The following is a 72,089-nucleotide window of genomic DNA, read 5'->3' as shown; positions in this document are numbered from 1 at the left end:
CCATTGGGATAAGTGGCACAGCCTTATGCGACAGTTGCGGGTGTAAGCGGTCAACCAAACGTCTCCTCCGAACCTGTCTCGGTTACGACGAGCAGAGCCTCCTACTCTGCACCACGTTAGATCACAGGGCTTCATTCTCAGTGAAAAAATATCCTTGTATCATGGCCGCATGGTTTTGTAAGATCAGTGAGTGACCAATATCCCGGTGCAGTTCCTGAGTCAGGAGATATAAATGCACTACTGCAGCTTCGATGCGCACTTCAAAATCAATCAACATCCTTGAGTACAGATTTTTCGCCTAGTTGATTCGGTACATTCAGTGAAGCCATTGCACTGAAAAGGCAGGGACAAAGTAAGACGACAGGACGTCCTCTCGTCTTCTCTCGTCCCTGTCTTTTCAGCGCTATGACCTCATTGAAGCAACATCCTCAGTGCTTTATCCTTTCTTTCTTTCATTCTTTTCATCTTTTAACCCCATTTCCCTGCTTAGGGTAGCAAACCCGACGTATTCCTGGCTGATGTTGCTGCTGTCATGTTTTTATAGCTTTCGCTGTACTAATTTACTTATGTCTTGATCGGAACTACAAGCAGCAGAGATTGAATGAAGTAGAGAATTTTGCTGAGATCTTTGTGAGAGCATGTTTTGGTACTCGGATAATGGGTTAAGCCACTCACCAACGTGTAGTGGGAGAAAAACAAGCGCTCCCTGGCAATGTGAGCCGAGAGCATGAAGAAGGGAGAGTGCAGCAGGTACACGCCGAAGGACAGCCGACTCAGCGGGAGGAAGCCCTCCCACGACAGGAACTGGCCCACGGCACCTGGCCATGACGAAAACAGGCATAGATCAACGCTGTGATATTGGCGCACATGCGGTGCACTAGTACACTACAAACATCTGGCCTACCAGCTATGCTGGCTTTGTCCATGGGATATGGCTGTGTGGCCTTAAACTGTGGGCAGATAAAACAGTTTATTCGGCAGTCAAATTGCCAGTATTGAGTTTAACCCTAAGCTGCATAGGTTCTGCGCTGCAGAGTAATGAAGCATGATAAGCAATGACGCCTTGGGACCACAACTCATCTCACCTGCTCTTCTTGTGGCGCAAGCGAACACGAACCAGGTCAATAGCACGGACCAGAGTATTCTGTCTGTGAATGCGTACAGCATCCGGTTCGCCTCACTGGCTCGGGTGTCTCTGGAGTACCACTGGTGCTTCATGAATAGGCAGTAGAGGCCGCACGAGAGGGCTAGGCACCAGCCCACTGTTTGGTATACCTGGTCGGAAAATGTATCCGATGGATTTGTACAAAATCCAGAAGTACAGAGAAAATGACTGCACTTAGTGTACCGTTGGCATATCACGTGCTTGGTGCGCCTAAAGAAATAAGTGTACCGCATAGGCAACATCGTACTAAAGCAAAATCATAACATTTTGTATGAACTTCCATAGGTAAAGTAACACAGCGGGACCTCACGCAAGCAATGGTGATATTGCGATATTGTACTTGCCTTGGATATCTTTCTTTGACCGTACTTCTTAACTCCTGCGAATGCAATGCATCCGGAGAAGAAGCATACACCGTGGTAAAATGGCCGATTGTAGTATTTATTCAGCGTGTCCAAGAATTTACTGCAAGAAACAAGTATTTCTCGTTGAACACAACCACATGATTGGAAAGAATAAAAGAAACGCCAGGAAAGAATTAAAAAAAGCGCAGCACAGTCACAGCGAAAGCTGGAAGAGCGGCATTTCTAGAGCCTGTTTATAAACTCTCTTGTGGCTATTAATACAACTACATAGGAACGTACCCACTACGGCACAAATCATAATTTTTGGGAAGTTGGGAAGCACCCATCACGACATTATTTGTTATTCTGCGGAGAAGCGAGGTACCATCTGTAAGGCATTATGTGCATTTTGTTGATGCGATGGTTGATGACGATGAAGAATTATGTCTGGGCCAATTCAAATGGGTTGGAAGCTTTAAACGACCCACTAGTTACGTAATTCATATTGTGTGACGCCCGGTCGTTACTTAACTGTCACATCTCAACACGCATCCGTTACAATAAAATATAGGATGCATGTGAACGTATCACACAATTCTAGCACTTACGTAAGAAAACAAACGCAAAGGACTGACGGGTATCCTGTAGCGCTTGAACGGTGAACGCTAGTTCAGAATCATTTGCGTGTTACCCACCTGTATGAGCTTGTGACTGCAACTAGGAAAGGCAGCATGATTGTGCCGTATATCTGCCAGGCAGCAATGGCACAGGACAGTAGAGACAAGAGTCCGAATGCAATAACAACCAACCATTTCTTTCTGCAAGAAAAAAAGCTTGAAAGCAAGTGCGCGTGACAACCCTATAGAAGGGGAGTTTGCTTAAATGTTTCTGTAAGGTATGTTTTGATTGTGTACGTAGACAGTAGAGTCGAAATGAGGACGTGCCTTGCTCTGGTGAAGTGAAAAGCCATGAATAGTACCCCTAAATAACGCGACTTTGTAAGTATATGTTGGACGGAGAGAAGTGACACAAAGGGCATAAAATATGCAAAAAAACACTCGCGTACTTTGATTTCGCTGCACGTTAAAGAACAGCGCATGGTCCAATTTAATCCGGTATGTCTCATAATCTAATTGTGGCTTTGGCGTGTAAAACACCAAAATTTAGTAACCTCATTAATGTATTTCATGCCGTTACATATTAATTATACCTTTTCTTACACTAAACCAGGCTGTCGGAATGAAACTGATTCTTATTACACATCAGCCGTTCCTTCACTATTTCTATAAGAGGCAGAACCGGAGAAAGCGCTATGCAACTAAGAATAAACAAATCAAACTAAAGGTATTTTGTTGGCACATAAGGGGCAAATGATGGCGTCTCACAGATGAAGAAGGCTGGGCATGTGCGATTCTGAAGTTAACAGCCTAGCAGAGAACGCTCGTATTAGTGAGTTTTTGCATGCTGATGTGTACTATTGCCCATCTTGCTGCTTCCAGGCGCTGGTTCTTACACGCTGTGCAGCCAGTGATCGCGCGATATTATTAAGGCGAAAGCCTTAGATGCCTCGTCAAATACGAAGATTGACCGTCGGCGTCCCGCGGCGTCGGGGACAACACGAGTGATGCAAAAAATCATCACGTGATGACGTCACCATATGACGTCATCGCGTTAAGTATCCTGGAGGTTGTATATCATTCCACACACACACCCTGTACGGGTGCACTTAGTCTAGCAGGAAGAGTAAGCAAAAAATGACTTACTGTTTGAAGACTTGTATAACGATAACAGAAATAAGAAACAGCTGGAAATCCGTAGAGAGAAACCACAAATGAGGTAGAATGGGCTGCAAAAGATTAATTACTGATATGAGTAAATTGTAATAACACGGAATAATAGAACCAATGTGACCGAAACAAATCCAATATAAAAATATATATAAAAACATTGTAGCAGCCATAGGTCGGCAAGCTCACTCATGAGTCGACTCACTCAGACTCAGATCGAGCCGTGAGTACGAGTCCGGGTGGGTAATATTTTGGTGAGTTTGAGCCCGAGTGAGTCCGGTTGAGCAAAAGTTTAGTGAGTATGAGTCTGAGTAAATCCGGTTGAGGGAAATATTGGTTAGTCTGAGTCCGAGTGAGCTCTCAGTGTATAATATAATTCTTGAGTGAGTCTGAGTGAGCTCTGCCTTTTATTGCCGACCTATTGCCGACCTATTGCCCTATCTACTCATCTTCAGCATTACTACCAGCCTTATATCGCCTTATGTTTATACTCAAGCCTATTCACACATATCTGAACGCACTAGTGTTCATGCGCCATCTCAGTTCTTATTGATCACAGGCGTGAGTTGAGGGGGAGGGGGTGCCATGGCCTCCCCTCGCGAACTCTTTCACGGGAAGTTCTTGATAAATATATCTCGTGTGAATCGCTTAGTTCATTAAAGTGTCCTTACTGCACTGAAACCACGGATAACTCGTATTTGAAGGTACAAGATCAAAAGGGGTACCATAGAGCACCGATTATGCGACGTTAAAGAGCATTGACACCATGATCGAAAAACCTCATTTTACGCTAATGGATTCATGAGTCGACTCACTCAGACTCAGGTCAAGCCGTGAGTCTGAGTCTGAGTGAGTCCGTTTGAGAAAAGTTTAGTGAATCTGCGTCCGAGTGAGTCCGGTTGAGGAACAGAGTCTGAGTCCGAGTGAGCCCTCATGACATGACATGACATGACAAGAACTTTATCGGAGTCCTGAGGAACTCGAATCCGGGGGAGCCGGAGGCCCCCAGATCAACTTGGTGGCTCCAGAGCAAAATATATTCCTTGAGTGAGTCAGTGAGCTCCACTCTTTTTGCCGACCTATGGTAGCAGCCAATATATCCCGTGTAATGTATGCCAGAATTTGTTCAACCTTTCTGACGGATACTAGCAGATAGGACAAGCCAATAGTGGTCTAAGGGTGTACGCGAAAATAGCCAAGTTGCGCCTATCTTTGGGAATACAGCTTCACCCATTTTCTAGAGGAATGGTTATGCCGTGACTTATTTTGTCCGAACCAACGATAGCATTTAACTCATTTACTCGTACAATGCAACTGCCTAATGTCAAGATTCTCTCGTTAGGTGCCCATTATTTGCTATAGCTGTCCGCATTTGGTATAGCAATGCTTGTCGGGTTCCATAACTTGAATGAATGTTTATTTGGGTCCCACGCATTCCCTCTATTTGCACTTTCTTCCCCAAAGAGATGTTGAACTCGTCTCGCCATAAACCTGTATAAGTAGAAAGTGACGCCCGCATCAAACCAGTCGCTGTCGGTCACAGAGGACCAGTAAAAGAAAGACATAGACAAAAGTGCTGTTGTCTGTGTCCTTAATTCTTTTACTGGTCCTCTTCACTGCTTCACTGCTTCTCTGGAGGTCCGACCTCTGTCGAATAAACTTCCTCTAGGAAAGTCGCGCTAGCTGCAGCAAACATCAACGCTGCTTCATTGTACGACAGCTGTACTACAGCTGTCGCACGTCTACTTGGCATTGCGACGAGGTGTCCCCTGGTTTTTGGCGGAAGATGGTTCTGTCAGCACAAGTGGTGTCATAGTACATATAACCTCGTTGGCTTTTCAGCATTGTGTCACGTCGTCCGTACACGTATATACTGGGCGTTTCTTTTTAAACATACGTGAAATGTTTCGATTATTTCTATCGATTTGCATTTCTCTCTTCTTTGTCTAACGTTTCTTTTTAGCATGGACTTCAGGATAGCGGTAAAACTCAATTTATCGCGGTTATTAAACAGCCCCACAGCTACAAAACCATCGCTCGTATGTACAACGTTTTAATGTACTTACGACTATGACATCTTCCCTCCAGTTGCGAATAAGTAGCAGCAAATCCCACCAGTGGTCTCGCATTTCAGCATAAAATCTAGTGTAAAACTCCTTCGAATTGGGGCCAGAGACTATTAGCGGTAGAAGGTACATGCACATGATCATAAAGAAGGTTGGCACGGTAACCCTGCAATAGAAAAGAATACAGTTATGTATGACAACATGTTAGCAGCGTATCTTTCCCCCGACCTTTTAAGGGAATTATGAGTTACAGATTTCGGTGGCGGCGGCGGTATAGTTCGCGAGAAACCCGGTTCCGGCGAGTGTACAGAAATGCGGCTGTACACAAAGAGGCCCTCGATGGTGCACCGGTCGCATGCGTATTTACATGCGCTCTTTTACAACAACTGATGCTCTCTCGGTCGTGGGCTTGTCTGCGATCAGTCATTTCTGATATGGAAATCTGGTCTTTTATCGAGGTCACTTGTCATTTCACGTTGCCAAATTTCGTTGTTCACTTTCGTTGTTGTGTGCCATTGTCTCACGCATGACCGTCGTTGTTGCCTGTAGCAACAGTAGTGTTGTACTGCTAAGCACGTGGGGGAAGGTCCCATTCCCGGCATGGGGGAAGGAAAAAGTTAGGAGGGAGCATTGCGCGATGCGAAAGAAAGAAAGAAAGAAAGAAAGAAAGAAAGAAAGAAAGAAAGAAAGAGAAAAATAATAGGTCAGGCTCGCACGCGCCAAGCTTCGCTTGCCCCCAGGAAGATCTCCTAATTTTTTTCTAAATGGCTTCATTGATTGTACTTATAGATGTTTTCATCGTCCACAAAGTGAATGCGAAAACAGTAATAAACAAATTAAACAGTGCATATGTGCTGTAAACTTGTATACTTTCTTGGGACTATCGATAAGGATTCCCCCAGACATAGGTAAAAAAATAAAAACCACTTCGAAACTTGGGCCACTTTCTACTTTATAAGAAGGCGTGAAACTTTTTCTTTCGCTCTTCGTTACTTCTGTTTTGAAACTAAGGTGATTGCAACCTCATACAGCTTGTTAAAGTTAAGTTTTATGTTGTTGCCATGGGTACAAAGTGTGAACACGAGATTTAATAGTATATTTTAAAAAAGCGTGCACACAACGCGGGTATTCTGTGGTTATGAAGTTCCGCAAAAGCACACAAGCTCCCGGGTTGTATTGCAGGCCATGGCTGCCGCGTTACGATCGGTACGGAACGGAACAAAAGCTTGCAAAAAAAAAAAAAACACTCACGTACTCAAACTCAGGTGTAAAGTATATGTCCATGTGGTCGAAAGATTATACACAGGTATCCCCCATAACGGAATCCCTCCGGCACTATTGCCTTTAGTATGTTCAAGGGTCACAAATCAATAAAATTTCAAGGGAGTCTGATCTGTATGTATATAAGATCAATCGAGTGAGTATCGTGTTGGGGAAGCGCTGAATGGAACGCAAATAACGAGTGGTAAGATTTCAGTAGCACTATATATAGGTAATAGCGCAAGTTGTTTCATAAAGGAAGATGTAAGAGCGAGCAGTTTCCATATTTTCATGCGAAGAGCTACAAGAGAAGCTATTCGCGAGGGCACTCAAGGTAGCTCAAGTTTTCTCGGGCTGTAGTAAACTAGGTTAGTGGACAAATGCAGCTCAATAGTACGCCGAAAACACAGTGAAAAGGTTATGTGAAGTTGAATGTACACAGGGCAGCTAGAAGGTGTTGCGAAAAATGAAAGAGCGCGATCATTTCATATATATCGGACGTAAATCAAAGTGATATTTTCTAGAAGTAAATCAATGCTTTAGCGCAACACGCAGGTAAACTCGAAACTTGTGAATTACTGGGGGGGACAAAAGGGGGAGGAAGTTCGTAGTTTGTGATAACGGAAGATCTTAGGGATCTCGTGTTGGTGCTCTTAATATGTAAATGCCCTTGGAACTGGCGTATTGCGTGGCACGATATTGAAATTTTGTACGAATATTCCTGTTGGTCTCTAGTATGTGTAACAGTGGGTTGATTTTGATCGTTTTTTTTCATCAGATATGCTTTTCTTTTGCCTGTTTCCCGTTCAGTTACCGCTAAGCGCGCTGCTGTCGCATAGAGATGACGCAACGTGCACCTGTACCAAAATCCCTAGCATTTAATTATATTTTTGTTACCAGTATTTTTCCTCACAGAATGCCCGTTAATATATATACCAAAAAAATATCGCATACGTCTAGATCAACCGAGAGAATTCAGTTACCTAGATTGCTGGTGCTAGTACAAAATAAATTTTAGCAATTCATTGCTGCTTTCAGCCGAGATTACCTCAATGCTACGAATCTTTAGTCGACGAATTGACAGATATGTGAAACACACAAGCTTTTTCTAAAACCTTAGTCGTACTCAACATAATAAAGTTTGGGACGAATGTATCAAACCTTTTAAAGCCTAATTATGTGCCTTCGCAAAAGTATGGGGTCTTTTTGTTTATTGCACTAATGATTTCTATGTCACTTCCTTTACTAATATATTTATGTAGGGTAGGTAGGCACCACCGTTTTAACGCTGTAGAGCCGTTTTGCGCTTGAGTACTCAATGCCTCCCAGTAAAACGCCGCTCCAGCGGCCCAGTATCCAGCGCGACACTGGGCCCATAATCCGGCATAGCACTGGACGCTGGTACCCAGTGGCGCTGGGTTTTGCAATAGGCAAATGAAGGTAACTTTAAAGACTTACCTGATGAACCTCCTTATAACAGCAATGAGTGCCACAAGCGCCCTGTTTCCAGGCTGCTCGTTCAACTTAAGGTAAATAAAGAAACCACTGAAACAAAAACAGTACATTCAGCAATTCAGCGAAAATTCAAAACCACTGAAACAAAATCACTACATTTGAGCAATTCAATGGCAATTCCTTTATACAATGTCCTTGCTGCGTTGAATAGTTGGTATGCGATACAGCCATTACTGAAGACGGCTCCGATTTATCAGAGCCAGTCATACATCACATTAGGCTCGTACCCAAAGCTAGAGTTAAGAAGCACCGCCAAATCAATGTTCAAGTTTGACAGCTATTCGGCAGTCAATACTGGGCTGCTGTTACAGCATTATTGTGGCCGAGGCGTGGAAGCGATCGCTGATCGGGTCAAGGGAAAAGACACTGAACTGAAGGCGTGAAACAGATTGATATTCTCCCAGATAAAGTGGCGTGATTTGATAGCCTTTCTCATTATTTCGATGTTTGTTAAGAAATCCCAAGGTGCTGCCACTGGAAATGCCCCATTGATATATTTACAATGATCTACGTTGCCAAGCCATCTAAAAAGAAATTAAAATCGATGTACCTCTTAATGGTAGCCCGCATTCCTATGGGGTGCTGTATACCTGCTGTCTATCTGGCCACTAGAGATCATCGATGAGTGGAAATAATTGTTCTTAGTATAACGCCTTGGCCAAAGCTTTGTGTGGTCGCTGCTGAAGCTGCTAGGGCATGCGATGCTTGCGCTTGCTGAGTCTAATGATTTTATAGCAGTTCGTACCACCTCCGGTCACAACGACTGCACTTAACAGCGTGAACAGTGGGGCCGGCTGGTACATCATCTCGTGGCAGACAACAGCACTTATACGAGGCAGAGGAGGAGAGTTGTGATAGCTACAGAGGACGAGTGTGGGGACACGATGCTGTCCTCTGTCTTATGAGGTACAAATCGATTTTGTAAGCGGTGTTTTTCGCCACACGATAACTGAGCTTCGCTTCGATCAAGGCCGTTAAATGCTCATGTAAATGGCGTGCGCCCTCCGCGTAGGCGTTAGCACTACTTCCCTTTGTGAGGTTATGTACGCAGACATCACATGCCTTATATGTCTTATATGGGTGAATCATTTTTTACCACAACGCCTCTATCCGCAAGGCCTACGGGAATCGTTTGGCGAAGTCAATTCTAGAGGCGGTCTCGTGGAACGAAAAAGAGGACACCTCCGTCACCGAGTTGGTTTTGGCACTGAACTTGGTAGAGCAGTAAACGGGAACCCCCCTCCCCCCCCCCCCCCCCCCCCCAAAAAAAAGAATGATTGTTCCGCAAATACATCTTTCTGTATATTTCTTCCAGAGCTGATTAAAGAAAATACTGTACCTCTGAGGTACACGTTATTTCTATTCTTTTTTGCAGCTTTACGCGCCTTTATGGTGAACGGCGGGCAATATTCACGCTTGGAATAATAAAAGTACCGCCTCCCCTCATTTGAATGGAAAGGTTATCGAAAGGTTACCTCTGTAGAGTAAGAGCAACCTATAGCTCAGGCCAATCCGTCTGCCTGCACACACACACACACACACACACACACACACACACACACACACACACACACACACACACACACACACACACACACACACACACACACACACACGCACACGCACACGCGCACACACACACACAGAGAGAGAGAGAGAGAGAGAGAGAGAGAGAGAGAGATGGTTTTCTCTGTGTAACGTGCCTAGATATGCCTAGATATGCCTCACTGGCATTTTGATAATTATAATGTATATAGACCCTGTATATCGACCATTTTGCGGATGGGTGTCTGTTCCGCCCTATTGGGCTGTTAACCTAGAGCCGTTTTGTATCTTGAACATCTAAACGAACAGTGCTACAGTGTACGTGTACACATGAAAATGGTTGGGTTGGTGCATTAGACATTTCACGACCTTCTCAATTTGCATCTCGAGATACAATACTAAGATTTAAAAAGAAACGTTCGCTTAACAGCCCAAGGTGGCGGCGTCCATATGTAATGCGTGAAACCGTCTATAGTGCACGTCTAAACTTCCTCATAGGCATTCACTGTTGAGCCAGTGTGTAGTATCATGTAGCGTCGTTGAGCGGAAAGCACGGCGGAAAGAAAGGTAGTGGACAGGACAGACGCTCACCAACAGCTGAAGTTTCAAGGAAGCGCATGCCCATTCAGAGGATAACTTTTTTTTCTTTGGCAACACAACTTGCACGGCGCGAAAAACGGCGTACAGAGTAAGTGCGGAGTTTAGCGCAGTACAGGTGTCCCTTACTATCATAGGCGTGCGCAGGGTTCCCCATCAGGGGGGGGGGGGGGGGGCGAAGGTTCTTCGCAGCGCCGCCCCGCTACTAAGTCAATGTACGAGGCAGATTTTGCGCCCCCCCCCTCCTAGGTGACAAGGGGGTTCATATATAGGGCAGATGTTGAGCCTCCCCCCCCCCATCTTAGGCGACTAGGGGGGGGGGGGCAGCCGCTCTCCTGCGCCCCCCCCCCCCCCGTGCGCACGCCTATGCTTACTATAATATTTGCTTACACACTACAGAAGACGTCCGGCCACATTCACAACGCCTTTTGCATGTAAGGGCTGCTTGACGTTGTCTCTTAGACGAACGTAGCGTGTTACGAGCATCTACTCCGACGAGTGGTACTTAGAGTGAAGCGTTGTTTGCATATATGGGGCTGAAATGTACGAAGTGTGAGCGTCTTCCTTCGATATGTTTTTTCAGCACGCACGAGTTTTCGAAGAGAGAAACACTTAACAGCTGACAGAAAGCCAAGGCGGACGAGAAGAAAGTCATTTATCTCTCTTAAATTAATCCATCGACACTCGACGATTACAAAGTCGAAATACAAGGAGAAAAACCTGTCTTACTTGGCTTAATTCCTTTCCCTGCTTCATTTTGATATAGCTTTTCGAAAAGTCATGAAACGTGCCTAAACGTTTTTTAAAAGTGTTGCAGTGTCAACGTTCAAGAGCCCTTCTTGAGACCCATGCTGTGCGTACAGTTGGTTTCAATGTGTGTACGTGCATGGTGCGTGCGTGTGTCTGTTCGTATGTTGAGTGTTATGTTTTAGGTGTCGCATAGGGAGTGAGGGGAGTGAGCTACAGGGAGATGCCTTTTGACGATGTTTTTCTCTTTGTTTCAAGTAACAGGCCAAGCCCAGCTGTTCCAGTAATATAGAACTGTTTGCTATGGTTCATTACTAGCGGGCCACTGAGTGGTATAGTCTTTGGCGAGGCTTTTTGGGAACAAGGTTAAAGCCGGCCGAAAGCCAGTTGTGTGAATATAATGGTTAAGAACATTGCTCTGAATTCGCAAAACCTCTTGTTCATTAAGGAAACTTCTTGTAATTTTCCCGCGCTTCCACTAACGCTTCGTGTGGGAGCGAGCTAGTTGGTATTTGCGCTAAAGTTTTAACATTCCACTAACATTATTTTCGCTGTTGTAATTGTCGGCTAACGCTCGTAGTAACCGTGGTAGTGTACGAACAGCCTTCTGAATGTGGACCATCGACTCCTGTTGTTTCTTTCTAGTGCAGTTTACTTACAAGTCGATAGATTTCCCGGTCACTATTTAATAAAAAAAACTTTACTAAATAAATAAAGTTGTCATGCTAACTTGCATAAACGACTTGATCCTAAATGCGGACAATTGCCGATGCGGTCAGACCGAAGCGTGGCTAAAGGGACAGATATCATCGTCCCCGACTATAGCTTACTCATTGTCCTTCACGGGAATATGAACGACAAAATTTTCGTAATGCATTGCTTGACAGTGCCAAAGTGACACGAAGTAATAACCATATATATTAACACTGCCTTGCAAATGGCTAACAGAACGGCTGATTCGCTTAGGTTTAAGGTTGTAAAGGAAACTGCGCGTGTGTTATATTTCTTCTTTTACTTGTATTATATCATATACACACGAAAACGACGGTAAAGTGGTAATACTGGCACTGAATGCAGGCTTGTATCCTCAAGAGCACTCAGAAACATGCTCTCCCCCGCGCTTTGCAATACGTAAACAATGACTCCAGACAAAAACACTTCGCCTCCTCCTTGAGTGAAAAAGTTCCACAATAGAAAAGCGTTCACTGTTAAGCGGTAAGTGATGATGATATAGGCAAGTAAATAACGTGCTTACCTCAGAAAGAAAAATGTATCCACTGCTTGGTAGCCGAATGTAACAATAATAACATGCCAGTGCTCAAAATAATGCAGTGCGTTCAAAATCCGCGCTGTAAGCAACCAATATTTACAGGTCAGATTACAAAAAGACGTAAGGACATAATAATGATAGAAACAGCAATTGTGTTCACTAACATTTGCCTAAATTGTTATGAGTAAAGTATGACAAGAAAAGCCTAAATTTTTCATTTCTACTGTCACGCAACGATGGCCATTTCGGTGCAGCAAGTTTGCGGGGTAATTCTTTTTAGGGGCGAAGCACCTTAAAAGCCAACTCCGGTGATTTTTTGGCCATGTCAAAGTAATGGTGCTTTTATGTTCCTGAGACGCTCCTGCCACGGGCCCGATAGCAGAAATACTCGGCAAATTGGAGAATAATTTTAAATAAGCAAAAAAGCGCTACACCGAAACCGAAACTCAACCGAGCATACTGTCTTTGCGTGACGTATAAGTCGAAAAAAACCGGAAATCATGCAAGGCATGCCGGTCCCGCCAGCGCGTAGTATGAAAGTGGCCCCTCGGTTCCGTCACTTCCTCTTTAACAAAAATGACGTCACGCACACAATGTCAATAATTCTGGGAAGCGAGGTGGGGAGAGTCGGGGCAATCAATAAAATTCATTTGTAATGAATCTGCGTATGTCTCCAGCTTCTAATTTGGCATAAATAACGAGAACATGAAAAGGAAAGTACCCAGCGAATTTTATTGAGAACTATTGATCTCGAAAAATCGCCGGAGTTGGAGGCCGAGGCATGTCCGTCCACCGTATGTCGGCGTCCGTGCTTACACACCTACTCGACCACTCGTCATTATTCACTTCGGGGAGATGCGTGGTTTTAACAATAGGTGTAGACTAATATCAATCATAATTGTGACAAAATAATATAACACACCTGCAAGCACAAACCCTTTATACTGGTCGGCGACTTCAACGTACACATTATGGACCCTTAGGACCTAGCTTTGTCGTCGACTCTCACTGTCCGCTGTCACGTTATATAGAAAACCGTTGCTATAGTCGAAACGTATACGTGTGTATGTGAATAATAATAAAAAAGGTTTACACTAGACGAACTATAATTGCAGTTGTGACAGAACAATATAAAACACCTACAAGCACAAACCCTTTATACTAGTCAGCGACTTCAACGTAAACATTATAAACCTTAGGACCGAGCTTTGTCGTCGACTCTTTATGTCACTTTATGTCACTAAATTTACATTATATGGGGAAACGCTCGCGTGACGTGCGGTTACTCACCAATACGATTCCCAGAGCTTCGCCCACTCGTCATGACTCACTTCGTGGATATGCGTGTTTTTTGTGCATGTGGAAGTTTCTTCGATTGTTATAGTAAGCTCGCTACGTCAACTGATTTAAAGCCAACTCAATGGAAGGGCTCAGAGGCAATGCGCTCCCAGCTACTGCATTTCACTCATCATTATAAAAAAATCGCATTCGGATATTGACGATTACCTGTTCCAAGAAAAAAAGATAATCGGCAGAGATCGCGGACGTGGACAAGCAGCTTCTCTAGCCGTAGTGAGCATGAAGTATGTACCGATACCCCGGTTTCGCAACAAATCAACTACATAGGCAGGTCTTACATAGGCAATGAAATACATTCGCCCAGACACCCACCACGCGTACAGAATTGGAATCCTTCGCGGTTGCATTTATCACTCAAACGCTTTTCAAATTTTGACAAAAGGAGCAGATGAAAGCCTTAAATAGCTTGCAAGGAAATTATGTTCTGGGGTTTAACTCTTTAAAACAGCATGATTTCTGAGTACGCTGTAGGGGAATCTTTCTTAAAGTGTACACAAGTGACAACGGCATTAAGCTATGGAACTCTGCTGAGAATGAGAAGGACATACAACTGCGTGGGGCAAGGATTGGCAATTACACCATCTCCCGCTAAAGGGGACCATGAGGCGACGCGATGCCGGAGCACTTGCACGATCGCGTTCCGTTGGCGTTCGTTGGGCATGCTACCGACCTCGCGTCGTGGAACGCGAAGAGGGACGCTACGCGCGTCGTATCTTCCATCTAGCCTGGCCGTTAATTCTCACAAGGCGAGCGGGGAACGCGGTCGACAGGCGGGCGGGAGGGGGGCAGCGTAGGAGAGGGAGAAGGGGAGGGGACGCGCATGCGCTCGAGCTCATCGCGGCGTTGCGCAGGAGAGAATTTCGGCATGTCTAGCCCGCGTTTCAGAGGAAGAGTGGAAAGGGGGAGGGGAGAGGGGGTATGGGAGAGGGGGAGGGGAGAGGAAAAGTGGAGAGGGGGAGGGGAGAGGAAAAGTGGAGAGGGAACGTGGAGAGGGGGTATTGGAGAGGGAAAGTGGAGAGGGAAAGTGGAGAGGGTGAGTGGAGAGGAGGTGTGTGGAGAGGGTATGCGCATGCGCAGTAAGGGTGGTCACGCCGCACACCACCACCACCACCACCACCAACGGATTGAGCTCCGCCTTAAGTTACTTCGCATCTAATAAGGTCAGAGCAGTTGATAGTACTTAAGACACTTACCCATTGTGTCAGCTATGCTTCCATACGCGTGTCCGAGAACAATCCAAAACATGCTCAGAAAGCGAAGACCATGTATAAACCTGTAAGCGTATTCTTCCGAGTGTTTGTTTCTGTTGGCTTTGAATAGGTATCTGGTGTTCTTTAGTGCTGAGAAAGCGGATAAATAGTTGGAGAGATAACCTGCAAAATAAATAAAAGCAGTATGTAATTCATATAAAATGAACTCAGTCGCTTTCATGTTAAACGGGTTTTGAACCAAATTTTCAAGTAATCATCAGATGAACTCAGTATCGCAGTTTATTGCCTCCCGAATGGATTGCTGCAAAAGTTTCTTGAATCCTTGTCGCACGCTTTAAGCACTTTCTCCCTTTTCTCGTCCCGACGAATGCACTGGAAGATACAGAGACGGATGGCACAAGGGAAAGAAGTTACGTAAGCGGGCGTCAGTTCCCTTGAGCGCGTGATGAAACACGATCGCTGTGATTCATGTGCGCGTTACTGTGCAATGTTAGCAGACTGTGGAGTCTGGTGCCGGCACGTGGCGGCAGCCCATAGCAAGAAGCGCATCTGATCCAAACACCGCTCTGGATTTATGCCGGATATTGGCCAATGACATGCTGTCTGTTGTTTTACGTCAAACAGCAGGTGCCGGCAGCACTGAATAGTGTGAGCACATGCCCCTGTATGAAATGAGGATGCCAGAGAAAATGGAAACTTCGCGCTCCGCTTCTAAACTCGCCTTGCCACGCACGACTGCAAGATTTGGCTGAGCTGTTCATAGCAGTGTCTGCTTTCCGCAAGATGTGTTTTGTCACCAATCATGGTTCAAGACCCCTTTAAAGCATGTCTAAGAGGCATAGGTCGGCAAACTCACTCATGAGTCGACTCACTCAGACTCACTCAGATTCAGATCGAGCCGTGAGTATGAGTCTGAGTGAGTCCGGGTGAGTAATATTTTGGTGAGCTTTTGAGTCCGAGTGAGTCCGGTTGAGAAAAATTTTAGTGAGTCTGAGTCCGGGTGAGTTCGGTAGAGGGAAGTTATGGCGAGTCTGAGTCCGAGTGAGCCCTAAGCGCAAACTATATTTCATGAGTGAGTCTGAGTGAGTTCCATATTTGCCGACCTATGCTCAGAGGTTTAGTATAAACAGTCAGAAAAGAGCATCTTGAGGCGCAAAACTTACCACGTGTCGATTTCTCTCTGCTCTTTCTTGAAAACGAGTCGACGGTGGTGCTTACGATGATTATGGCTGAAAGAACTCCTAAGACACATCTGAAAAGTACGTGAAGATTGTCAGCTTGTCTATACCCATTTAAAACACTTGCAAAGGGGGAAAAATTGATTTTACAACTAACGGGGTCCCTGAGAATTACTTGTCGGTGGTGACCCACACAGCTGTGATAAATGTGGCGACGCACTACTTAACGTGCTTCACATACTGCTGCACTGAACTAAACTAGAGGCTTATAAGAACAAAGCATTTCCCATTGTAATTCCGGCAACATATTTCAATGCATCCATCCATGTTTATTGGCAGAGATCCTCTTTTTCATTATGAATCAGTAATGTCCTTTTCCAAAAATATTCCGCAGATCCCACGCCTTGTGCGAATCGGTTTCACGTGAAGCATTCATCGAGTAGTTGTCTATGCTGCATTCTTTTGGTTTGAGCCAAGCGTTACGAGGCGGATCGATGTATTTTTGTAAGTGTAGTAGTTGTGTGCACGTCGACTTCACTGGCACTTAAAGGCTAACTCATGGTCTGACGTCACGTCAGCATTGCCTTTAGGGCACAGACGTCAGTATTATTCCAACAAAGTGCACATTACGGTGCGATTATTTGAATATAGTGCGTAACTTTCGTTAACGTATTCCTCCGGGATCGAGCAGCGCTTTAATATAACTTGCTGAATAATAGAAATACAAATATAATGTTTATTACACCTTTATGAAAGCGGAGCCAACACTCACACACGACGTTAATCCGTCATGACGCCTGTATCATAGGAGTACATATGTAATGCTTATGGCTTTGTTATAAAATTAGATAGTCAGCGCTGCAACCACAATTGACGTTGCACTGACATTACGCCTGCATAGAGTCTTTCTTTAAAGCAGTTTCAGCACGTGGCGTGGCTCTGTGGTAGGATACCTGACTGCCACGCAGAATGCTTGGGTTCGATTCCTTCTGGGATCCTGATTTTTATTCTTTGTATTCGTCGGGTCATCGCTGCCGACGTCGGTTTATCTTTACACTCTCGCATTTAAACTACCAATGTCTGTTCTCGCCGTTACTGGGTCGATATAAACCATCAATCACCTATGACGCATACCGGTATACCGCGGCCCGTGGTAAACGGGTATGTGTCTGGAGGAAAGGGTGGACGACGTACGCGACAGGATTTTCATGTTATTCATGTCATGACCAGAAGGTCATATTCGTGAAACCCTCTTATGATCCCATGCCAATTTTGGTCTACACCAAGTTAGGGAGGCGATCATGAGAGCACCCAAAACGTAGGCGGCTAGATAGTTAGAAACGTAGATGCAAACTCTCAAATAGTCCGCTAAGAAAAGGTTCGCATTTAAAACGCACGTAATTTTCATGATATTTACGTGGGCAATCCGTATCACGGCCTCTTAATAGAGGTTGCTGCTGCGGTAGTTGCAGGAAAAGAGACGACCTGCTTTCCGGTCCTTCGGCGCAATGGCGTTCATGGGGTATTCGTGTTAATTCCGTATTCTCGCGTTTTATCTTTATGAGCACTTTTCGTACGTTCAATACCCGTAGAATACTCCCCGTGTCATTGTCATAATTTTATGCTATTAATCTTTTACGCTTCGATATATCGATTGATTTTAGGCCACTTTACAGCCATATTACATCAATCAGGCTGACGATGATACATCCTATCATCGTAACTCATTGGTCAGCGTTAACACTACATTATCAGCCATTGCGCCACTAAAGGAAGGAGAAAAAAAAAAACACATGAGAATTACTTGTCTACTGTGAGGTGTACAGGGGTGCTCAAAAGTTCTCAAGCCATAGGAATACGTGGAATAGCGGCCTGCGGACTTCTGACGCACCCCCCCCCCCCTTCCTGTACATAGAAAGTTTAAGCTTCAAGCACATACAGCAAGGTGTGACAGAAGGAAGCGACGACGAACGAAGACTACGACGAGAACAACACAAAAAAAACAATGGTTACGCATATATATAGTGATGCCAGGAAATGAGGCTTAATTGAGCTCGAAATTATCTATGATAGCATGCGCAGGAAATGGCACAGATACGGAAACTGAAAGACGGGATAAGCCCGTCCGAATTTTCTGTGGAGGCGAAAATGCTTGAGACCCGTGTACTTCGATTTAGGTGCACGTTAAAGAACAACAGGTGGTCTAAATTTCCGGAGCTCTCCACTAGGGCGTCTCTCATAATCATATCATGGTTTTGGGACGTTAAACCCCATGTATTGTTATTATTATTATCTACTACAGTGTCCCTCATAATCAAATCGTGGTTTCAGGACGCTAACACCCCACCACCCACCCCCCTAAAAAAAGTGATAAGCCCGTCTGACAACTGGAACTTTGTCATTTGAAATAAAAGGCGAGATATACAGTACAAACAAAAGCACAAACCTAATGAACTCATTGTGGAATAGTGCAAATAACACGCAGGGACACGGGCAAGTGAGACGACACAGGCGCTAACTTTCAACTGACGTTTATTTTTTCTCGGAAAGACAACATATATACATACAAACAATTGGTCATGCGCAATGACTCAGTCTAACAGCAAAACATAACCAACATTTCACTTTCCCACTTACAACCCTGAGAGCAGCAAACCAAGGTCCTTATCGGACAGGGATAAAAATGGGTGGCTTATGCACTTATCCATTCCACAATGCATTCGTACCAACTAGCTCGGCTTTCCTTACTAATGTACTATCTACAACCCACCGTAATGTTTGTATTTATCAGATTGGGATGTTATCGGGCATACACGTGGTCATTTCGTCTATGAGTGCATGAAACATATTTGCATGGAATATATCCGCGTTTATTGGGGGAACTCTACTTACTGACAGATATATTCTTTGTGTGCTGGTGATCGTATGTGTGCATGATGCTGTTGATTATTTCTTTTCTCTTTCATTGTTTATTAATTCAATATCAGTTTCATGATATTAAGACAAATGGCTGTAATGCTTTCCTATGTTTTCACGTCTGAATAGAAAAGACGAGACTAAAAAACACAGAGACATACCAGTGTGGTGCAGTTGTACTGAAGATTACAAAAAGCAGTAAAAAATGTAATCTGTTTTTGTGTTCGTGTGAGACCGATATAAGCCTGGCTAACACGTATATACTACTTTGCTGTTTGAAAGCAGAGAATATTTCCCGGTGTAATTAATGTTTGTACCAACACGCTCTGACACTCACGATAATGACCGAAGAAGTGGAAGATCAGTGCACCGTCTGAGGTGCTTTCATGTTCACGTAAACTAACTCTAACACCGGGGGCCGTCTTCCCAACACACAGTGTATACGCACTGGCCTTCTGTAGCGCGACCACTCCTTGAATAACATGCTATTCTCGAAAGATATACTACTGCGAAATCGTATTGTGACGATACTGGGAAGTTGCTGGATTGGATTTAGAAGAGCAGATATGTATTTTAACTTTAGGGGCGCCCATTAGTCCTAAGAAAGGTATGATGTCTGAATTGAGAAAAGAAAGCGAAGGGACATAATCGGAGGCTGAAATATATTCACACTTTGGATAACGGTATCAACGTGACAAAATGATTAGGCTAGGTACTTACATTATCACAATTTCTGTGGTATTTATGGGCTCGTTTTGGTTGGTGACACAGTTCCTTACGGTGACTTTGGCTTGTTTACCCACAACTGCAAAAGATATTGTAATACTCGATACTGAAATATTGGCGCTTGCAAAATAACAGCGACCACTCGCCGGTACAAAAATGTAAGAGTTTTTATCCTTTGAAGCTGCCCCACCAAAAAAAAAAAAAAAACAAAAAAAAATACACAAAGGGAAGTCAGAGCGTCCGCAACAGCATGAAGTCTAATGAAAAATCGGATACCTTTGTCTCCCTTGTGGGCTGTCATATTCGCCTTATCTTTTTTTTTTGAAGCAATACGCCAATTAGCCCCTCAGCGTGTGTTACTAAACAATCTTGTTGAACAGGGAATGTCGCTGGAGCCAACGTTTCGGCAAGTGGACTTGCGTTCGTCCAGGCAACAACTTGTGTTCGTGAAGCGATTTGTGGAAACGTTGGCTTCAGCGACATCCTCTCTTCAATGATTTCTAATCAGCTCAAGCCTCCATCCTCCCCTATACTATCTTGTAAGATGAGGCGTTGGCGTATAAGTAGAGAGCACCAGTCAGCTTGTCAGTCAACTTTTATTTCCTTTCAGAGTGGCAACCTACTTGAGAATACCAAATATTTGTAAAATACCGACTGACTTCGTGAAAAATTGATAGAAAGTGCTGCAGACCCATAGGAAGGCATGCATTTTCTTTCGGTAGGTGCACAAAACTTTGTGGTATAATTAGCAACCAAGCGGCAATGCTTATAAGGCAATATCAACCAATTGTTACCTAACTGTACATGCTGCAGATGCCATTTAACATGAAACAGTAGCTACTTACAAGTGTCGACAATATTTTGAAGATCTTGCTGCGTGCATTCACTTATAAAGCACGCTCCAAGACGAATTCCCGGAAGTCTTTCGTCCGTCAGATAAGCAGTGAAATTCATGACCTAAGTGTAACAAAAAGACCGACATGTCTCATTAAATCACATGTCGCCGTTAAAAAGTTCGACGTTGCAGTTTATTACAGCTAACGTCTCAAGATATTTCCGAGCAAGTCATACATATGTAAGAAAACTGCTAACCGCGGAAAGTGAAGCATTGTATGCAGCTCATAAAGAGATCCAGACGACACGGCAGAATGCACATGATGAACGCTGTATTTACACTATCCATCCTGGCCTGTTCGCGAGCTGTTTACATTGGACCACTTCCAACTTGCCCGCTTCATCGCTTTTCTGCTGAGTGTGAAACTTTTTCTTACAAAGGGAACTTCACTTTAGCTTCGAAACTATACTGAACTCCACAAAATGGAAGACGGACATCACTACACTTTGAAAGCACTCTATGTAGATAGTGGCTGTTACTGTAGTGCACAAGTTATCACTACAAAAACAAAGGAACATAAAAAAGAGGGGCGAAGCATATAAGGAAGTGCTTCAGCTCCACTAACGTGAAACCTAGGGAGGGGCGATGCACGCCGTGTGCGCCGGTGTTTCCCACAGCAAAATCGCTGCTAATGAGTAATGATACACAGAAGAAGAAGAGTCAGAAAAAGAAGGGCCTGACCGAGGTAATTCGCCACATTGTTTTGAGAAAGAGTTCTTTGATGAGGCACTAGTGGTGCCAAGCCTGAAACCGGGCATGTAAGGAAGGGTGTTTCAGCTCCATTAACGTCGTCGGAAAACTGCGTCGGAATGCAGCTTTCCCTAAGGTGCTTCTTCATCATCTCTACTTGCCCGGTTTCAGCTCTCTACGGCATGTAGAGAAGGGTGTTTCAGCTCCGCTAACTTCGTCGACTGTTTGTTGGACTAACTGTTGCCTTCTTCATTTTTAGTGGACCGGTGGCGAGTAAAGCGCCATAACTTTGCAGATACGTTTGAAGAAGTGGTGTTTCAAATAGATGACTTTACCGTAGAGATCCACGTTTTTGTCTCTGGCTTTACATAAGAAACTTGAGCGCCTTGGTTAATTTCGTCGGGGATTCTGACACCACTGCTAAGCAGGCACGTAGGCAAGGGGGAGGCCCGGGGGGCCCGGCCCCCCCCCCCCCGAAATTTGTCCAACCTTCTATATTTCCGGGCAACTTTTTCTTCTTTTTGCCATGGAAAGACTTTCTTTCGAACAATTAGGCCTCGGGCCCCCGCCGAAAAAAATTTCTGGCTACGTGCCTGCTGCTAAGTCAAACATAATGTTTTAGGCAGTAATGACGAGCCTTTAATTCATAATATGCATAGTATGGACCGGTGGCGAGTAGTGGGATTTACCCAATTTTTGTGGCGCATACCCGTTTATGATGGACCGTGACGACATGACATGCCGACCAGCAGAGACCCTAGATTGCTTCGCCCCTAAAAACGCACTCGCCCACTTCAGGTCACATGAATATACCTCATAGCGACCTCATTTCAATAACTAAATGGTGCACAAGGATATCGCTTTACCAATTGGACAACAAGGAGATTTACAGCATTTACTAGAAACATATTCGGTAAACTTAGTTAAATAGAAGAAATGCTTGTGCCTATAACTGTTCTTAGGGGTATTAGCAAATGGAATAAAAATTATGCAGCCCCGCCGCTTTGTGGGAAGCAATTATATATGCGAAAGATATTGTCGGTTGCAGCTATGGGGCATTAGTCATCGTATGGAGTTCAGCAAAGCGTTGCCAGATGGACCAAAGTGTTTGAGTAGGGCGGGTAGTTTCGTGAGTGACGCGAGCGTGAGTGCAATGACAGCATCGAGGCGACGGTAGAGACAAGCGCATACGATGGCGAACTACGTGATATTTACTCCGGTCATTCGACGCACGTTTTAGGACGTGGCGATCGTTGGGTTCTGCACTGGTATAACTGGACTGACTTAAACGAAATAAATGCGCTCTGTGACGTCACGTGTGGTTAAGCGTTATACAGTCGTGTTTACCTCTGACTATATTTTAAGATAATGCATTAAAATGTCGATGACATTTGCACCCAGCAAAGTGCAGAAACGTTTACTATTAAAACATGAAGAAACGTTTAATATCAAAACACGTGTAAAGTGCGGCTCGCACGGGAGTGACGGACGAAAGAGAAGAAGCAAACAGGACTAGAAACGTTTAAACCTACCCTGCCTTGGCTGACCACGAAGACGGTACCAAGGGCGCCCACATTTCGCAATCTCTACCTACAGGGTCCTCTTTAGGATGACAACCGTAAACCCCCCCCCTCCCCCCTCTCTTGTGGCCGAGCAACACGCCGAAGTATAATATACCTATTAAAGAAACCACGGGAGATACTTCGCACTTGACACATGCGTCAATTAGCTCGAAGAGTTGATTATTCTCTTGTACGAGAGAAATGTGGCGCACGATCACGGCACAGTAAAAAAAAAAACGCACGGGCGCACTTTTATGTTAGAAAAGGACATTTCACCTATGTTACTTGATACCTACGCTGAGTCACTGCCAATAACCACTTCTAATTACGAAAACGCCCCCTGCATCAAATTACAGTCTGAGAATGTCACGCGTCTGTAGCTTATACTGAAGATATCGATGATTTAGCCCCAATATCTCTTATTCGCGTAGTTACTAATGTCAAAATATTTTGCAGACATGCAGATATATACGCATACATCGCGGCAAGAGGAACGGTATCGGCCATGGCGTTTTCCAGCTCGCATCACTAGGCAGGTCAAAGTTCACGCGTAATAGAGAAGCAGAATGGCGAGTTGGGCAAGTTGGTTGATATTCATAGTGAAATAAAAACAGCGCGACATGTTGGACAACAGGTTGTGTTGTTTCTCTTCTCTATCTCCAACATGTTGCGCTGTTTTTATTTCACGGTAATAGAGAAGTCAGATGCCTGGCAAGCGCGAAAAGTCTCGATTCTCGTTCACTCTATAGGGCCTGGAACGTGTTTATTTTGTCAAATATCTAATATGTGAGAAATTATTATGCGCATCACGTGCTAGAATTTAAGGTACTCATCAAACGCTTGCTGTTTTTATTTCTGTTTCAGCATAGGATCAAACTGCTCGGACAAAATTTCATCCTTTTAAACGAAGTGACCTTAGTACAAGAGTGCGCACATGCATTACCTTGCGCGGATGTCAGCATATTTAAAACGATGTTTACGGTCGCTGGTAAGATAACACAAATTCATGCGCCGATTGATTGAGTATCCACTCTGCACGCAACAATTTCTTGTGCGCTAGCACAACAGAATCACTAAAGATGTTTTAGAGCATGTATTCTCACCCTTTTATGGGTAAGGCTGAATACTTCATCGAGCTCCTTGAGGAAAGACTGACCACCTTTGTTTGGCTGCACATGAATGTTACAGTATTGGGCGCGCACTCGCTCTGTGCCATCTTCGTTCTTGACGACAGTCTCGATACACTCGTCGTAAGCTCCTATGTCAGCCATAGTACCTTGGAACAAGCCGTTCGGGTATTTAGCTGTCGCATCAATAACTGAAAAAAAGAAAGACAAGAAAACGGATGGCTGCGCAAAAAAGTATGGGACAATACTCCGGTCACAGAGGATAGTGTCTATTTAGGTCGCGTCCAGATGGGTTATTATCCCTCGATCTGGAGTTGCTACCCCTTACAAGTTTCGCAAAGAGCCAATATTGGTTGCGAAAATATTGATCCTGCTTGCGCTTGATCGCAATAGAAATTCCGCCGTGTGACATGGATATTAAAGGTACTGCAACTCTACTAAGTACCCTTTGCCGGCAGAAATCAGGCACAAGTGAACAACTTGGATGAAGTTGAAGTATATACTGCATACCTCCACTAGCGCGTCTCTTGCTGCTCTGTGCCATATAGAAAACTGTCACCTGTATTCCTGCACGTTTGTGAGCTGACTGTGACAAGGAATATATGATTTTCTTGTCCCAGTGAGCAGAGTTTTGTTCAAAGCAATTGACAGCTCTTGCCGTCTTAAAGCTTAATCTTGAACGATGCAAATCAAATTCAGACAAAAACACCAATACACTTTTTTAGAATATACTGCTTTATGGCTTCCAGTCTTTCATTAAATAATATCTCACTCATGTTTATAATGATGATATTCACAAAGCAACTGCGCGCTTACCTTGCCAAATACAAACAAAAACAGTTTTGGGCTACACATACAAGGTTGACCAGCTTAAGATGGATGTGTTAGTATATGACGAAACAACGACGAGAAAGGAGCTGTGTGCATTTCCTTTCTTGTCCTTGTTAATTCGTCACTTTTCGTACACGTAGGAAAGACGGATGCAAGGGAAAGAAGTTTTCTGCACTGAACGAAAACAATAAACATTTTAAAGAGAAATAGGACGTATGAATCACAATTGCGTCATTGTACGATGCACAACTGAATTTTCCCGCCCACGAAAATACGGGTCAGTAAAAAAAAAGACGAAGATTTCTACATATTAGGCGCAGACGTTTGCGGGAAGCGCATGAGACAACGATGGCAAGAAGCTAAATACAAACATTGAGTGATAAACGCATGTACACACAAATGGATAAAGATAATAAGAGCACTCAGGGGGAACGAAACCTACAAAAATGAACCCCCCCCCCCCTGTAAAATCAGTCTCGGTTAACTACGACACACTGAAGAAAGTCGGATGTACTGAATTCTTGAGCTGAAGAAAGTAAGATTGTTTACTGAATGACTACTGATCTGCGAAGATCAGTAGCCATTCAATGTGACGCACGTTACCACATCGCTTTCGCCCGGCAAGATTCGCGCACACACGCGAGTCCGTGCCATGCCATTGGGAAATGACGAAATCGAATGGTTGGTGGTGGACACCAATCCAAACACAGCTAACGCGAGGCCGCATCGAACTCTGCCCCGGTTTTGTCCCTATAGCTGTTGGTGGCCCTGGGCGTGTTTCTCGCAGCACTGAGGGCTTCTGAATCTTTCGCAGCGAGCTTGGCGCGAATCACTTCACGTGCGACGTTAACGTTCAAGACGCAATCTTTCCGTTGCAGCTCGTGCGCGGCGGCGGCCCATGCAGGGCGATGAAGCGTACATTGTTCTACGGGCAACTGAATTGGTCATGCGTGGGCCTCGGCAAGCGTCGCGAAACACTGGAATGCGGGTGGAATGCCGGTCTGTTCAGGCGTTCGAGGTTCGCTCACGCGGTTTTCTTGATCACAAGAAGCCGCATCGTGTACGTTAGGCTTTTCAGTGCTGTGTCGTTGTAAACCCCCAGAACAATTTCGTGAACGTTTCTACTTAGAACGCTTACTTACGTCTTATCGCCCACGGTTCCAAGTTTTGAAGGGATTTCATGAACTCCAAGATTCCAAGGGTGCATTCAATCGATATGTCAGCTTGAAGAAACTTGCGAGTGATCCCGTCTCCTGCACTGGCCATGTTGGTCTTGATGAAAGTGCGGGCAGCATCCAAGAACTTCGGCTTTGGTGTCCCTTGGGTCGTAGTATCCGGGTCTGTGTTAGGCGTCCACGTTGCCAGGACATGGCGCTTTGCATAGTCGGATGATGTGGTAATACTTTCGGTTTCCGCTGGAAATTTCTCTTCTGTGGAATTCACCGTGTGCGCAAGAAGTGTGATAGTCCCTATATGCACATTGAGAACAAGCCACAAAGTCCGTGCACGCATTTTTGGCAATTAATAGTTAAGACTGCGCGATCAAATCGGCAGCTACGATGTATGTACCGTCTCACTCTGGCTTCAACCGGGCCGTACAAGCTACTGAGATATGAGTTCTCAATACCAACACTTATCGCACTCTGGGGTGTTGCGTCATGGTCGCAGCCGCTAATAACAGCGACTGCCGTGATAACAAGGTGAAAAGCGGCCAATCATGGGAGACACTTGCTTACGGAAATTTTCGCAATAAAGAATCACTCTCTTAAAGATTTGCTTTTGGAAATTTATGGAACGAAGTGGATGAGATCGGCGTACTCACACGTGCTCAGAACTCTCGCAACCAGCGGCCGCTTTCCTCTCATTTACGTAGCTCGCAACGAGCACGTCTATTTTAACGTCTATCAATGAGCACGTTCTTTTGCCTGACGAAGCTGGCGAAAGTTTTTGCCGGGCAAGAGGCAGTGGGAAGGGTTTAGTGTGCTGCGACAGGTGGAAAACCTCTTTATGCGTCGGCATTCAAAGCGACGCCCTTGAAAGCCTGAGTCTGATGAAAGTGTAACGAACTTTCCCTATTCTAAAACCAATCGTTGCCTATCGGGCTGAAGATAGCCATGCATAGCAGAGTAGTCGAACGCTGCATTTGTAATCTCCACACGGCAAATCTACCTTCCTAAGTCACAATAAAAGAAAAACAAGAAGCTGTTTTTCTGCATCTGCTCAAGTCACGTCTGCGCAGCCAGCGGCCGCTTTCCTCTCATTTACGTAGCTCGCAACGAGCACGTCTATTTTAACGTCTATCAATTGAGCACGTTCTTTTGCCTGACGAAGCTGGCGAAATTTTTTGCCGGGCAAGAGGCAGTGGGAAGGGTTTAGTGTGCTGCGGCAGGTGGAAAACCTCTTTATGCGTCGGCATTCAAAGCGACGCCCTTGAAAGCCTGAGTCTGATGAAAGTGTAACGAACTTTCCCTATTCTAAAACCAATCGTTGCCTATCGGGCTGAAGATAGCCATGCATAGCAGAGGAGTCGAACGCTGCATTTGTAATCTCCACACGGCGAATCTACCTTCCTAAGTCACAATAAAAGAAAAACAAGAAGCTCTTTTTCTGCGTCTGCTCAAGTCACGTCCGACACTTGTTTCTATTTTCATCAGCGTTGGGAAGGATGCCTCGAAACATAAAAGTAGCAATCACAATCGCTAGTGCTTTAGGTGGTGTTGATGTCATACTGTTGCCTGTTTGAGCAAGTTGCCATGAACTCAAAAGGGCAACTCGACCTTGAGCACTGGTCTTTTCATTATTCCTTATTTTTCTATCTTTCGTTTTTTTCCCTATCATATGATAAGAGCGCAGAGACATGCTTCAGGCATCCAGCACTCTATGCGTAAGGATGGGTTCATGTGCATAGTCTGGGATTTCTAGGCAGCGCTACTATCCCTTAGTGGCGTCAACAACCGTTGAATTTGGCTTTACGATACAGTGTACGAGACTTCAAGATCATGTGTGAGAGAATTCAGCAGGTTAACGCACAATTTTCCCGCTTACTCCAGATCACTGAACCACCCATTAAAAGAATGAAGCTTACGAGCTAATATCATTACTATCGTCTGAAACAAGTGATGTTTTCCGTATACAGTAATCATCGAAAGGTCTCCTATAATTACCGACAAAAATTGATGCTTTCAAAAGTATCAGCTCGCGCAGCTTATTTTCAGCAGTATACGCAAATCCCATCCCTATCACAGGTCTAAACCTACTAAATATCCCCATTTGTTCTCGTATGAACTTACAACTGCTTTAAAGCATATTAGGGCTGTGTGCGCAGAAAGTCTAGTAGTTCAGCGCTTAATAAATGGAGGCAAGAATTCCACTTTTTCGGGCTGTTTGCGAACTTTTCTGTAAGATAGATCACGACTCATATATAGGTTTCCTAGAAAATAGTGGCTCCGGCTGGCCGGCAGACTCTTTGAAGTACACCTGCAAGTCTCTAGTAAAGATGGAGAGTGCTTTCGCCTGCTCTACTCATACGTAATAGAATCCCAAGCAGTCGCCGCCAACTGTTTCACTGCTAATTTGTTATATTTATATATGGAGTCACGTATTCTTATCAGTCAATAGCGCACAACAGTTCGTACATACAGCGCTCTTTCCTTCAGTGAAAAGCTCACCTAGGAATTCCTAGATCATTTTAAGTCATCCTTATCCGCAGCCTAGGCTGCATCACCTCCGCCATTCTGAATGTTTACGTGAGTGTTTTGGTGCTTTGAATCATCGCTAGATTTCTCTTCGTGTTCCGCATATAAAGAGATTATTTATTACCAATCCGCACTGATTTCTCTCTGGCCACTCCCGTACTTCAGAGATGATATGTTGACACTATATTTACCGCGACCTCAGCAAAGCTTTTCACGTAGTCGACCACTGTAAGACCTTTTGATTGACCTTACGCACTTTGAATTTGACTCTTCAAATGTCAATGACTTGCACAAGGACCTTTTTGAAAGATCAAGTGATGTTAACGTAAATGGCCAAACGTCTTGAAGGATACGCATTAAGCTCACTCCTTTCAATATGTTTAATAGTTGTCATGGATTCCGGCAGACTAGAGTCAATGCATGGATGCGGTGCACACACAACACACATTTATAATTTACACTTGAACATTGTGTACGCCATATAGAGCAAAAAAGAAGCCCATCTGTCAATTCTGTATAATAAAGTCTTAGAATGAATGAATGAATGAATGAATGAATGAATGAATGAATGAATGAATGAATGAATGAATGAATGAATGAATGAATGAATGAATGCACAACTTTATTTGTCCCTCGTTAACGGGAAGGGGGCAATGGGACAGAGGGTGGAAGCTTGCGCACTCTCAGTGCCTCACCGTCGCGTCAACTCGACTTCAGGGGCGTAGCCAGAAATTTTTTTCGGGGGGGGGGGGTTTCAACCATACTTTATGTATGTTCGTGCGTGCGTTTGTATGTGTGCGTGTACATATACGCAAGCAAAACTGAAAAATTTCGCGGGGGGTTTGAACCCCCCCAACCCCCCCCCTTGGCTACGCCCCTGCTCGACTTCGTGTCGCATGACTTGTTGTCATGTTGAGGGTACTTGCATCACTGCTTCGACGATACCTGTGATGGATGGACTTGCAGAATGATGGCGCTGATGTCAATGCAACGTGACTAGAACACTCAGGCCTCGGGCATAATACACTCACCTAACTCCCGTGGGTACGCTTTACGGAGCGTATCCATGGGCGTGGCATCATGGCGAGCTACTGTCACCAGTTCGTTGATGTGACCACTGCGTGGTTGTGCTCGCTCAGTTCACGAATCGTAGACATGTAAGCTGGGACACGGCGTTCACCGGACTACTGCTCACTGTAACCCGCAAAAAACCCACGCTGCTTCAGGCTATCGTCTTCGCCTTTTGAGCTCACACTAGCTCCGTTCCTTCCTTCTGCTCTCCTCCTCCTTTGTTGACCACATAGCTCCTCGTTCATATTTTGTCATTTTTCTTCGTTCTGTCTTGGTTATTTAGTTTTCTTTTATTGCGATAGCAATTATATGGACGCTCATGACGAGTTTCTGCTATCGCCGTCATGTCCTGTACAAAGTCCAAATTGATAACATTGCCCCATGCATCGTATGTTCTGTTGCGGGCATAGGTCGGCAAAAAATTGGAGCTCACTCAGACTCACTCAAGATATATTTTGCACTGATGGTTTACTCGGACTCAGGCTCACCAAAATTTTCCTCAACCGGACTCACTGGGACTCAGACTCACGAAATTTTTTCTCAACCGGACTCACTCAGACTCAAACTCACCAACATATTACTCAGCCGCACTCAGACTCAAGCTCACGGCTTCACTTGAGTCTGAGTGAGCCTGAGTAAGTCGGCTCATGAGTCAGTTGGCGTAAAATTAGCTTTTTCGATCATGATGTCAATCCTCTTTGATGCCAATACCTCACATAATCGGTGCTCTACGATACGCATTTTGATCTTCTACCTTCAAATACGAGTTATCATATATCATATATCATCATTATCATATACCAATCCAGTGAGGACATTTTTACGAAGTACGCGACTCACACGAGATATTTTGATCAAGGACATCCCATGAAAGAGTTTGCGGGAGGAGGTCAAGGCACTCCTTCCCCCAACTCACGCCTTTTTATCAATAAATATTGAGGTGGCTCATGAACGCCAGTGTGCTGAGATATTTGTGAATAGACTTGATTATAAACGTAAGCCAATGTAAGGCTGATAATATTGCTGAAGATGAGTAGATAGGACCGTAAGTCGGCAACAAAAGCTGGAGCTCACTCGGACTCACTCACGAAAGATATTTGGCGCTTAGGGCACACTCGGACTCAGACTCACCAATATTTTGCTCCGCTGGACTCACTCGGACTCAGATTCAGTAAAATTTTCTTCAACCGGACTCACTCGGACTCAAACTCACATAAATATTACTCACCCGGACTCACTCAGACTCAGACTCACGGCCCGATCTGAGTCTGAGTAAGTCTGGGTGAGTCGACACATGAGTGAGTTTGCCGACCTATGGTTGCGAGTAAAAAGTGCGCAAGCGGTGTCGACGAACGCGGCTGAAGCAGCGATCAATCGAGCCGGCCCATCTTCGTCGCTCGGAGGGCGCATGCGATAACATCGCTCGGGAGGCCTGCCGTCGAAGCAGAGAGGAAACGCCTCCGATCATGAAAAGACGCGAGGGTGGGGAGGGGGAGGGGTGTCGCTCGAGCAGCAACTTTGAACTTTGATTCTAAGGACGCGGTCGCGCGCGCTATCTCAGCTGCCATCAGCGGGCCCGGGCGGCTCGTATACCCTTCTACGTGCTGCGCTCGCTATGCGAAGAGACTGAGCGGAAAAAGCACCTCTGCCTGGAGCAACCGTATTATCTTACACCAGCGTTTTGTAGAGTTACGCGAGATCGGATTCAAAAGCGTTAGCTGCCAGCCTCACTCATTTGGTATAACAGTGCAATTTGTTGCTATCGCATTCATTGCTTCGCCCTTGCGGTGAAACTGTGACATTTTTTGATCGGGTGAATTCTCTCATCTACTGTCTCCTTCTCTGTTCTATACTTCTTCCTTTGGACCTGTGTTGAACCTGTCTTCCCTTAGGCGTGCGTTGCTCTTCTTCTTCATTAGCTATTTTGGTTTCTTTTTTTTTTCTTATGTCCCTTCATAAATTCCCCGCAACGTTTTTCTTTTAGCCTTCTGTTTTCTTAGCTTAACTATGGCAATGATTGTAATAATGACTCCTTTTTTCTAACGGTCCGCACCCACTATGGGTGATGCACCATGCATCGGGTAGTATTATTGCATAAATAAGAATAATAAAAATAAGAAGTGTCGTTTCACTCACAATTCCTTTTTTTTAACAGCGAAGCTGTTTAAGCAGGCCGTAAAAACTTGAGTGTGTACAAATATGTTAAAAAAGCCATCATCATCATGAACGAGCATGTGCCACAGAAATTGGGATAATCCCACTAGTCACCGCTGGTCCACTAAATATGAAGGCAACAGACGGGTGGCAAACACCAATTAAGATTTCTAGACGGGCGTAACCAGTAATTGAGAAAAGCTTTATTAAACTGTCAGGATTAACGTAGTGATAAACACCGTGGCCGCACGCTTCAGCTTCGCTGAAGCATCTGTACGGAGTGCTTCGGTGGTATATACAACGAGGGAATGCTACGGAACGGGAAAGGCAACGGCGGCTGCGAGAAGACCTCGAAGCGTTGGAAGCCCTCCACGAACGACGACGTGCCTGTAGATCTATGGGAGGTGCGAGTTTCTGTCTCTGGAGTTGTCGTGTCCGTGACTGTGTGTGGTTTAACTCAAACCTCTCCGCGCGGAGAAGCAACCTAGAAGCAACCTATCATCACCTAGCTAAAGCCTAGCAACAACCTAGAAACAACCAGATTAGACTACACAATCGTCCAGCTTCGCTGTTTCAAGCCTTGCGAGACTTAGTGGAAGCTTCACAATGTCTTTTTTTTTTCTGTATGTCGTCGACATTAGGATTTCTCAGGAAGATTCTACTGCCGATAAATGTCGCACCCAGCAATCCGACTTGCTTTATTTTAATGACTAGTGCAAAAAATAACTTTTTCTTAAGTACTGCGATGACCAAAGTTATGACTCACTCATCAAACATCTAGCAAGCAACAGCCAATCCTGTTGTTGTTGAAGAGGCCGGATGCAGTATGCGAAACACACGTCAGAGTTGTCCAGTCGAAGGGCAGTAGAAAGCTGCTGAAGAGCCTTCGACGTCGCTGTGTAAAGAATATGTCTGTATAGTCTGTAGGTACCTCAGAGTAACAGCGAAGTATTTCGAATAGGTGAGATTGGGCCAATCGGAATATCGCCAAAGCACGCAGTTCAAGCTTGTTGAGTACTTCACGAAATGAAGTTTAATAATTTCTGGGCTTTTACGCACCAAAAGAACGGTATCATTATGAAGCACGCTGTAGTGGGGGACCCCCGCTTAATTTGACTCCCTGGGGCTCTTTAACGTAGACGGTTGTTCTTGTATTTCGCCCCCATCGAAATCCGGCCGCCGTGACCGGGAATCGAACGCGCGTCCTCGAGCTTAACAACGCGACACCTTGCCGGCTAAGGCTACCTCGGCGGGTCGCGAATTACGAGAGAAAAAAAAAAGGTGTATAGAAACTTGTGTGCTTTGGGAGTTGTAACTGAAGTAGCACCTTCAGAAACTTCCGGCAGCATTAATAATAAATAATGTCAGCATTTCCTCTATATAAAACAACTGCGCTGAATCATAGCACTACGAAGTGCTTAGTCGGCCGATGTGCAGTTCATGCGATAAATTTGATTAAGAGTTTTCTGGTCTGCTTGCGGCTTCAGGGGCAACTAGTGTGCTTCAATAAGTAGCGGAACGGAATAAGTCGGAGAGCGACACGATGGTAACGTTCCAGGGGCTCAATGTGCAAAACTCTATTTTCGAAAATGATCTTTGCTAGTGGCTGTCCGTCTTCGCTAATGATATGCCCAGCGTCAGGATTGGCTGACATTTTGTCTTAAAGCTAAGCGGGAAGGGATGGCACGGGAGAAGAAGGTATGTCACGCGCGCCTCATGACCTTGAGCACATTTTTTTGCGCATGCGGCCAAGTGGCTGCCTCCCGCGGCCGCCACAGTAACTACAGAGCGCGCCATGTTCAAATCAGCCAATGGCGTGGAACTTGAGTCAATGACGCAGTGATTTTGAGTAAATGGCATCATTTGTCGAGAGCAGAGGAAGCGATTTTTAGCTGACTTTGAGAATTTATTATAAATCCCACGCCGCGTGCCTCGCTATAATGTTTGGCTCGCGTGTTCTCGGGAGCCTCGACTACCGATCGGCAGCGTTTTCTGACCATGTTGGAAAAGTGTTGCAGGGCCCCTTTAAAAAATCCTAGCGTAAGTTGCTTGCTTGAATTGGGGCCTTGCTGTGACAACAAACCATGCATATGTGGCACATTAAGGACTGGTCCAGGCACGGTCTTGATACACCCGCGGTCTAGCCGTTTGGACCCGTCCGGCATCATACCAGTCGAGCCTGCCTCATACTGGAGAAAGGACGGTGGTTTGGTGCTGCACAGATTTAGCAGCTGGTCGCCATGAAATTCGATTATTGACAAATCATGCCAAGGTATACCATTGCTATCATGCTCATTGTATTGGCGTCTCGCGAATGTACATACATTTGGCCTACGGTTTGACGCGCGCGTTGTGCGTACAGTTCCAGCCAACTTAGCAGATGAAACTTGCCGACCATCTCTTTCCAAGCCCTCTTAAGTCCCATTATTAAATTAGAAAAAAACAACAACAGAAAGTTGGTACTTCCTAGGTTCCGATTTCGAACCATGCGTTTAGGAGGTCCCTCTCCAGTTGTAGCTGAGAGACGTGCTTTTACATGTCTTTTCGAGACGTGAATTTACATGTCTTTTCGAGCGCCTCAGTGTTTCCAACTATAGTGGGCTAGCGCTTTCATCTCGGTTCCGTCTTCACAAGACACGCTTCTCCAAAGTATCGGCTTGAATTTTACACTTCCAGCGTTTCTTTCCTTCTGTGCTCCCGTATTGACTGGTATTTAGCAAGAGGAGCGTCTTTAATGTGGTATGTAATTTCCTACGCGAGACAAAAAGAACTGCATGTTAAATTTATCTTATTTAATTTTTCTTTTCAGTTCACATTCTTTTCTTTTTTTCAGCATTTAAGAGTAATTACATAGTCTATCATCTGGTTAACATTTAACATTTTCTTGACAATGCTTCATTAAGTGTATATTGTTTCTTTTTTTTTCGCTTTTTTTCACTCTGTTTTCTAAGGCTATGTACCACCCTAAATCATGGCCGATCTCTCAGCGTGGGTTGCACCAGGACACCCAGGAAACAAACAACCAAAACCTGCTGCATGATTGGTGGTTTTCGTAGTACACATCATAATCTCGCTTTCATGCACTGCCTGTATTCCCAAGTGACTATAGCTCGCAGTGCCCTCGCTGCGGGGAGACGTGCAATCTAGAGCGCATGCTCTGGAGGCGCCCCTCGTGACGTGGGGGCAGGGACCTCGCAGAACTAAAATGAAGCTCGGCCCTCAAGAGCTCCATTTAGGGGACGTTCCCCCAAATCATGTGAAGGGGGGCGCCAATTCTGCCTCATACCTGTACTAAGTCGGACTTTTCACGTCGTTTTTAATCCGCAGGGTAATGGCTGAGCGTGCTTCTTGGCGATAATGGCGACCATGGATACCTTATGTTGCATTCAAAGAACTGCCAAGTTCCGACTTTGACCCCCGGAAAGCCCGGGACCAATGGCAGGCCGTTCTGAGACGCACGTGTCGCTTCGTTTTCATTTTTGCATTCATGGCGGTGCGTGTTTTCTTTCGCACTTGACGAACGGAGGGGTGTGTGGGGGGGGGGGGGGGGGGGGCGTTGCTAATGCGTCCCCGGTAATGGAGAACCTTGACCTCCCCCTAATGGAGAAACCTGCGCACGCCTATGCCTGACGCCTTCCGTTTGTTAAGAAGGTGTGAGCGTAAAGGATCTCGTGTATCTATAGCTACCCAACATCCAAAACGAAACAAAAGTGAATGAGACCGTACCGAGAGTAATTGCGCAGTCAACACACGACGCGTGTTTATACTCGTTCACAAACGACTCGAATATTCTTTAATGTTCGGTTTTTGCTCCTTCGTGTTCACGAGGTCTGTGTCCTTTATCGTACACGGAAGTTTTCGCATAATGTTGATTTGTTTTCCTCTACAAACGCGGTGAGCTTTTTCTTCTTTTCGATTCGGCATCAAAAACATCTTCTCCAGACGACCCACTGGTGCTTCGCAGGCAAGATAGATCGTAAGGCTTAGAAGGGACGATGTCACAAACACGGCAAACGTTTGGAGCACCTAGAAAATAAAATAAAATAAACACTTGAGAAAAATTTGGCCTTGAAGGTAAGATATACAGCAAAGCAAAGCGAAAAGAACACACAGGCAGAATGGAAACCATGACGCGTGCCCTAAAATAAAAATTAAAAGAAGCTTAATGAATAATTCAAACATGAAATTAGAGTGGTAAAGCTTATGCGGTTTCCATACGGGAGGTTTCTTTTTAAAAGCAATCTGTGCTACTAATCTCTTAACGCGTCTAAATAGATTGTACAGTTACGCAGTTTAATGTGTACGTGTCTCGCGTTGGTCTTTCAAATAAAAGTGAGAAGGCTTAAACGCTTCGGTGGGAAAAGGCGCAGTCGAAGCATAATAACGTAGTGATAGAGCTTGAAAGGGGACAAACTGTGATTGCGCGAAACGTGGGAAGATCGTATGATTTCTTTGCCACTTGTGCTTGCCACGCTAGGTGCAATTAATTACGATTATTACGAGGCACACGCGTGCCCCATTGCCAGGCCACTAGCGAGTCCATTTTATTTATTTCCCATTTCGTGTTTCTTGAGAGGTCTGGGCGGCTGTATGCCTATATTATTACCATGATCGACAGGTCGTGGGTGGCGTGTGATAAGCGAAAAATAGAAGCTGAGCAAAAGGAATTTTGCCGCAATAATCTATTACACGCCGCAGGTGGTCTGTCTTGCTTCCTAAGTTTGGTCTGTTCGGGACATTATTGGCAGTCCTAATTAAAAAAAAAAGATTTTATTGATACTTTGACGATGCGTTCTGCTTTTTTATTTACTGTCTGTTTGCTGATAAATACCATATTTATTCGAAAATACGTCGAGTACGATTATGGGTCGACCGATATATATAGCGCTCTCCGGGAAATAAAAAAAGAATAATCGAATATAGGTCGACCCATCTTTTTTGAGAAACCAATGGCGTTTCAGATTTTCGCGAGCAAACGGATGACCTTTGAGATCTGTATTTGAAATTAGAAGACGGTACATATGACGTATTTAACGCACTTAGCACAAATGAAACCGTCGAGATTTGTGTTTGTTGTCCAGAGCTATCGCGTTGGCGTGGGATCATCATCGTCATCATCGGATGTGCTTCTGTGCTGCCCGCGGTCCGAATGCATTGTCTTTGGGTTTCTTGTGTTTGTGAGTCGTCGTGGCAGTGTGCTGCGTGTGTTTAGTGATTGAGCGCCTTCAACTGTTGGCGAGAACGAAAGGGCATACAGTGATTATGGTTTTGTAAATGACACCATTCTCATTTCCACCGTTTTATTGGTTGACAAAAGATCTTGGCTGAGTGTGCCGGCGTGTGCAGCTGCGGTCGCTGAGTCTGAACTGTATGCAACAATCATGAAGATCTGAGAACACTTTGATTAGAGTTCCTAATGCTATTTTTTATTTTCGTGGTGTATAAATTTACTACAAATGCACATATGTAATGTACCAGTGTAGCTGGCGCTGTTAAAAAATAGCGGGCGCCGCAGCGGAACTCTATTATCTCGGTACTTTTGATAACTTTGATCAGGAATATAGGTCGAGTTTCTTTGGTCACGAATATAGCAGGATAATCATTATGGGTAACATTTCCGAAAAAAAAAAGGTTGACCTGTATTCGAATGAATGAGGTAAGTCTTCGTTCAAGCTAAGTATTAACTTTACAGTAATTTCGAAGATTTACTACTTTCAAGACGGGTATGTGAATTCGAATATACACATTTACTCGACTAACGGCAATTATTAAGTTGCATTTCTTAGTATTGCATGAATATTCCGCATACGGCAAGAACAACCACCGCATGTGAACCATGCATGTTCTTCAGATAAGCTGTTCCTTTTATGACGTAATTAATCTTTCTTGTGACATAAATCGAATGAGTGCTTGTTTTTCACTGGCGCAAAGCGCCCTAATGGCTTACAAGCATCGACTATGTAAGAAAATTTCAGTGTCTACCACTAAATCTAATTAGAAAACTTCATTGTTCAAAGTGCATCCGAAATTGACGCCGGGCATGAATGCAGAGAGGAAGAAATCTGCAGCTTACCAAGGTAAAGTGAGAGTAGAATATCCGCTCTCGAGCTATGTTTGACTTGATGAAGAACAACGGTACGTGAACGATATATATTCCAAAGCATAGGCGACTGAGAGGAACAAACGCCCTCCAGGATAGAAAATTCCAGAGGACACCTGCAAGAAAAGAGAATACAACGCAAGCGGCTTTTCTAATGATTATAGTGTGTACCTAGAGCATATGCTCTGGCGATGCTCCTCGTTACTGGGCAGTGAACAAGCCGACCCAGCCAAGTGGAGCTCCGCCATCAGAAGCCCCAACAAGGGGGATCAGCTTTGGGCCGTCCAGAGAGCCCACGATGCGGCGGTCAGGCTAAGCCTGCCCGTCCCAACGTGGGAGAAGCCCACTGCGCGCTAGTCGCGTCTCTCAGGACTATATTTAATAAAGTTCCACCATCCATCCATAGTGTGTACCAAAAGTTAACCTGCGACATATTCAGCATGCTGAAAAATAACTATACCGACTGGCTTTCTCAGTGGCCCATCACAGCCTCTCGTGCAAATAATGTGAGAATCCGAGATTGTAGGGTCCACTGATGACAACTCGAGATGTCGCCATGAATCACAATGGTGTGAAGGGAATGCGTTTTTCTAAACCTAAATTTCGCATAAACGGGGGACGACTACTTTCTATGTCGTGAAAGAGCTCGCTACTCCTGAATGCCGATGCAATAATAAGACTACCAACAACGTAATGTTTGTGGTGTCACATATTCTGATTCGGTTGCATATGCTTTTGTGAAGTTTACGGACGGCACGTGTTAGCAGAGTAACGCCGGGCGGTATGCGGCCGGAATTCTTCCGTAGTATGTTGCCACCAATTTTGGACGGATAATAGTTCAAAGAGAGCAACAGGCAAACACAAACTTTTTGGTAACGCACACACAAAAGAAAAACACATGGAAATCGTACGCCCCTGGCTGAGATATTTCGTGTCAAAATTAACTCTGTGGAAGCTCTAAAAATTGCATGTACCAGTGCCCGTGAGTTTGTTGTACAGTTGAAACCCGCGATAACGAAATCCCCAGGGGAACGAAATTCTCACCGCAACGAAATATTTTCGGAGCACCGGCGAACGCCCATAGGGGTCAATGCATTTCGTAACTCGCGACTACGAAATACATTCATACCGCAGTTCCCCATTAACGAAATTTTTGAAACACGAGTGCGCAAAGAATCCACTCTCGCATCATTATAACTACATTCGAAAACTGCTGAAATGCATTCATGCTACACTTACGTTGTGCAAAACTATCGCTACAGCGCACTTGAGAAGCAGTCGCCATCATTGTTTACAAAGAAACAAAGCTGGCGACAATAATGATGAAGATGGCTTGCCGAAACACCTGCTTGTTATCGCGGACTGCGTAGCCAAATCCCTCTTCCTCATGGAGTTTCGTTCGTTGGCTTGGCTCTGTGCTTAGCGTTGTCGGCTTTGCGCGCACATGGTCGCGTGTGTGGAGCCATTTTTGGAGCGTTTGCTTGGTCGCTTGGTGTAACATGAACTGTGTGTTGCGATTGCTTTGTCCGATTTCGCTGCCTGCGAAGATGCCGCCTCCTATAAAAAAGCGGAAGTTCATCACGCTGTAAGATAAGGCTGCGATCATCAGTGAGGTGGAAAAGGGCAGGAAAAAAATGGACATCGCCGAAGAATTCGGCGCTGCCTGCAGCTCGCTGTCGACGATTCTGCGCTGATCTGCGCTGATCCAGCGGAGCCGGAAGAAGGTTCGCCGGTAGGCGCACTTGATGGCGGTACTGGTGAAAGCGCAGTGCCGCCGTCACTGACCTAGAGTACCCCTTGCATGGGGCGAACTTTGTGCCGCGGCAAACGAGATTTCCGATCGAGAGGCATGAAATTGCTGCATGGTAAGGCCTGCCAAAGCAAACTCATTGACTTTTTGGAAATAAAATGTGTTTTTTTTTGTAAATTCGATGTCTTTTCTGCCGCCTTCTCGCGCCAACGAAATTCCCGCAAGAGCGAAATTTTGTGCTTTCCCTGCCGACTTCGCTATTGCGGGTTTCAACTGTATACATAGCACGCTACGCATGGGTAATCATTGCCAGATCTCGAAGCTAGTGAAGTGGTAAAATGTTTTGCTATTTGATCCCTCCGGCACAATTTACATAAAGCGTGCACAGCCTCTGGCAATGTGGCTCTAAAACCAATTTATATTCTTCTACAGGTAGGGAACGTACAACACCAGCCACGGTGGTCTATTGGTTATGGTGCTCGACTGCTGACCCGAAGGTCTCGGGATCGAATCCCGGCTGCACAGCCGCATTTCGATGGAGACGAAAATGCTAGAGGCTCGTGTACTTAGATTTAGGTGCACGTTAAGGAACCCCAGATGGTCGAAATTTCCGGAGCCCTCCACTACGGCGTTCCTCGTAATCATATCGTGGTTTCGGGACGTTAAACCCCAAATATTATTATTAAGGAACGTACAACGGCTTCGTACGTAAACCATTGTAGGGTACTCTAATCTTTTTTTTTCTGTCTGATGCGAAGTTTCAAATCATCTTTCAGAATACCGTTAAGCTTAAAAATTATTCTTCGCGCTGTAAACAACGGCTGCGTGTACATCGTATTACTTGGAAGACAAGAAGTAGCGTACATATATGACGAAGGATTGTGAAATACAACGCAACAAACATAACACCGGCATTTCAGCACCGTTGTTCGTTTTTTGTGGCCTATTTGTAATCTTTCTAAAAAAGGAATCAGCTGTTCCAGTTCTCGATACTTTTGTTTCTTAACATGGTGTTGGTAACGTTCACAGCCCAAACATCATTTGTTACGACATACCGGAGGCCCCGTGATCGTAAGCTTTGACTGTTAATTGCAAATAAAGCTATTGGAGGCCCTAATGAAAGCATGTTGGTATACATACTTAGTGCAACCACAGTTAAAGGCTTAAAACACGCGTCATCGAACTCGCTTTAGTTGTAGTAATGTGCAGTTAAGAAGCAGGCGCTCAAACCTATTGCGCAGTATTCCAGCCTCTTATTGTTTTCAGTAATTGTCAGCAAGAAGTGAAACGTGTATATTGAAACTAGTACAATTAGAAAGCAACTCGCCAAATTGTTGAAGAAAATTAGTTTTCGCAATGATGCCATAGCGTTCTTACCTCCTCTTCTTGTTGAGCAAGCGAATACTGTCCAGCCGATGCAAAACGACCACATCAGCCTGTCGATGAACGCTAGTGGAATTTTTATCCATTCCCCGGGTGGACCACGGCCACGGTTCCAGTCATATTTCAGGAACACAGTTGCGAGTGCGCAGGTGAGCGTTAGGCACCACATTCCAATCTGCTTCATCTTGAGGAAAAATACGACATAAAACATCGCACCTTTCGGTTTTCACCAACAATTTACTGAGAAATATATTCCTTGCTAAAAAGAGCAACACAATGTAATATAAAAGCAGGCTGTCCACGTGCTGTCTATAAACCATAATTCAGGTGGGTTCTACGGATATATGAACAGTGACTAAATTGTTTGATGAACGCAAAGAAAAATCTGCTTGTTTCTGTAAATATTCCTAATCGGCTCCAGTGCAGCTTATTTTACTAGCTACGAGCCACAGCTGTCTCTTACTGTATCAACTATGCAAGCGAGGATAAAAAAAAAAGGACAACGTGCAATGGACAAAAAAAAAAGTGTGAGTGATTTGGCCTCGTGCAGAATAATGATTGCTGTTGGCCCTTTTTGCTAAAAGACAAAACGCGATAAAATTTAAGGACCAGGGTGTGTAACACTTTATATATGTATATTCGTTTACCTGTGATATCTTGACTTGGCCGTATTTCTTCAACAAAAAGTACGTCACACATCCGGCGAAGTAGCACATGCCATGATAAAAAGGCAGGACGTACACGTAGTTTAGAGTGTCCAGAAGAATGCTGAGGAAGAGGACGTTATGTTATTACCTAGATACTCGAATAAGGTGTACGACACAAATAGTATTTCTCGGAGTGTTCGCTCACCATAAAAAAAAAATAAAGACGTGCTTGTGCGCCAAACTATCCGCCAAGCGTAGTGAAATAGCAAGTGCCGTATTGTGTCGGCGGGCTGATTTAAGGGATACTTGTTCTGAATGTTACGTTTCGAAAAACAATACAAGTCTTCCACGTCAAATGAAAAATGGGCAATTTAAAGAGCTGCTGCTTAGGTAATGCAGGAATTTTCTTAAATTATAGGCTATATCATAAACTGTATCCTAATACCACAGGCATTAGACTACACAACATCAGAAGCTGTACGTCATTTATCTCAGGTAAGACTGGAAAGCGAAGCTAAAGACCTCATAACTAACGCTTTTTCGCACTGCAAAGTAAAGATGATATTTAGGGTACTCTGAGCGCAAACATCAACCATCGAGACTTATAGGACAATTCCAATTGAGGAAACTTGCGAACAAATAACTGCCGTGCCTCTGCTTCAACATGCGCAGCCAGGGGCATAGGAACCATTACGAGTCCTCCCTTCGGGCTCCATCAGACAGGTTTACTTTCCAGTCTTGCCGTCAAATGCAGAAAACCATGGATGTTGACGTTTCCAGTACCCAAAGACTCACTTTTCTTGTGATGAATGACAAATACTCACCGTAAGTGCACTCATCGCCATTCATTTCGTCCTGACGAAACAGTAACAGCTCCATCGTGACGTTGATAAACGTTAGCCGGTGTTTCTCGATGTATGTCGTTGAATTGATACATACCCTCTATTTACTGTCAGTGACTGAAGCATGCCAGTTAAGTTTTCGCACTATTCTCCCGGTGAGCAAAGAAGTGTAGCTGCGTCGTGAAGTGTGAAACCGTTTCCAATTTTCGAAAACCAAAACAAGCTTAGTACTTTCAAAGCTTCTTTTTTTCGGTATGTGGAAAACACAAGAAACCAACTGATAATTAAGCAAAGGGAAGCACGTGGCACATTTGTTGCAAATTAAATGCAAATTAAATGTCACATTTGTAGCATGCTTGATATTCTTAATAATGCACAAGAGAATTTAACGCGAAATGAAGCTAGCCTGCCTCCCGGGAGAGCTGAATCCACAATCTCGACATTACGCACGCGATATTCATTTAGGTACGGCGGCAGCGAAAAGATGCCGCCACATAGGTTCTTTCCTTTATTTGATCCTGAACTCACGGCCAACTGTATGGTTCTGAACTCTTTCAATTTTGATTTTTTTTTTCAATTTCGACTCAAGTCTGTACATATGTCCCTGATATCGCAAACGCGAATGGTTGAGATTCATAAGTCCAAAGCTTCAATTTGCGCCAGCTGTTTTAGCGCGATAGCGTTAAAGAGCTCGTTTCCCAGAAATTCCGACGTCGGTGTCGGTGTAGGCGTCGTTGGTTGTCAGCGAAAGATCAGCGTTGTCCATGACCAAAGAAGCGAGAAAGATGCAAATAAAATAAATAATAAAAATCTTAGGCTCGAGTGACATTGACAATCTAACTCGGGCCGTCTACGTAGAAAGCAGGCGTTCTACCACAGAGCGACGCGACTACTTGAAACTGCTTCGGAAAAAAATACACTATATGAATGTCATGTAGCCGGAGGAGTCTCCTTAACGCATGTAATATTGCGTGCCAGAAGCGTAGGATCGCACCAGGCGTCAAAACGCGTTAATTGCGTAACTAGCGGGTGTTTTGAAATCCCACTCATTTAAAGCGCCCAGGCATATTTAATCATCATAATCAGCAAAAGCATCAATCAACAAAGTGGGCAGCTGCATAGGTTCGCGTCTTGCCTTACGGACGCGTAGTGGGCCCTTCGTTGATTCGCAAAAAGATGAATTATGGCGTAGTGAGCACAGCGCAAGTGTACTTGCAGCAGGTATTTTAGGGTAGCATGAAGCGGCCAATGTTACGCGCACAGACGTTCGTTTCCTTGCGGCGCGGTTGAGGCATGCACCGAGAACCGAAGCTAGGCTAGCAGTTGAGAAGGCGATGCGCACGGGGCCCGATTACGCTATCGCGTTCTACTCTTCATGGCGAAGCTCAAGCGTCCTCCAAGTTTTTGAACTTTCCTTCCTGTTTTTAAGGCCAGGCCTTGTTATTTTACCCAAGAACAGGATATTCGTAGTACTGGCGTTTATTATTCAAATGGTCTTCTTACAACGTTTTTGCGTTGAATGAATATTTACCTGATGTCTGCCACAATCGGGGTCATGAAAGGAGGGTAAGGTGTATTGACAACCTGCCAGGCTGTCACTGAACAACACAGCAGGCTGAAGCTAAAAAAGGCCGCAATTAAGGCCCAGAAGTGTCTGAAAGAAAATACCAAGAATATAAACTACCTATACCGGTCGTCCTTATCAGATGGTACTTTCTTTTTTTGTAAGTACATGTTTAATAGCAAGACTATAAAGCAGATTACTGTGCAATAGTACTGTGAAAGAGTAGCGCGAAAAATACTGCATTTGGATACAGGAAACACTGTCCATGCCTTTAACTGTTGTGGGAATACGCAAGGATATAAGCGTGAAGGGCGCAATATATACTTTAAACGCACTGCAACACTCGCTGTGACGTATCGAAGTATTTCAGGCTCAGATTTCAGGTTTAGTAACCGATTTCACATTGTTACAAACTGCACGAACTGCGTTCACTTTTGAAAATTTAGGCTAAAGCAAAGCGAGAAGCGTTGAACCAGCAAATATTTTGTTTTACTTCAGTACTGCGAAAAATAAGTGTCTTAAAACTGTCGCCGTCAATTGAAGGAGTCTTATTCACTCCGTTACTTACCTTTTAAGTATTAGGATAGTTGGCAAAGCCCAAATAAATAATTGAAAGTCTGCTGCAACGAACCACAGGTGGCCAAACATCCCCTGCGTGAGGAAAAAAGCACACTCATGTAAAGCTTCTATCCTAGGTGCTTAATAGTCTTTAAGAAGTAAACATATCAGATTCAGCATTTCACTGCTTTAAAGGTGAATGAACATAAGATGGAGGACACGCTGCAGTTATTCAGTGCCATATGCTCACCACTACTTCTTCAACTGTGAGTTGCCTTTTAATGCTTATTGCCACTGCTTGTGGTGTAGGATTTGCAAGGGTAAAGCAATATTTTTGGTTTGTTCCTGCGCAGCGTGTCGGGCGATTTCGCAGAGATAGTACTGACACTCACTTACTGCATAATTAATATAGCAAGCATTTTGGTGCTATTCGAAATTTCGCTGTAGGGTTTATACGCAGCGAAATATCGCTTTAGAGCTTCGTCAAGTGTACCCATTGCGCGTTTGTGAGCATGTATTTTGATCTAGTCACTGTTTCTGACGGCTGGGTCTCATAGTGTAAACGCCTACGAATAAAAATTGGTATCTTAATTCAGTTCCTGTCGCATTGCTAGAGCTCATCCGCGTAACTTCCTCTTCTGGTGCTTCTGTTTTGCACTAGCGTATTACATGTGCGCCATGGTATTCAGTCTGAACAGTCACTTACGCTACTATAGCGACTACAAAGGCACGAGAATCCTGTGAAAATGTTCACTGAAAACATTTTGTTTCTGATGCTGTCACTTGAAATGAAGAAATTAACTGGAAAGTAAAATTATAGATGTCCACCCGAAGGTATGACGAAGCATTCCCAGAAACTCTCATGAGTTCCTGGGAATGACAACTTCGTAGTTGATGGAAAGTCATTCTGGAAAATGAAGAATAGTCCCGATTGGGGTATAGAAAGCAGTTGGTTCTCGTGCATGGTTCTTCTTTTTCAGCCTGTTCCCTCCCTATTTCCTCTGTGTCTTCGGGTTTTCTATGTATTCAAACAAAATAATAATAATAATAATAATAATAATAATAATAATAATAATAATAATAATAATAATAATAATAATAATAATAATAATAATATGTTGATGTGACTTCCGGGGTGAAACAGGACTCAATGCTAGAAGTCCAGGACCCTTACTTTTTTGTTTAGATTATATTGACGATTTGTCAAAGCTATTAACTTCTAATGTCAGACTGTACGCGGATGATTGCGTCATTTACAAATCTCCGCACAGAACAGATATCCTACAGCGTGATCTTGACACTGTGGTGTCGTGGTGTAAAAAGTGGAAAATGCATTTGATTATCAGTTATGTGTTGTATCATTTTTACCAGGAAACGCAACTGACTTATCTTAACATACAAGCTATGTAACTGATAAAGACAATGGTGTGTGTTGAACGTAACTTCAAAATCATTTCCAAAAAGTCTTTAAAAAGCTTTAATAATGGTAATATGTGCAGTTTTGCGTGCCAAAACCACGATATGATTATGAGGGACGCTGTAGTGGAGGGCTCCGGAAATTTGGACCATCTGTTGTTCCTTAAAGGTGCACCGACATCGCAGAGTACACGGGCCTCTAGCATAGTTCTCCGCTATCCAAATGCGGCCGCCGCGACCGAGACTGAAGCCACGACGTCCGGGTAAGTAGCCGAGCACCGTAACCACTGTATCACCGCGGTGGACTTAGAAATCTCTTAATGTCACAAATATGTGACTAATCATCGAATATTCCTGTGCAGTTCGGTATTCTCATGGCAAAACCGTGATCTATAACCTTGAATGCATACAAAAGAGCGCTGAACGCTTTGTCATAGGTAAATATAAATGTATTTCAGTATAACTCGCATTAAGAATGAACTAGGTTGGAAACATGCTCAGCAGCGAAGAAATTTTTTTTTTGCGATTAAACTTCCATCTTTTATTACGAAACTCGTATTTTAGTAGAAATTATCCTCCTAAAAAGGTTGAGAGAAGATCCTAGAAGATGTCTTATGTTGTCTTGGATGTGTGTATGTTTTTCGGGTATTGTATTGGCATTGTATAAGGTTACTTAGCGGGTCACTAGTTGTGTATCAGATTCGGCAGGCGAGCTCGCTGTGATGTAAAAGCAGGTTAATAAGTGAATGTGTGTTGGTTGCCCGGACGGCGTGAACGTGTCCATGTGTTCCGAGAGCGGCGCTCTATCTCTTCAGACCCCACAATATCCAGTTAACGAAACGGTCACGAGAGCACAAATTCGTAGATAGATAGATAGATAGATAGATAGATAGATAGATAGATAGATAGATAGATAGATAGATAGATAGATAGATAGATAGATAGATAGATAGATAGATAGATAGATAGATAGATAGATAGATAGATAGATAGATAGATAGATAGATAGATAGATAGATAGATAGATAGATAGATAGATAGATAGATAGATAGATAGATAGATAGATAGATAGATAGATAGATAGATAGATAGATAGATAGATAGATAGATAGATAGATAGATAGATAGATAGATAGATAGATAGATAGATAGATAGATAGATAGATAGATAGATACGCTCCAAGTGGCAGAAGTTCGCTAAGAAATGCTTCACATTAAAAAGTCAAGAAGGTGCTCAGTATAGACGGGTGCTTAATTTTCAGTTAAGACGTCACGCGTTAAAGAAGAAAGAACTGGTGGAGTGTCCAAAGGTGATTCCACATACACAGACACAAAAAAGACATTGTGCGTCATTATACGCGGGTAAGAATCGGTAATCGTAAACATTCAGTCATAAAGTCTAGTCTTGGTAAAGCGCTGATAGCCCATCTGTGACACTTTGAATCACAAGAAAAGTTGTAATAAGGTAGCTTTTGAAAAGTCGCTTATTTCTTACATATCGCGAGCTAGGTGATCATTGCTGACACGCGTACTGTGCCTGAAGGTTCATGCAGTAGCCGACACCTTTACTACGGCTGGAAGTAAACACCAGTGGTACCGTCCTTTTTACACGAGTGAGATAAATCGAGAATTACCAGACTGTTGCACATTTTTACATACTTTAACACGAATGGGTCTAATAGTTTTCGGGAAGTTATTAAAAGGTTGCTTAACTTTAGCGCTCGCTGTTACGCACAAATATGTGCCTTGAAATGCTCCTTCCTTGTAATTAATTTTATTCTGCCCTTTAATTCAACTTTTGCTACATAGCGATAGCCATCGCGCAACTAAAGAGCAGACCAGCGTACGATAACTAATAAAAGTTTAATACTCACAATTTCTGTTTCACTGTAGAGGTTGCGAACTTGGAGCAGAATATGGCACCACTGGTTACGAAATTCATAGTAGAATTTTTCCATCAGTGGCTTCAGATTAGGGCCGGATGCGATTTGTGGCACCAATAAACAACACACCATGGCAAAAAAGACGGGGGCTGTAGTCCTGAAAAATAAAAATAAAAAAGGGAATATTTTTCTTTTTTATACGATTACTGCACTTCAGCTACAGAAAGTTTGTGAAGCCCTCGCCACACTATCAAGGTTTTTTCTAAATATATATTGATAGCACTTCCCGCTACATAATGGTCATGAAAATCGCTGCTGGCGTAGTAGCCTGAAAATTTTTCCACATAGTTCAGATGCAAAACGTTTAGACGTCAAGAAATTCAGGTAAGAAAAATTATAGGGAAACTGTAAGCAACAGCCTGTGCTAACGAAAAAAAAAAAAAGTTGTGCACGTACGTCGCTCTAACCACGGAACCGCTCTTTACACATGATCACAGACGCTATACTTGGGATGAGGTCTCAATGATCTGAGAAACGGTGATCTCGCTGCTATAATAACTTCATTGTTTCTCTTTTAAAAGCTACTTTAACATATGGGCCATAACCATCCTACTTCCTCATTCTCCAGTTATCCGTATTCCGACATTTTCATTGACGACAATACAATGTTATCGATTAATTCATTAGTATTCGTCACCCATAGAAGGTCGGTGATCTAGTAACAAGTACTGGCATGGTACTGTATATATCTTTCTTACTAATATATGAATATAGTGATACCCACATTCATTAGAAAACGTTAATCTGACCCATACGTCAGCGTTATTAAATGTGAAGCATTTCTTAGCGAACCTAAGGCACTTTGGCCGTTTCTGTCTGCCTCTCTGTGACCGGCTGGCTAGCTGGCCGGCCGGCCAGCCAGCCAGCCATCCGCCTACGTCTGGGCGCTCTCCTGGTCGTCTCCATAACTTGTAAGATACCAAAAGTGGCATAGCAGGGGAACAGTGTATGAAGAACGCGATTCATTGGTCATTACGGAAAAAGTCCCAGTTTCGCAGCAAGGGCGAAGCAATGAATGCGATAGTTCAAGCTCAAAGAACTCACACAGGACGAGGTCAAACTAACAAATGTCACAGCTCAACACTTGCAGTGCTCAAACGCAAAGAAGAACGCATGCACGCACAGGTACACAGAGGACGAGTGCGTATTAACAACTATCACAGTTCTTACTTCTTTGTGTTTGAACAGCGCGCCCCAAATGGCGACTACGCACAACCAGCTAGTTCCTACTTTGGCTCTTCTAGCTATGGGAGACCAGCGCTGGATAGGTTGCGCGCCGAAAAAGGGCACCTGGCGGGGAGTCGCGACATAACTCAACCGCTCGCATGGCCTCCACGTCGCCGGCTAATCTCGGAGGCCATGCCGCTCGCGCTGAGACGACCGGCCGCACTGCACCGCGGTGAGTGCACGCGCGTGTGCTGTTTCCGTGCTTCATTTTAGCGCGAACAGCTCGAGCAGCCATTGCGCCAGTAATACTGCTGTATGGTTTAGAAAACAATAACTTTGTCTGAAGGCTACTTTCTCAGAAAATCACTGGAAAACGGAGAGAAGCTCTGCAAAGCAGACAATGTCTTTGCATACAGCGTCGAAGAGACAGTGCTGTGCCGTGGTTACGATTCCGTCGTCGCCATTTTCTGTTTGCGTCCTGGGATTTGTGTCAGGCTAGTGCAGGCTCACAAGCCTCGATTGATAAATACGTGCTGCGTCGATACCAGCTGCCCACTGCTGCAGTAAAAAAAAAGTAAGAGGCAAGGGGTAGCTGCGTCAACGTTTTTCTGCCGTGGTAAGTACGCCCAGCCGGCGGTATGTATGCACGCAGACGTTGATCAAGCAAACCACCGTGCTAGCATAGCATGTATGGTGTCGCACTGTTATGCTCAAGGGCGCGGGATAGATTCTCGGCCACGGTGGCCCCATCTCGATGGGGTTGAAAAGAACACCCGCGTGCTGAGATTTATATGTGCACATTAAAGAACCACAAGTGGTCAACATTAATCCGGATTCCCACACTACGGCGTGCCTCATAAGCATACCTTGTTTGGCACGTAAAACGCGAGCAGTTGTCGATGTCGATCAAACACGTTTATTCTGAGCAGACACAGGCAAGCGAAAAAACTAACACAGTACGTTAGGCGAATTGAACAGCGAGTAAAAATCCAAGACATTTGACCCTTTTCTAGTGAGGCATAGATTGTGATGTCTCTTCGCCGCGACAGCCAATACACAAAGAAGCTTTATCGCATCGGCTGACTCCAGAAAGCTAAGCTTCGAGTAGTCCGCTGCTTTGTTCGTGACAAGAACTCTGTCTGTAGCACAAGTGAAGTTCAACGGAGGCATCCATCGTAGACAGACAGCTTTCCTTCTGCGTAACTGTTTGCAAATAATGTAGACCACTTGCCTATTGTATCATATTCACTGCCCGCGGTGGCATCAGAAGGAGCTTGGTGGTGGTCAGATGAAAAGATTGTTACATATGCCGCATGCTGCATAATATGCATGTTTTATTTACGACAAAACACCGATTAAATTCTGCTCATTGGCCCTGGTTTCCACTGGTGGCCCTCACTATCGAATAAATCTAGCAGACGAGCAGTGCGGTTTAGAAACCAGCCCGACGCCACAACATCGGAGAGCAAGAGCAGAACATACTGTGCTCGTCTGACTGCCGGGATGCAACGCCGCATCCGTCCCTATTCATGTTTTAGAAGGAAAAACATAGAAGGATACGTCCTCCCACGTTTTTACGCATTGTGGCACTTGAATGCGCAACAGTACCGCTAGCAGTTTTGTTTTGTTTCGGCGATACGCGCCCGCATCGCCTCAACCAGTCGCCACTCTCGTCCGCGGGAGCGGCTGGAGTATGCGCGCTCTGACCGCCAGGGCGGCACTGCCCACACCGCGGAAACACCAGCGCTGGTTCCCTATAGCACCTCAATGCTTTCGCAAACGCAGCCGCTACAGCGAACGAAATGACCTTCGTGTGGCATATATCATCATCATCATCATCATCATCATCATCATCAGCCTGTCTACGCCCACTGCAGGGCAAAGGCCTCTCCCATGTTCCGCCAATCAACCCGGTCCTGTGCTTTCTGCTGCCACGTTATACCTGCAAACTTCTTAATCTCATCTACCCACCTAGTTTTCTGTCTCCCCCTCACGCGTTTGCCATCTCTTGGAATCCAGTCAGTTACCCTTAATGACCACCGGTTATCCTGTCGACGTGCTACGTGCCCGGCCCATATTCATTTCTTCTTCTTGATTTCAACTATGATGTCCTTAACCCCCGTTTGTTCCCTTACCCATTCTGCTCTCTTCCTGTCTCTTAAGGTTACACCTATCATTTTCCTTTCCATCGCTCGCTGCGTCGTCCTCAATTTAAGTTGAACCCTCTTTGTAAGTCTCCAGGTTTCTGCTCCGTAGGTAAGTACCGGTAAGATGCAGCTGTTATATACCTTCCTCTTGAGGGATAGTGGTAGATTACCATTCATGATTTGATAATGCTTGCCGAATGAGCCCCAACCCATCCTTATTCTTCTAGTTATTTCACTCTCATGGTTCGGCTCCGCGGTTACTACCTGTCCTAAGTAGACGTACTCTTTTACAACTCCCAGTGTCTCGCCACCTATCGCAAAGCGCTGTTCTCTGCCAAGATTGTTCCACATTACTTTAGTTTTATGCATATTAATTTTCAGACCTACTCTTCTACTTTCCGTATCCAGTTCAGTAATCATGAGCTGTAATTCGTCTCCCGCGTTACTCATCAATGCAATGTCATCAGCGAATCGTAGGTTACTGAGATACTCTCCATTAACTCTTATCCCTAACTCTTCCCAATCTAGGGCCCTGAAAACCTTCTGCAAACACGCGGTGAATAACATTGGAGAGATCGTGTCTCCCTGCCGTACGCCCTTCTTTATTGGGATTCTGTTGCTTTCTTTATGGAGGACTATAGTAGCTGTGGATCCGCTGTAGATTTCTTCCGTTATGTTTATATAGGCTTCGTCGATGCCTTGATTCCGCAGTGCCTGCATGACTGCTGATGTCTCCACCGAATCAAATTCCTTCTCGTAATCTATGAAGGCTTTGTATAGGGGTTGGTTGTATTCCGCGCATTTCTCTATCACCTGATTGATTCTCTATCACCTGAGTGTGGCATATAGCTTCAACGAAAGCTTTGCTGTGAGTGCACAAGACGTACAACCTCTCCCCCTCCGCCCCCCCCACCCCTCATGAGATAAGCACGCGAGCATGGGTGACCACGCCCTGTATGGAAAGTAAAGGTCGCACGCGCGCAACGTTACTAGAAGCGCTGAACGCGCGCATCCCAACTCCTGCGAAACACGAGCGGGGCGACGACCTTTGATGATGATGATATGTGCGGCCAATTACCCTTTGTACCGAGTGGACTCGGTATTGGTGTCCTAGCCTAATAAAAATAATAAACATACACATAGTCACCAGGCACATAACTCCAGCACTCTGCGTGTCTCTCGTTTCCTTCCACCACGTCTCGTTTCCACAACACCCGATATCTAGTATAGTAGCTACCGCCGCGTCTAAAGCGCCCCCTTCGCGTTATCTCGCGTGTGAGTGAACACGGTGAAGCACCACCGAGCTCTGCGTAGAGCGGTAAATGATGTATATAAACAGGTAGCCGTTAATATGTTGGAGGACGTAAGGCGCGTGGCCGAATTTTCCAACGCGGAGCGCTGAGGAGAGAGGGGTCGCAGGTTCGAATTCCCGGTCGCGTACCTCGAAAATTTTCTCCTTTGTTTTATGTTTCTTTGTGACTTATATATATATATATATATATATATATATATATATATATATATATATATATATATATATATATATATATATATATATATATATATAATCTCCGGAACATGAGGGCGACGGCGACGGCAAAATCAGCCGACAGTGTCCGTATAATTGCTATCGCAATAGTAACGCACAATGCCTGTCGCGTACGTCATGAAACCCTTTCTCTCAGTCATGTGTGGCACATACCCGCATACTACAGTTCATGTTATGCGGGTATGTCCCACAGGTGATTTCATACGAGGCTGGGCGATGGCCTCATGCTGACCGAGGATTACGTCAGGTTGATTAAAAGCCGCTTTGTAGACGTGGACTACCTGGGCCACATACACTCATGTAGTCTATGAATGCGATAAGCGCCATGCACTGAAGTTGGTCTACATAGCACTATCCAGGGATACCAGCCTCGATGGCCTATACTTCACCAACGCAAAGGGGGACTTCAGGTTCCGACATGTCGCTGGCTCTGTTGATAGACAATTTGTCGACGAATTGACCTTGCGAGAAAACAGGCCTCAAGACACTGTTTTGGACCTGGCTACCACTTTCGTTCGGTATACCGCAACCACAACAATCACCGCACGCTCGCCGTTCTCAACGTACAGTCTGTGCACGAGCACGTGCACGGCCTCGCAAAAGACGCAAAAGACTTTCTGAAACCTGAAGCGATGAGGCCACTGCAATCACGGGATTCCAATGTGTCGTCCACAGCAAGCGCCTTTGCAGGTGTGGTGGCATGGCCATATATAAGAACACCGCGATACGCAACTTCAACGTAGGCCGCATCACACTTCGCCTGCCGCCAGACACCGAACACAAACAGACAAGCAACCGAATCGGTGACGTCTGGGTTGCGCATATCAATCACAATAACAAAGACAACGTCATAAGACCTTGCTCCCCCGTCCAGGACAGGAGGCATCTTTGATCATTTATTCGTAAGTGGCATCCACAATTTCTAACAGCTGTACTATACCTCCTACTTCACTACACATAGACCCCTAGTCACCGCGATCACGAACGAATCCGTTAACAAGTCCTGCCCAGCTGCTGATGCTTACTAATCACGGTGATGATGACCTTGTTCAAGAACTGTCAAGAACCCCTTCCACACGTGCACACGGGTTCGTGAAACGTCCGTCATAACCGATAAGTATAAGCACCACATATCAGCTTACCGCTTCTGGAGTTGGTAACACGCATGTTGCTATTGGCACCGTTACGCAACTGTAAACAACTGGCTATAGTATAATACATATGCGACTCTTCAATATATGTGTGTGCGTATAACATATGTACATAGCTTTAGCGTCATTTCATAACGTTTCACTCAACAAGAAAAAATTTACGCCAGTCACCTTCCCGTCGCATGCTTCGCATAACATCGATTCCCACGGTACGTGGGATCGGCAGAATTTTTTTTCTAATTATATGGAGCTGTTAGCTTTGCTGTGTAGCGCCAGCTACTTCTTTTCACATATAATAGAATTCGTGAAAATCGCAGTAATAATAAAAAAATCATAACCGAGCACCTAAGTGAAAATCTCGGGCATTACTTTCAGATTCAAGCTAATCATTTATGCCGTTAGTTATGCGTTATTTATATGGTCAGATATTTAGGACAGTATGCCATTCGTTTTCCAGATACAAGTAAGCCTCGAAAAGTGCCTAGTTGAAGGGATTCTCAACAGCAAAGGTGTCGTGAAAATAACATATGTCCAAAGCACTCAAAGGGCCTTGTTGAGTGTAGTCTCATGCTGCCATTATACTCAATGAGGCTATTTGTAGGCTAAAACTGAAGATTTTGCCTATGTAGTGATTCAGCGTACGGCCTCTGTACTTTTTTTAACATTTCTTTTTACATTTTTAGGTAGCGCAAAAATTCGATCAGCCCTTGACTGCAATGTACTTGTTCGAACAGGCTGCCATCGTATGAAGATAGTCGATAGTCCTCTACACGCCTGCTTTGCGTATTCGCTGCCTAGATGCCATGCGACCTAAATATGTACACAGGGTTCATGCTAACGGAGCGCTGTCGAAGCATATCTAAATATACATGTGCGAGAAGGTGGCCAAGGTTTTCTGGATTGTTTTGATAGGGTTGTGTCACAAAGCAACTAGCGAGTATTAGTATTACGTACGTATAACGTCCGTAACGGCGATGCGCCCGTAAGAGCGCCGCGTTTTGCATAAAACGCATGCGCAGAACTTCTGCTCATGCGCACTATGCGAAACGCAGCGTTCTTACGTACGCAACGTCATTTCGTACGCTACGTACGCAGTACTAAAACTCGCTATTAGAAAGTGAGAATCGGGACTCCAAGGAGCTTGGGGACCCCAGAAGTTTGCGAGCCGCCAGGGCGCATGCGCAGAACCCAAGCCACTCTTGGGCTCTTGCGCTCGCGTTGACCCAAGGCCCAAAAATCGAAAACTATCGTGGGCGGCGTCTTGGGTCGCCAGCGAGACGAGGCAGAGGGAGCGCGGGCCACGACGCAGTATGGCTAGCGTCTCGCATGATTTTAATTTCGCCACGTGTGGCGCCCCGTGCGTTTGACACAACGCAGCTTGCGTTTAGCCCAATTCTCAAACTCTACTTCTCCTCCCAACGCAAGAGCACCCTACTCAACGCAGCTTGGGGACCCACTGTCTTGGGTCCCCAACTGTCAAACTCTCTATTATTGCGAAAAAGCTTAGCATGTGCTCTCATACTGTGCAGCACGCACCGAAAGCGGCCTTTGCATGGACGGCTGTGCCGGCTGCTTATTAGAAGTGTCCTTGCTTTGAAATGTGCCCCTCCACTTTGCGGTTAACTTGTCCTAAGGTCTTCATCTAGTAAATATTGTGTATCAATGCTTTTTCGTTTTGTCAGAATTACTGAAAAAAAAAACATGACAAACTAACTTTTCTGAATGTCATAACCTAGCCCAAGACGTAACAAATAATCTCAGAGAATTTAATCAACCTAATTACAATGACAAAAATCTTAAATTTTGTGAAAAAATGAATGATGGTAAAGTTTATAAACGCATGAAAGATGAGCGCTATTGCGAAGATGTGACAAGTCTTCTAAATGAGCGCGAATTCTTATAGTCTTGATGTTATAATGACGGTACAGGGAATATATAAAGCGAACAGCATCCATGGCGTTGCGCGGATTCAGTATTATGAGTAATGTGAGCTCGACCTGGGCTTTAAACACATACACACAGAGAGAGAGAGAGAGAGAGAGAGAGAAGGAACTTATATTCCCCCACGAACCAAGTGGAGGGCGCAGCTTCCCTCCACCTAGCAGACAGCCGAGATCCCCTGGGTATCAGCAGCTGCCTCGTCCAGCTGGACATCCCAGACCTGATCTTGCTCGTTTTAGCTAAGCAGCAAGATCCTCCGATATTGAATTTTGCGGCCCTTATAAGGAGCCGTCAGGGAGCATGCCCATAGAATACGTGGCAGATCCACCCTCCTTCGCATATTTTGCAGCGATCATGGAGGAGTCGCACTCTATTTTCGGATGAACAAGTGTAAGGCGCGCCTGCTTACGCAACTGGGGGGGAGGCGCTTCAAACCACATTTATGAAATTTGTGGGAGCGGTTAGCTTATCAGCAGTGAAGCCGATGTTATAATGCAATGCTACGTCATATCGGCAGTGCACTCCATGTTATTTGTATGTCGCACAAATTTCATTATCGATGCTATTTAAAACTAAGCACTTGGAAGGCGATCACTAGATAAGGAAAAAGCAATAATTTTTAGATTCACTGAGCGTTAATAACGGTGCCATACATGAATCGCTGATTATATTAAGAATGAACTGAAGGATTTTATATTTAGTGCTACATGTGGTCGCACGCTATAATAAATAACCGTCTGCAAATAGTACAATCATTGAGCATGCGCAGTTGGCCAAATCGTTAACGTTAACGTAAATTAAAGCAACGGGCCTACAGAATTCCCCACATATTCGTTAATGAAGTTAGTTTTCTTACAAAACCTCTGATTCTGTTGTGTTGCCACCATTTTTTTTTATTTATGTATGAAAAAAAAAACATGGGAGGGTAGGCTACATTAGAGCCGGATCCCATCATCACGGCAGTAATATTGAAGAAACCCACAAGAACAAGAAAAACTAGAACGACAAAAAGAATACGAAGAGAGAGAGAGAGAGAGAAAGAAGCACTATGTACATATACGATATGTGGCCTATAAAGAATTAGCAGTCTAAGGGCAGAGTTCAATACATAGAAGGTGGTCACATAGAATACCGCGGATAGAGTCCGTTATACAGATAGTTTTCTGTGCACTTCCATATGACATGACTTTGAGGTATGTTCATTATTAGCACAACACTACGAAAGGGAGCAATGATGACAATTTTAAAGAGTTCCTTAAATTTGTGTCCATTAAAAAATCCCGAAGTGCGATCACTGCGCGTCTTTGATCGTCAGGATGTGGCGACAGTCCAAGCATCTAGAGTGGTCGTTTATCAAGGCTGTACAACCATTCTGTCTATCAGTGCTACAGAAAATATTTAAGTTACGGTCGAAACATCGAGTGCACAGTAGTTTCTTACCTAATATGGCGCCGTACAATGGCAATGAGTCCCGTCAGTAGAATGTTGTCACGCTTTGGTTCAATATTATAGGCGAGAAGGAAACCACTGAAAATCAAAGACGCGTATTAAAGCATCCACTTAAGATCCAAAGTATTTACTTGTCTTTGTTGTGGCTGCTGTTTCCAACTCGGCTAGTGATTGTGCTTGAAAGGCGTTATTGAATTCGCGTTTTGCAGCTTTGAATGTGCTAACCATGTCAGCCATGCATAACGGGAAGGGCGTTTTGAGACCAGGTTTAGTGATCACTGCTTATTTAAAAAAATTCTTGATAAAGCTAGAAAGTAAAGAACAAAAAACAGTTGACGTTAGGCCTTTCTGGACTGTATTGGAAAAGTCACTTTGATTCCTACCAAATCCATGTAGGCGTCGTGCGCCTCATTAAAATAAATTGCACTTTAACATTGCTTCATAGGAATAGCTGTTTCAGTTAAGAAATCGTCATGGCTAAACTAGCTCACGCACATCGACTATGTACAGGGCACACATACAGCGCTAATTTTCGAACAAGTTTTCGCTCTCTCTGTGTGTGACCAACTCAAACGGCACCTTATTTTTGCTAATTTATGTAATACATGTTTCACAATTTAATCTAAAGGAAAAGAAGGCTTGAAATAACATCAACCTCTAAATGAAATATTAACCGCCAGCTCAGTTACATTTTATATTTAGTTTACACATAACTCGTGTCATTACAATTTTTATGAATCTTATTACCAGAAATAGCAAGCTCTAATCAGTTGTTATTCAGTTTCATGGAGCAACACATTCTGCTCAATTTGCCGCGAACCGGGAGTACATTGTGGGGTCCGAACCGAACATATGAGCTGAACAGAATATAACTTACCTCAGAAAGAAGAAGACGTCCACACTCAAGTATCCAGTCATAACCAGAGAAAAACTGATGCTGTCGGCATAATGCAGAGCATTCACCATGCGGGCTATTAGAAGAACATACGAATACATCATAAATATTTGAAGTCAAGGAAGCAGCAAACCAAGTTTGGTAGGTTTCTCACCCTCGCTAATATATCGATTCTTGTTTGTTTGTTTGTTTGTTTGTTTGTTTGTTTGTTTGTTTGTTTAATATGCGCTGAGTGGCACGGTGCTCGGCGGTACCGAACATACTATTCCAGTTTCTTCAATACCTTTCAGGCGGAAGAAAGCAGCCGAATTTCTGATCCATTATAATCTTTCACCTCATTTGGTTGCTTCAATTATAGAGATAAATCGAGGCTGACATGATGTTAGTCTCGACTACTTTCAGTCCCTACGACAAAAAAAATATCTTAGCTGTAAAACAAAAAGCCTCGGCAAACGACAATATTATCACCCATCAAGCCAACGTATCCTACGCAAGCATTTAACGAAACTGTAGTCAGCGCAAAGCAGCAATAAACGCAGAGTACTCACAGGTATTGATGAAATCGAATATGTTGTATGAATGGCCGAAGACGATCATAAACATGCTGAAAAATCGCAGACCATGAAAAAATCTGTACATGTAGGCGTCAGACTCTTTGTCGTTGACCCCAACTAGGAGAGTCTCCAGATTTAATCGCAGTGAGAATGTTGTGAGGAGTTTCACTAGAAAACCTGGATGTATAAAAAGACGAAGAAAAAATGCACAGAAGCTTGCCAATCAAAATTATGTCAGGCATCGCTTTTTATTGATCTAAGTACAGCAACACTGGATATGGCTTACTATTGTGCGCATTATGGCGAGAAAATAAAAAAAAAGGAAAGAGAAAGAAATGGAGACGAAGCACATTCTGGGGAAGTGCGCTTTATCTCCTTTTTTGTCTTTTGCACCTCTGTACAGATATCTGACCAACCAGCTTAAACAAAAGCTGTGTTCTGTGTTAAGTTCGCTTTCGTTAAATACAATCATAATAAAGTCTGACTTTGTGAAATCATTGAAAGTGTCTTTTCTTTATGTTCACTCTTCATCCTTACGAAAGAAGCATGACAGTAGTAAACACTGAGTACAAGGCAGCGACACGCATACAGCATACAAAAGCACGTTTTTCCAGATAAGTGTCTCACTGCGCAAACTATGAGTTCCATCACTGTATTCTATCTGATGTAATACTCAGTTTGTAAAAGCAGCTGAAGAATGCAATAGTTTCGTTGATATTCTTGTTCATGTAATCTCATATAAAACTAGCAGCCGTGTAAACAAAGTGACAGGACTCTTAAGATCGTATCATTCATTGTTAGAGGAATACTTCAAGGAGGCTTTTGATGACGCTTCCTAAAAACATGCAGAACGTTTCGCGTAAATTCTAGCGAAAAAAAAAGAGAAAAAAAAAGTAATCGTTCATCCATCATAGATAGAAATTAGCAATAGTTTCTTGATGTCTTAAGCTGTTTATCGACAGTGCACAATATTTCAAATGATAATTGGGGTCACTGGCGGAAATGTTGAAATATTTGATTTTAAGGCAGAAGTTCAGAGAAAGATGTAAGCTTGACGAGATGGAAAGTTCTTGAACAGGGGGTGTCGCTAGAGCCAACGTTTCGACGAGCGGTCTTTTCTTCTTCAAGGCTGTGCAACTGCCTGCGTTAGCGCGTGTATGCGTGTGCTTCGCACCCTCTCCCCCAAACGAAACAGAAGAGAAGACGAGGCAACGTGCGAAGACGGGGTGGGGGGAGGTTTCGCATCGAAAGGGTAGAAGGGGAGGTAGGTATTTCACTGAATCATGGTTGTCAAAACTAAGCATCACCTGTCAGTGATAATCACGGTGATACGAACGGTTAGTGCAGAAAGACTCAAGTCCCAGTGGTTTTCGCTGTGTATCTACACACTGCTTCCTTACAAAATTACTCCACGAGGCTAAGTACACATGGTAATTGAATTATACATGAGACGTGGCTGTACAATTGGTACAGATGACATGGTTTTTTCAAAATGTGCTTGCTCGTTTGTTCCTGTTCCGCTGCAGGGAGCTCTGTCTGTGAATCGCTTCATGCGCGGCTTTCATGGCACAGGCGTCTTGCCAACTGGAGGAGTAATAGTTTCTTTAGTAGTTATAGGATATTCCAACTTATTATGGGAAATATAAATAACAATTTCGGAGGATTATTTCAGAGGATTGCTTGCTCCTTGCAATAGCATTCGTTAAACCCCAGATATTGATGATTAATTATTACGATAGCATTGATGTAGAACTCTTTAAAATATTGCAAGACTAGACTCATGGGACGATGTCCCTTTCAGAACCAGAGCACCCTAAAGAACGTTTAGTGTACAGTGAAACGAAATAAAATGGAGAGCTCCGTCTAAACAAAAGTACCTCGATATTGCCTGTGGTTGTTGAGGATAGTTCTTTATGTGCACTCCGCTATTTTGCGTGCAATTTGATACAGTCCAAAGGAATTCCACCATTTTGTTTTGCTTAAAATGAATATAAATTCCTCCTTGTTGAAATAATGGTATCATGCAGGGGCCCAATAAAGTTAACTGGCTGGTTGTGCACTGGCTACATTTCTCACGTTACGATATATTTTCTATGAAAATATGAGAGTCGTTCAATGTTCCTGAAGACAGATGGACCAGCGCAACCTTCTTCCTCGTTTATCACTTTATGTTCGCAGTGAGAAGAGTTGGCGACTTTACAAATATTTCTTGAGATGTGCAAACATCGTACGTCGACACGCGTACTTGTTTTTCCTCTTCCGGGTGACCGTGTTTCACCGGCTGAAACTGTAACACGTGTTATCGCTTGGCGCAAGTCACGCCGTAATGCATCTGGAGCTTCTCGAACGTTTATCGACGATTATAATCACATTGCTTGCGTAATGGGAATATCCATGTACTATATTCTAGAACATACACGAGCTCCAGCAATTACGCTGGAATGTAAACACAATGGCGCATGTATAAAGAGCCGACACTTTCAGATAGAAATCAGATTGCGACAACTGATAAGGGCTCGCAGCTACCATGATGCTTTGAGTGTTACTTGCTTTTGAAGGGGACAAGACCGCGGCATAAGAAACCTTCGGTTTCTAAAGCTTCGGTTGTAGTATTTATATGCTTCACTATTACAACAACTCCACAATCTTACGTAGATACTGAAGTCTTTTTAGCAGTTGCGCATATATACAGCTCCGAAACTCACTTGTATTCGCATTCGTGCGGCTCAGGTAAATGTCAAAGGCGGTGCTCACGCAAATGCCCGCTGCCAGGACCCCTAAGCCAACCCTGCATGAAAATAAATCACGGAGTGAGGCTTTCGCGACGACTCTAGCTTTACTGAAATGCTTAGCGAGACATAGAATTCTTGCACCCATTCAATGTAGATTCATTTCTACATTTTATCATTTGTACTTTTTACCAACAATTTATATTTTTAATTAGCTCGTTATACACAAAGCTGGCGATGGCGAGCATGTCAGTGCGCGAGATCAATGAACAACAAAAGTACAATTATGCAAAAATTTGTTTAGGTTATTGGAATACTGGTAATTTTAAGGAGCTAAATTTAGCATCTTAAATTCATTATGTGCAAACACTCGCAATTAGGGCCTTTGTTGGGTGCAATAAACTGTTCTTTAGTGAAGCGGAGTTTTGGATGTAGACAGAGTGCGTAGTAGTTAAACTCTTGCCCACACTATCAAAGTCTGCGTCTTGGTCATTGGAGGCTTCAAGCTGGTTACGCAGTCCTTCACGTCAAGATCGATCGTTCCATGGACCACTGTGGGACACAAACGGAGAGAGAGTGAGAAAACAGACTGTGGTGATTCCATTCTCTAATATCAAAGTCCACCATGCACGTGCCTTCACGTATACAACAGCGTGCAAAAGACCCTTAGCATGGCCCAACGACACACACTTACGCGATTGCAGAAGACTTTGTATATCCTTTTGGGTACAGTCGGTAATGAAGCAAAGTCCGATGCGTACGCCTTCGACGAACCTGTTGTTTCCACTTTCTAATGCGAAATCGATGGCCTGCAAGAAATAGAAGTGTTTGTGCCCTTCTTGAATGATTCCGCCTAGGCTGCTTTTGCAGATATTTTCATTAGCGTTAACGCCTTCGTCAAAATTCAATAAATATAACGCAGATTCTACTTCTGTTTAAAACCACATTAAAGCAAAGCATTTGGCGCACAACGCTTACCATTAAATGTTTAGCATTAACGTTTACCATTAAATTAACCATTAACGTTTACCAACGTTTACCATTAAATTACCATTAAATTGTATCTGTATACTGAACTCCCATTGCTGGGGCTCGCTAAAGGAATAATGAAGCACACACTCGCATACCCTTTAAGAACCCAGACTTATATCGACAATTTCACACGTCAATATTTCCAAAGCTTTGCGACACTGAACGCTCGCGTACGGTAAATTTGTGCCATAAAAACTAGGAAATATGCCACACTTGTGAGGTAGCGGCACTAAACTATGCCTGTAACCTACAATGTAAGATCGATTCTTGACCAATCCTCCAGAATAAATATGCACCACTGTGACACAAGGAATGTTAACTTTTAAAATTTATTTGCTTAAGTGTCGTAGTTCCCTATGCGTACGGTTCCACCGTCATTCACACCAGTGCAAAGATCAAACGTGCCACTAAGGTATATCACTGTGTCGACGTGCTTCCGTTTGAAATGGTGTTTGCATTTCGGCATGGGTTGTCGACGGTTTAAGCAGCGACTTTGGACCTTCGTGAAATTGTAGAGTAGAGACGTTCTTTTCTTTTTTTCGGCTCTTTAGGCTCTTTTCTGAGAGCCGCCAACTTCTTGGGGAGGTACTTTTCCCCGACACCCTCCATAGTCTATAAGTAGATGGTGCAGCTAATCTTTCGAAGTTTGGGCATGACAGTGATGACTATGTAGTACATAGAGCATTGGTGTGAAAGCAGACATACCCGTCATCGACCAAAACGAATGACACGCCAGCAAAAACGGGGACGTTCACTCAGTTAAGATGCATTTGCAAACGCTGACATGGCAAGAACAGACAGTAGACTTGTTAATCCGGTAAATCTAGGGTTCGCAATCACTGCACACTGGGAACGACGGCTACGCGGGCTCCGTCACAGCCCTCTTTGCTTACATATTGGCGAGGTCAACCCAGCTTCGTTCATCATGGCTGGAGAAAAATTCAAAGCCTGGCAGTATTTCAAATAAGTCTTGGTTAGAGAAATACGGTGAACTCATTTCGTAGCTAACATTTGGTAGCTAACATTCATGCTGAATGAATGTTAGCTGCCAAATTTTGCTAATGGTTTTTATCTTGTACACATGGGTGGACCACAGTACCACTGATCGTTAGTTTGTTTCTTTTTTATGCGTTTGGTTTGTTTGTTTCCCCTTTGTCGATGGCTGATACCCACTGTAGTGGAATGTTCGAAATGTGGAACGAGTTAGGAGGGCACTTGGTAACAACTCGAAAACAATTAAACTCAAGCGTGCTCACATCTGTTACCTTTCATGCATGAGTGACGCACACAATATTGAGAAGCATAAACTCGGGAAAAACGAAAGCACCCTTTAAATGCACCTTCCCAGCGAAAGCTGTAATCGCTGCTCACCCTTGGGTGTGACATTATGATGGCTGGAGTCAGGTACCTGAGCACCTCAGTGGCGTTGCCATCCAGGTACACATTGCAGTACTGGGCTCGTGCCGTTTCTCGTCCATAGTAATCCCGCACTACCGTCTCAATGCATTCGTCGAAGGCTCCAACGTCCGAAAGGGTGCCTTGAAGCAGCCCAGTCGGATACTTTCCTGTGGCATCTAACACTGTGAAAAAAAGTCACTTTGTGGTAGCCATTATATCAATTCATGCGCATTTCCCAAGTCATTTCGTATTCACGTCACACATTCCGTTCCTTCCATTTGCACTTCTTGATTCTGCATATAACTATAAATTTAACCTTTCAACGACCATCATTGTTAGATAGCTACAAGATGCCCTAAGTTAATCAGTGTGTTCTTTTTTCATTGCGATAGCAATCATATTGCAATCAGCTGATTCTTGCCGTCGCCGTCATGCGCCGGATATTTGTATGTATGTATATATAAATAAAAGCCCCAAAGCAAAATAAGCCAGACGAAAAAAATTCGGGGTTCGCCACCAGGATTCGAACACCGCTTTAAACAACTCGGCCACGCGCCGCCCGCTGTAGCGAATACTAAAAGCGAGGTATTTACATATCCCATTTAACGCTGGCGGTACGCAGAGCTCGGAGGCGTTTCAGCGTTTGCAGTATCACCCGCGTGATTGCCCGAAGGGCACGCCTTAAAGCAACGCTCCTAGATTTTGCTTCAGTTTGGAAACTGCCCTTGAGACGCGCACTACAAGGTGGCCAATTTCCGTACCCACTGGCTATGTGGAACGCCGGGTAAACATTGCTTCGATGTCATTGCTTCGTCGTTGCGGCAAAACTGTGAGTTTTGTTTTTGACAATAGATTTTTTTATAAAAGTCCTGTGACAATAAGGCGCCTGTCGTTTTCGCAGACAAACTCTACGTCGAGGCGAAATACTTTGCCGCCGTAAAAATGACACTGAAGCGATTAATTAACAACAAATATTAATTAACTTATTTATTATTGACTTAAGGGCAGTTGTTTACAGTAGAAAGTCACAGAGCGTGACAATTTATGATATGCCCATTTTTCAGAAATCACAAAAGCTGCGCGTAGTTTGAGATACTCATAATCGAATTTTAATGGCAATGTCGAGACTGATCGCCCCGGGCGCGCAGGAAGTGTGACCACTCTGTTACGTCAGACGGGAATGTCCTGTGACCTGGGAGTGACAAAATTGGAATAAAGGCGCGTTGCGGCTTTATGTTTTCGTGAAAAGTGGCCAGTCATCTCACTTGCGTAAGCGGATCGCCTTATCTTTGCGTGTGGTGTTTGGTGCTTTCCTGCTTCGAGCTGTGCGCAAGAAAACCACAATATTAATCTTTTCTTAGTCCGTGAAGCATAAAACTCAGGGGCATCCACTGCGGCGCTGCTTCTTGCAGACAGGCGAAATAGATTTTTTTGCTCCTGTTTATAGTTTAAGAAAGAAGCAGATAAGCACACACATTTCACGCAAAGAATAAGCTGTGTACTTGTGTATTTCAAAATGCTTGCCGGTTCCTGACCAGAGAGAGAAAGAGTAGAGGAAGGCAGGGAGGTTAACCAGAAGTTTGTATCCGGTATGCTACCCTGCACTGGCCAAACTGCAACGTTGGTATTGAAGGTCACTGCAAACAGGCTGCTGCAGTTGTAGCTTTTGTTAACTATGAAGAGTCGGTAACGAAAATGTCGCAACCAAACGCAGCAATTCATACGCGACCCTGCTAAACTCCGCTAACCAGCTGACACGGCTCGATTCAAGCGGTGGCCGCATTTTTGATGGAGGTGGAAATACTTGAAGCCCATGTACTTAGATTTAGGTGCACGTAAGGTATCATGGGTTGTCGAAATTTCCGGAGCCCTCCAATACGGCGTCTCTCATAATCACATCGTGGTTTTGTGTCGTTGAACCCCAACAGTTATTATTATCGAGGGCCGGCTGCTGCACCAGGGCCGTAACTAAGGGGGGGGGGGGTTGAGGGGATTCTGACACCCCCCGAAATTTTTTCATGCTTTAACTTTTCGGGGGACACTAAAATACTTGCACGCATTCACAGCGACCACCAGTTGCCAAAGTTAGCCGTTCAGCACACAAACACCCCCCGAAAAAAATTCCTGGGTACGGCCCTGTGCTGCACGGAACACGCGAGGTGCTCTCGCTCACAACCGCACCGCGGCGCCACCCGCTCATTGCACGTTTCCTATAGTCTGCAGACGAAACATCACCCTCATCATTATCACCAAGTGCAGGGCAAAGGCTTCTCCCATGCTACTCCAATAGGTGGATTGTAAAAACTTCACTCTCGCAAATGACTGTGGGCTTCGGCACCCGTCTGCATCGACTTCTGGTTCGAGATGCCGTGCCGCCGTACGGGCATTGTTGCCTGTGCCGTCGCTTTCTCCGTGTTCCACCGAGCAGTGGCGGTCCTATTATCTAGTATATTACCGGATGACATCTTGGAAGGTTGTGCATCTTAGTTGAATAACAAATGAAATCGCTACTGGACAGTTGTAAAAGGTGCGAACGGTGATTCCTTCATTCATGTGGCATGCACCTCCGGATACATGCGTGTTGTTTCGCAGCGCAGGGTGTTCTCTCATGTTTTGTGCTATGTGAAGATTTGCTCCGCGTCATAGGGCCACGAAATATCTATGCAATTTAAGACTTGTACATCGCTTTTCATGTTTGGAACTCGTAATATTGTTGATTTACTTTTGTGATGCAAAGATACTATCTCGGGTGTGATATGGTGAATTACGATAGTAAAATATTTTTTACTTTAAAAGTGAGAAATTGTCGTAGTTTTCTGGGTTTTATTTTAAGCCGCCTAAGCTTACTTTGAGTGAAAGTTTTTTCCGTCACGCACTGGAATTTTGTGTTTCAAGGCATATGAAATTCCGCGCACTCCACATGCATCTTTTTATTAGTTCTTATTACATGACAAATATGATCAATACATTTTTCTTTTAAGGAAGAAAGGAAGTTTTGAAGTTTCCCACTGACAGTAATGCATTACTGTCAATTGGAAACTTCAAAACTTCTTTGAGGGACACTTCAGTGAGGAAGTTGCCGCATGATCAAATGGGAATATAACCGTCAATGGGGAATTTCAAAAATTATTTTCTTCCTTAAAACAAAACAAAATGTAATGCTAAAACTTCCCATATAAGAAGAACTACTTATTTGCTTTCGACTGAGGCATAAAGCTGATTTTTAATTGAAACACCACGTGGTGTGAATTGTGTCTCAGTGTTTGGAAACAAGAAACGATACTCTCAGAATAAATGTTGTGACAAACAAGACGACATTCTGCGAAATTCGGAAGGATCCCATGTGTCTCAAATTTCTTTTCTCTCCGAAATATTCTAGCGATTCGCTGTTTTCAATGCAATAAATGAGCACGATTTTTTCAAGTACATTTGAGATGGTCGCCGTAATGCCTGGGATGTTTGGCGTGCAACAACTTTAGGCGATTTGGGAATGTATGTTTATATTTGGCATCATGGTCTTATATTTGCGAGTGATTGTAAGATAGCCCCTGTTTGTGCTCGAATATACGAAATCAAGCTTATACAGCAAAATATTACTGCGTGTTTTAAATCACAACCGTATATGTACACTGGCTCGAGACCGTCCCAATCGCTCCCCGCGTTTTGTTCACAAGTACTGCGCATTTTCCCTTGCTGCTTTGTTCTTTTAAATGCAGAATAATAGAGGGTTTTCGAATAGGGGCCACAAAAGTTTGGGGCTTCAACGCCCTTTGCGTGTGCTCGCTTTGGGTCAAGCAGGAGCTAAGAATTTTGCAATAGGGCCTGCGGCGCTTTGGACACTCCCCCTATTCTAGGTCACTCTAGTCTGGGCCAAGAGCTGTCGCTTCAGTCGATGCCGTCATGTTTGCTTGACGCATAACTTTTGAGGAAGGCTTTGGGGCTCCCGCTAAATTCGAGAAATAGCGTCCCAAACGCAAAACCCAAACGCTGTTTGGGTTGCGCATGCGCAGTGTCCTCGACGCTATTTCTTTGAGGCCCCAAAACGATTGGGGCCCCGTTCTTAAACTCCCCCTTTTCTCTCCATTCGCAAAACAATTCAAGAACACGATCACTGGATAACCGGCAACAAGCGCGTCGCAGAAGTGCACGTGTTTCCTTCCCGATTACACTGAACAGCAGGCACCCTTAATCAGCGGAGTTGGGCCTCGAACCTGAAGTACCGTAAAAGACGACGCCCCGATTTGCTATCTATCTATTAACCCGGTCCAGCACGTGCTAGCTGCGGCCATGTTGTACCCGCAAGCTTCTGAATCTCATCTGCCCGCCTAGCTTTCTGCATCCCCCTTCTCTTGAAACCCAGTCTGTTAGAAAATGATGAGCGCCACTTATAACGTGAAGCATGCTTTCTTTTCTTTATTGCGTTCCTCGTGGTAGTGTAAGTCTACTTACATATGATTCGTGAGGCAGATAGAAAGGCGAAACAGCGTACCTTTATGTTAATTCAGTAAGCGCCGTCTTACAGGAAGGCTACAGTAGTTGGTGCAGTGAAATAAACGGAAAGCGAGCACACGAGGTCACACGTGCTTTCGGCCTTCTGGAGAAAGCAGGAAGCTTCAGTGATTCCTGGGCGTCGTTATGCGTAGCCAATCAGATGCTGCCAAGCATGACTCCATTTGATGCGCAGGTCCAGTTCACTGTTCCGGTGACGGGGTACCAAATCTTTTGTTCGCGATGACAGAAGGATCATTAAAGGCGATGCTCGGTAAGCAATGTTACAATTTGCGGGTACTCCTATCCTCTGGCGCGAATGTTTCCGCGTCATTTCATTAGCGCTCGAGATGTTGTGAACACATGCGTAGATTGAAATGTTACATATTCCTGCCTTATTAATTATGATTTTGTAAACACTGCATGCTGTTGGTTGCTTCAGCCGATACTACGATACACTCGTTAAAGCTTTCGAAACATGTGGCCACTCGTGGAATGACTAATGCATATTACTCTGTAAAACTTGCTTTGCATCGCTTTCCTGCTCTGACAGTTTAGTGCAGCGTACAAAACAAGAAACTCTGATCAGGCTACCATCTTGTCCTCGTACTCAGCGCACTGATTTATGTGTGATACGAACAGTTAAGAAATCGTCAATTTTGCATTTTTTTTCTTACTGTGAGCAAGATTACCGAAGATAGTGGACACTTTATGCGCCCACAACACTTTTCTGCTGTAAATTTTGTTTTTTCTACGTAATACTTGATTAATTAACGCTGTGGCATTAGCAATAATTTCTATAGTTGTAGCACCTCCGTTTACAACTTTGTGACCCACAAGAGTTACTGCCTAAAAAAATGCGTAGATATGTTAACTGAATGATATCACTGACATTGGTTTGCTCAATTTTCTAAAGCTGTCACATTTTTCCTGTGCCACCGATGTTGTCACGCAGTATACTCGTACGATAAATTGTCCCGTAGTTGCAACAAATGCCTCAGATGAGTAAGTGCTCTTGTACACATGAGTGTGTCCCTTATCGTAAGGCAGCATAAAAACGTTTTTTCACTCAGGAATCGCACCACAAAGTTCACATTCGGGAATGCGGCGGGAAAGTTGCCTCACTTGTCTTGGGATTGGCTACAGCTCCCTTACTACGACAGATGAGACATTGCTCTTACATATTATATGAAAACGAATTCTGACGAAGTAAAGATTCAAAGTTTCTGCGGGAGCCTAATGTCACCAAGGCATAGGATATACATTATTACATATACCAATAAAAAGCACTTAAGCAAAGCGAAGCAGTTCAAAGACGTAGGAAAGAGGAAACGTATTCGACTGAGTCACATGGAAAGATCTGGAATAACCATTGTGAAGAAGTTATAGTTATCACTGCTTTTAATTTACGATTATCACTTGTTACGTGTAGCTGCAGCCGTACCTGTAGCTGCGCAGAGACGATCCCTGACATTCGCTCTCGCTCGTATTCACAACAGAACGTTGACACTAGAAGCAATTCTCCAATGCCATTCTGATAAGTCATCGAGAATTCAAGCAACGAAGGCACTGCTCAAATTCCCAAGGACAACAGACTTACACGAGCGGCTGTAGACTTTTTAATGATGCCGCATACCGCACAAGACTGCCGCTCTGCGCTGTGAAGTTATGTGTGTGCGTGTGTGTTCCCCTCTCTTTCTCTCTTTCTTTACTCTTCTTTCAATCTCCCCCATCCCTTCCCCCTGTACAGGGTAGCATACCGGTTATGCCAAACTTGTTAACATCCCTGTCTTTTTTCTCTCTCTCTCTCGTTTTCCTTTTTTACAAATTAAAGTACTGAAAACCACAGGCGCCATTCAGCGTCTTCACTCAGCCCATATATCTGAAAATCTCGTGTGAACGCTCTACTTATCGAATTACGAGCGTCAAAGTCGTTGTCATGTGGAACGCAAAACCACTACAGTTAAAGCAGCATTGGCATAGCAGTAATGTTTTTCTCTAAATGCCAAATAAAGTGGTTTGAGAAAAATAGAACTTAGAAGTACAACGGCTTTTCGTCGCCCTATTTAGGGAATGATGTCTGGAAGATAGGACCATTCTCGGGATTCCAAGTAGACGTACGTGCCGCGAAAAGTTTGGCATTTGTCAGTTTCCTTGGTCAACAGTTGGCGGTGTGAAGTTGGTACTTTATGCCACCTAGCCCCTTACTTTCGTTTATGCGAACAATAACTTGCTGCATATGGTCTCTTTGTATATGCGGCACCGTCTCTTATTCCGCTATGTAGGCATTAACGCTGATATACCAAGCTGATCCTTGAGACTAAAAATGTTCTACAACAAAATAATAGTCATAGCTAGCTGTGACATCTTGACTGCATCTGCAGAGTAGACACATTCACCATGTCGCAACATATATAAAGAAAGTATAATAAATAATTTATGTGTATAACGGCAATTCTTTCTTGCACCCAGTCACACCATAATTCTTTTAGATAGAGCTAAAATCAGAAAATAGAGGAAAAGATCTCACGTCTGTACGCCCAGGGTTCCATATTCCTGAAAGCCCGCAGCAACTTCATGAGGCCTACAGTGCAGCCGGATGAAACTTTCGCTGCAATCAGCCTCCTTGTTAGGGGGCTTCGCGGGCTTCCCAGGAAGTCGTTCACTACGCCTTTTAGTGCTTGCACTAACTCGGGCGTGGGTTGCGCCGCGGGTGGGTGTTCTAGGCTGGGCTGAGTTGGTGCCATCGCAGCCTCTGTAGATGGTGCCGATGTTGCAGCGACAGTGGCAGCCGCTGCGCAGAGAAGGACAATAACGACGCAGGTGGATAGACGCATCATCGCTTGAAGGTGGAGAAAGCTGAATATGGGATACACCTGATCCCACCACGTGTCTTAACGCTGCTGTTTTAGGCAGAGCTTTGTACTACGCATGATACGCGTCTCGTCGGAACCAATCTGAAGCACCCTACTGACAGGGGCGATGAGCCAGTGTTCTGCAGCTCTCACTTGCGACCTTAGCCTTGCTATGACGTCGCAATATCTGTGGTCTCTGCGGAGGGGTGGTGTTGATACTCAGCTATACTGGCACCTTTCCTTGGCCTTTGTGTCCGTTATTTTGCGCCTCTGAGAAAAGCGCTTCGTGAAGATGGGGCGGGTCACGGAGGTCTGGGGCACAAGGAACAAATGCGGCACGGCTTTCCGAGTAATGTCAACTGAGCTGCGTGAGAGAGAAAGCTTTTCATGCATGATGACTCCCGGGGCGATTTGCGTAGAGACGAAAAGCTGCACTCGCTCCTTCTTTCCCACAGAGGGTCCTTGAAGCCCTACTGTGGTGCCCTGGCTTCCTCGGCTTCCGAGTCGACATGGGTGACCAGTTGCGACAGCGTTCTGGCCAGAGGACTCGCAGGATGTGCGTCACCGTGGTATGTCCCATGAGATGGCCTTTCCAAGGCTGCTGGTGAGTAGAGCGTAAGCACAATGCATGCCACTTTTATTAAAGATATGAACAAAGCGTTCTTCGTGCTTCGTCTTGCGAAGAAAGCCAGCTGTAAGGCCATCGACAGGTCGCCTTGAAAGTACGAGCTTATTGGGAGGGGAGGGAACGGGTACCTTTTTTTTTTTATTTGGAAGGTCTAAGAGGCAACTATGCAAAGAATGCAGTATCGTAAAGAA

General features: G+C 44.3%; 1 protein-coding gene across 1 annotated transcript; it reads right to left on the bottom strand.

Moving 5' to 3' along the window:
- Window positions 1-35,481: 35,481 nt before the first annotated feature.
- LOC119381262 (nose resistant to fluoxetine protein 6) lies at window positions 35,482-71,518 on the bottom strand. The gene is made up of 15 exons (XM_037649185.2): window positions 70,946-71,518; window positions 63,901-64,109; window positions 62,192-62,306; window positions 61,965-62,049; window positions 61,474-61,556; window positions 58,763-58,945; window positions 58,197-58,290; window positions 57,311-57,397; window positions 47,847-48,012; window positions 44,566-44,648; window positions 43,965-44,087; window positions 41,592-41,712; window positions 40,939-41,128; window positions 37,785-37,927; window positions 35,482-35,737 (listed from the first exon to the last, which is right to left on the bottom strand). Exons 1-15 carry the CDS (start codon window positions 71,253-71,255, stop codon window positions 35,483-35,485), a joined length of 2,247 nt encoding a protein of 748 aa, XP_037505113.2. The 5' UTR covers window positions 71,256-71,518; the 3' UTR covers window position 35,482.
- Window positions 71,519-72,089: the final 571 nt, after the last annotated feature.

This window comes from Rhipicephalus sanguineus, chromosome 1 (assembly GCF_013339695.2).
Source record: "Rhipicephalus sanguineus isolate Rsan-2018 chromosome 1, BIME_Rsan_1.4, whole genome shotgun sequence".
Classification (NCBI taxonomy): Eukaryota; Metazoa; Arthropoda; class Arachnida; order Ixodida; family Ixodidae; genus Rhipicephalus; species Rhipicephalus sanguineus.
This window is presented reverse-complemented; position numbering and strand designations above follow the sequence as displayed.

Bases quoted from the DNA above. Each gene is read 5' to 3' on its own strand.
- LOC119381262 (XM_037649185.2), bottom strand. From the start codon at position 71,255: ATGATGCGTCTATCCACCTGCGTCGTTATTGTCCTTCTCTGCGCAGCG. The intron at 61,557-61,964 runs GTGGGCAAGAGT...ATTTTCATGCAG, and splicing joins AAGACGCAGACTTTGATAGT to GGTTGGCTTAGGGGTCCTGG. The intron at 44,649-47,846 runs GTGAGTATTAAA...TTCCTCACGCAG, and splicing joins TCTACAGTGAAACAGAAATT to GGGATGTTTGGCCACCTGTG.